At 45.4% G+C, this 72,089-nt stretch overlaps 1 protein-coding gene across 2 annotated transcripts; it reads right to left on the bottom strand.

Moving 5' to 3' along the window:
* Positions 1-34,124: 34,124 nt before the first annotated feature.
* On the bottom strand, positions 34,125-54,918 carry Gpr26 (G protein-coupled receptor 26). Of its 2 annotated transcripts, XM_051193182.1 has the most exons (4): positions 53,976-54,918; positions 45,839-45,952; positions 35,647-35,843; positions 34,125-34,180 (listed from the first exon to the last, which is right to left on the bottom strand). In XM_051193182.1, the coding sequence occupies exons 1-4, from the start codon at positions 54,641-54,643 to the stop codon at positions 34,176-34,178; spliced, it is 984 nt and encodes a 327-aa protein (XP_051049139.1). In that variant the 5' UTR covers positions 54,644-54,918; the 3' UTR covers positions 34,125-34,175. The 2 variants fall into 2 exon arrangements, with proteins under 2 accessions (XP_051049139.1, XP_051049138.1); XM_051193181.1 differs by lacking the exon at positions 34,125-34,180 and having other exon boundaries at positions 35,582-35,843.
* Positions 54,919-72,089: the final 17,171 nt, after the last annotated feature.

Below are 72,089 nucleotides of genomic sequence, written 5' to 3'. Positions count from 1 at the left end.
TTAAGGCAAATGAAATCAAGACAGGGAAGTTCTTGCCAAGGGTAGGAATGTGATGAGTTGCTTTGGGTACCAGTCATCCAAAAAAGACCTGTGGGGGAAGCTCAAGAAGAGGCAGAGGGTGGGCCTCAAGCATCCACAAAGATCTGGAAAATGGTAGGATCAAAAGGTAAGGGGTTATTTCACTGAAGAGGGATGAGATGTCTCAGTGGAAGCGTACACCCCTTTGCTGTAAATTGTGGCTGGGCTGGTGGGTATCATTATCCACATGTTCTTAAGTACCATGTAACTAAATTAACTTCTGTAAGCACACAGGTGTGGCTGATCAACTAGGATGATATTAGTCCAAGGTTAGTAAATTCTCCAGTTTGTTCCACATTTTAAGAAAGAGGCTTTTACCCTAGTCCCTACTTCACATGACCTGTCAGATCTACATGACCCCAACTGGATGGCATTCCCCTACATATGAAATTGGGATAGGGGGATGGGAGGGGAGGGTGGTTAGAGTGCATGTGAGAGGGCAGAGAGGGTAAAAAGAAGGGAAGGAGGGAGGGAGGGAGAGGGAACTGGAATCAACATGTAAAATAATAAATTAAAAAAAAATGCTTTGACTCCAAAATTTAAGTTGAAGGACAAGTTACTGGGGAAAAGGATTTCTATTTTTGTTTCCACAGAAAATGAAAAGCTGTGGATTCCTTCCAGACTAATGTGGTTTGATCACGCCAGACCGCCTGAAACAGAGTACAAGGTGATCCTACATTCAAAACAGCTGGAAAAAGCAGCCTTGTAGTCTACAGCCAGGATTTCTGCATCTTCTTAGAATCCCCCATGACAGCGCCCCTTACCAGCAGGAAGTAGTTTGGAAAGAACGACGCCCAAATTCCCAAATATTGTCTATAAATGTTTGTTTTCATTTAATTGGACTTTGTTATATAAAATAAAATTAATTAATTAAAAAAGAGGCTTTTATGTGTCAGGAGTAATGGAATTGGCCCAAGAAAGACTAAGGCAAGGAGGGGCTTTTGGAGGGACTAGTTCAGGCAAAGAGTTGATGATGGAGGCCTGGACAGGGCAGTGAGACATTATGTTTCAACTTGCTCATAGGGACTCCATGCTATGGCTTTCTGTGGAGATGTTGAGTATGGGGTTGAACATGTTTATCCCCCAGTCACTACTTACACAGCATGGAAGTTGGAGGCAGACACCTGTACTTTTGGGCTTAAACAGAGACACCTGGGTGCTGCTGGTGCATTGCAGAATCTCGTCTTTGGACAAGGTTCTGCTCAACTCTTAAATGTCTTTAGCAAAATTCACCCCACCTCCTCCTCATTCTGAGTGGAAGGGAACAGAAATCATCATCATCATTAGCACCCCAGGAGCATATGCTTCCATTTCATTAATTGCTTAGACTTCGTGCCAATGAGCCTGCTGTTTTTCTGCATGTCAGAAGAGGATTTAAAGGTGTGCTGAGCTTTCTAAATGATGTCTCCTAGAACCAGAAGCACAGTGGGTTTGTCCTGCATTGGTGAATAACCCACAGCACATAATTAGCTGAGCTTTGCAGTCCTTGCCTGTTCGGTCCCATACATGTGTCAAGTTCCCCACACAGAAGAACTGCTATCTTTCTGGAGCACAAATGCACCTTCTGTGGGACAGAAAACAGTTGTTGACAATATCTGTATCCAGACACTCTTGTGGAGATGAATCAACCTCCTGAAAAATTAACAGGATCAGATTATACATTTAAGGACTGTCAATCATCACTCAGCATATGTGTCAGAGGCTGGTCCTCATTCTTCTTCTTGACAAGAGTTCTGTATTGAACATGTTTTAAGTGATAGATAGTTGTAGGCAGGAGACTGTGAGGTTCCTCAGGGGCTCCTTTGTTAGCATCACTTGCCTGCTCTCAGCCCCCTACTCATAATGCTAATTTCCTCTGTCTACTTGACTGGATTAAGAAACACCCAGGGCACTGATGAAGAGCACTTTTCTGTAGAGGTTTAACCAAGGAGAAAAGTCGTGCCTTGAATGTGGCTGAGGTCCTGAAAAAGGAGGAAGTCAGCATTCTCCTTTCTCTGGTTTCATGTTTGAAACTTGGCCTAAGCTGCCTCCACTTCTTCTAGGCTTCATGGAAATGATGGAAATGAGGGAAATTAGGGCTGCTTGGCAAATACCAGCCAGTGAAACTGTGGACTTCTTGTTATTAAGTATGTTGGGAAATTGGGGAAAGACATAGACCAGTCCCTCTGCATCTCACCTGCGTGGCTTTAGACTTGATCTGATGGAAGCAGCAAGGGAGTGAAGAAAGAACAGACACACAGAGACATGTAGAGAAAGGCTGGGACCAGGCGGGCTGCGTAGGCTCTGATGCAGCACCACCATCATGCAGCAAGCCAGAACCTCAGCACATTTATTATGCTCAGCACAGGTTAGCTGGTCTCAGTAGCAGGTCTCTGGAGGGGAGCAATGTTGGACTGTAAACGTCCGGGAGAAGGAAGCTGTGGTCAATGCTTTCTCACAATGCTTGCACACAGGGACTAGAGGAAGGCTTTGCCAATCCCCTGAGCCTGAATTGGAGAAGGCTTTGCCAATCAATATCCGTGAGTCTGAGGCACTGGGGTCCTTGACATGGCTCATGTCAAGAACACACACTCACCCAGGACTTCATCAGCTCCTTCTACTTTCACTCTGAGCTTTCTCTGTTCTCCACACTTATGTATCTAGCAAAATAAACTTATCACACAGTGCCAAGGTCAGTTGAGTTCTCCAGAAAAGGTAGCACTCAGGGTTTGAGGGTGACACATATGGTAGCTGTTAATTTGAATTAAAATAATATTTCTGTCTGGATTCACCTTTGTGCATGGCTCTGTGACCTCTGATAACATCCCTTCTGCTTTCCCCCTCACTGATATTGGAAACACTCACCGATGCAGAGACAACACAAATAAGCACACAGCCATATCAGATGCTCTAGGCTTCATGGGACATCATCGTTAAAACTTCTGGAGTTGAAGCCTCAGGTGACTACCTGAGCCAGCTTCCAACACATCAGGACAGAGAGATAGGAGCACTGAAGGATTAGAGCCAGGCCTAACTCTTACATCTCAGATTAACCTTGGGTGGAGTAAGTCATATTTGTCTCAAAATAATTCAAACAAAGCCTCATGATGTTCACCCTTGCTTTTGTTTATTGACCCTGAATAGGAAAAATGGTATTCTACACATCATGAGGTTTTTTCCCTTCATCTCAAAAAAGGGGGGAGGAATCACAAGCTCTGATAAGAGACTTCTGGTTTCTTATTCTGATTCTCCTCTCCTGGCAGGGAGGCCAGTGGAAAGAGCCCAGGATGAAAATAGGTAAAAGACTGTTGGAGCTGTAGAACCTGGCACCAGAAGGGATTCTGAGGGAGAAGGACACATATGGAGATAGCCACTCAGAGGGTTCACTGGCTACTTTTATGTCAACTTGACACAAGCTAGAGTCATCTGAGAGGAGGAATCCTCAATTGAATCTACCTCAATACAGTTGGGCTATAGGCTAGACTGTAGGGCATTTTCTAATTAGTAACTGATGTGGGAGGGCCCAGCCTATTGTGAGTGGTGCCATTTCTGGGCTGGTGGTCCTACGTTCTATAAGAAAACAGGCTGAGCAACCCATGAGTGAGAAATCCAGTAAGTACTGCCCCTCCATGGCCTCTACACCAGCTCCTGTCTCCAGATTTCTGCCGTTTTTCTGTTCTGACTTCCTTCAATGATGAACAGCAATCCAGAAGTGTAAGCCAAATAAACCTTTTCCTCCTCAACTTGTTTTTGGGTTATAGTGTTTTATCATAGCACTAGAAACCCTAACTAAGACAAGATGGTACCAGGAGTGAGGATTTGCTATGGAAGATCTGACCATGATGCTGTGGTTCTGATTAGTTGGGGATGAAGAATCAGCTGTGATCAGCAAAAGATTAGAACCATTAAAGTAAAACCTTTGCTTTACTGGGACAATTGATGTTGGTTAGCTGGAGCTGAAAAGTTGGTGGTGATTAAGAAGGGAGCAGCATCATTGTGGTGAAATCTTCTGGGGAGTGTTTCCTAAGATGCTGTGTTTCAGGGATGGCAAAGGTTGTACATTGCATTGGCAGCCAAACATGATAATGTAAGAGTCACTCAAGTGGTACTGGTTTTGGAAGCATGAAGGAGTCATGGAGAGCAGCTGAGGCTTGGCACTGTGAGAGGCCAGGAGAGGCCATTGGTAGCAATTGAAGGACCATGAACAAGGGGTTGATCATAGAAGTTAAATCTTGGTACCATTAAGAGAGCCTGGGAGAGGCTGTTGTTAAAAGTGCAGCCCAGTTGCAGCAGAAGACCCCAGCATTTTGGAGATGGCAGTACCATGGATGACCACCAAGGACAGGAGCATGAGTGGAGTGTGGCTGTCCCGAGCCTGGGAGACAAGGTGTGTGTGCTGGAGATGGTGGAGCCTGAGAGGTAACCCAGGCCCTTGGAGGAGCCAGAAGACTGTGAGTGGATCACACACACTGGGCATTGCACTGTTTACACAGTTGGAGTTTGGCTTGCTTGGATTTGATTGTGGCTGTACCCTGGTTCTTCCATCTTGAAGTAAGAATATTTATTTATTTTTATTTTATTTTTTTATTTTACAGGAACCCAGTTGAGAGACTCTTTCCTCTTTCTTTCTTTCTTCCTTTCTTCCCTTCTTTCTTTCTTTTAAGATTTATTTATGTGCACTGGTGTTTTGCCTGTATGTATGAGACTGTCAGATCCTCTATAACATGAGTTACAGTTGTGAGCTGTCATGCAGGTGCTGTGAATTGCACCTAGGTCCTGGAAGAGTAGCCATTGCTCTTAACGGCTGAGCCATCTCTTCAGCCCTGAGAGACTGAGTAAAAGAAGTAGTTCATAAAACCACTTAGAACAATGGTACACACCTGTGATCCCAGTGCTGTGGAGGCAGAGACAAGTGGATTCCAGAGCCCCATAACCAACCAGGATAGCTGAACTGGTGAGCTCCAGTTCAGGGAGAGACCCTAAATCTAATGTGGAGAGCAACCGAGGAAGGCATGGACTTCTAACCTCCATACATGTGCACACCATACATGCACCACACACACACACACACACACACACACACACACACACACACACACACACACGAACAAATGAGTTTTTTTTTCCCCAGGAGAAATGACTGCAGGGATACAGAGCAGAGGTAGGCTCTGAAAAGACAGGATTCTTGCTGTTTGACTGACAGCTGTGTCACTGGTAGCATTGGGTTGAATGAATGTGTGCTTCACTCAGAGAAGGAACACGGTGATCTGGACAGGGGGCACTGAGCTCTTGTCAGTTAATTAGACAAAAATGCATCACATTAGAGGCCTCGGTGATTCTCCACACAGAGTTTCTGAGTCTGCTGAGTTTGAATTCACAAGCACTAGAACAGAGGGGTCTCTCTGCTAATGGAAGCACCCCATGTCTGTACTCTGTGTCTGGAACATTCCATGTCTGTACCCTGTGTCTGGAGCACCCCATGTCTGTACTCTGTGTCTAGAGCACCCCATTTCTGTATTCTGTGTCTGAGGCTACTACACTATTGCAGAGAGTGTTGAATGCCTGAAATAGAACAGCCAGGAAGCAGATAGACCCTATTTATCTCTGCTGACTCCCTTAACCCTGGGGAAAACCCTTTGATATATTTCACAGCCTCAAAGGAAGCACTATGGTGAGGGGGTGAGGGCAATGGGAACTGATGTGTGAATGAAACATACTCAGAGGACACAGATGTTGTAAACATGGCTTTGGCTCATGGATGCATCTTAATTAGCATTTGTTTTCCAAGGCCCATCGTGACCCTCTGTGCTGTTGGCTTGGTATCCCTACTAATCTGCAAAAGGGAGAGGACACACAGTGACCCTTGAACATGTAGCAAAGTGAGTCTGTCCTCAGAACACAGGCAGTGGGTTTTCTTGCTTAGGTATCTCTCAGTAAAATTTCACTTCGCAATGTCAAGGTGACTACCAGGCTGCATTCACTGGGAAAATTGAATTATTTACTGGGGTCTGAAGATTGAGTTTGAGACCCTAGAAAAGGAAAGCAACATGGACCCAAAAGCAAGGCAGGTCAGTGCTCATTCTTTGTCTACCTACTGGTTGCTCTCCCCCCTCCTGACTGTGATTCTGACTAAACATGGGTTCTGGGCTGCACACCGAAGACACACACCTCATGGCCCCATGGAACTATTTGGAAAGGTTGATCTGTTGCTCCTTCTCTTTTAGAACCACTGGGTGGAGTGTGTGTGTGTGTGTGTGTGTGTGTGTGTGTGTGTGTGTGTGTGTGCATGTGTGCGCGTGCGCTGTGTGTGTGTTACAGTTCTGGTGATGATAAACAGTCTGGGTACCACATTTTTTTGCAAGAAAAAGCTGAAGTTGTGGAAATCCTATGAAGAGGATGCCTGAAATATGGAGTACACTGGCCTACCCTGAAGTACATGCCCTGAGCTTTCCTGAACGGTAGGATAGACATGTTGCTGAACACATAGGTGACCCCCCATAGCCTGAGTTGACCTTCAGGCAAATGAGATCTAGCAAAGCCTCCTTACCACCAGCCTCTCAAAAGAGATGCCCACAGCACAAGCAGGGACCAGATCTCCCACACTGTATGTTGAACCTCTTCCCTGTCAACACCCAGTTACCATACCCCTCACCTGTATCCCTGCCCTCCATCCTCCTCTGGTCTCCCCACGCCCAGTAGTCCCTTCCTTCAATGCCAACTAGAGCTGTATATCCAGGATCTTGGGAACTACTGGGTGTGTATCAGCCTCCCCCCCCAACTATTTAAATCTCCCTATGGTACATGGAGTGGCTTAATTTGAATCTGGACTCAACACTTAGCCTACAATCTCAAGCCCCACGAGCCTAAATGTTCTCATCTTTCAACAGGAGGGAGCACTACTACACTCCAGGGATGTTACAGTGTTAAATATGACCGTGTTTGCAAAGGGCTTGACATGCAAAGCGCTCATTAACTGCTGTGAATTATTTCCTGTGAAAAGCACATCTACAGGAAGTTTAACAGAGCTGGTGCAACAGCCATTTCGATTTCTGGCCCATGAAGGCAGAGAAGTGTAAATTAATATCCCCCTCACATCCTTAATGACTATTATACTTGTGTTTACTTGTGGCGATCTCTAGTTTCCAGACAATACTTGATTTTCCTTCTCTTCTCCCACCTTCTCCCATGAGACCCCCAATTGCTTCCCCTTTTCCTTTCAGAATTTCCCTAGTGCTAAACTAAACCTTGTTTTCCCTCCATCTGCCATTGCCTCCTCCATTTCTATCTTTTCTTTCTTCTTTCCCCTTCTCCCCCACTTATCTCTTCTTCCCTTCTCCTCTCCCTTCCCCTCTTATTCCTCCTCCCTTCCTCTCTCTTCTTCTCCTATCCCTCCCCTTCCCTTTCTCACCTTGCTCCCCTCCCTCCTCCCCCTCTCTCCTTTCTCCTTTTCCTCCCCCTCCTCTCCCTCGTCCTTCTCCTCCTTTCTTCCTGTGCAACAGCTGTATAAGGAAGCTCATAGGTTGAGTACACTAAGCTTTGTTCTGACCAGCCTGTCTCCCCAGTGACCAACCTGCAGACACTAACAGAAATCCCTGACCCTTGTCTTACCTAAATGGCAACTCTGTGTCTGGCACTGGGGACATGATTCTTAGTTCCTTTGGATTCAGAGATGCCTGAGGCAGATATTTCAGGACAAATAGACCCCAGGTGGTGTCCTGGGGCTCTGAAGAGGGGTCAGCAGATGGGCAGAGGGGACCCGCTGACCTGACTTGGCTTCAGGATTGTGTTGATCTCCTTCGCTGGTCCTCAAGCTCATACTCCATTCAGCCTACCCTGACCCCAACCCAGGACAGAGTCATCTTGACAATTCAAAGAGCAGTTTTATACAGAGATTCCTAATTAAACAAGAAAGCCTACAGCCTGTTTGACAGCTCTGTTCTGAAGAGTAAGAGATAAGGAAACATCACGTGGGATGATGGTACTGATTCCCCCAAACTCCAGCCCTGGAAGCCTTTCCTTGATTTCATGTGAGCAAATTCCATCCCACCTAACCTTACCTAGTGGAGCTCATAGACTATTTATGGACATATGATTTGGAATGCCTCAGAATCAGTCCCCGAACCTGAATCCTTGAGTCATCCTGGAGGCATTCCACATGCTCATCAAAGATTGACGACATTCAGTTTCTCATCATGATGCTTTGTGGATCTGGGTTTATGTCAAAGACACATTTGTCTCACAGAGGCCACAAACATTTTCTACTTGATCTTTTATGCATTTAGATTTTTATTATTGTGTCTATGGTACATTTCTTGGAGAGAACCTTTGCAAAGGATTGATCTGATAAAGGATTTGTATTCAGATACACAAGAGCATTTCTAAAAACAATCAAGGAAACTAAAGGGAGGGTCCTGGCTGATCCCAATTAAACTATTGAGAGGTCTCCACATTGTCCTGAGCCAACGAATCTCAGAGTGGTGTGTTATAGACCAATTGTTAGCTCCAATGAGTTACTTTTGAGCCACCACATCTTACAGTGGTGTGTTACAGATCACACCAAAGGAGTTTTGCCCATGGATGAATATGTTCATAGAAGCATCGTTTATAACAGACCCCAGCTGGAAAGTACCCAAGTGCTCATCAACAAGTGGGTGGATCTTAAAATCACTACAGTAAACACAGTATTCCTGTACAATTTTTATATTTTTGGGCATCAATTAAAATAAATTAGTTTTTATAATTGGGACATATCCATGCCATGGGATACTATTCATTGACAGAACAGAATGAACTGTGGCTATACACATGTGCTAAGGAACCTTCAGAGTCATGTGAATGATAATGGCAAGCACCATATGATTTTGTGTGAGTAATATTTCTGAGTGACAAGGAGATGACTTGCTAAGACTTGTTTTTTAGAGCTCACTGGCCATATTTGAGAAGTCCTATAGAAGACAAAGACCTTGCCAGTTGCCCTACCAGTCAACATCCAGCATCAAGTGCTGGCTCTGCTGGGCTGAAGTCCCATCATTATAGGAAGAAGGGAGTGTCCTGGTTGATCCCAGTTAAAGCACAAAAATTGTAAGGAATCATGGCACTGCCTACTTTAAGCCACTGGTCATAGAACAACTGCCAACCCCAATGAGTTACTGGCAGCCTAGAATCTACGTTCTAAGTTAGATATGTCTATACATGCCTATAGTTCCAGTTCCAGAGGCATCATCTCTCAGAATAAACAAGCCAAAGAAACTCTCACTCTACTTGGTGACTCTGGTGTAAAACCCTGCCTGTTTATGCCAATGTTTTGGGGTTCTGCACGGGACTAAGCTAGTCCAAGTATCAATCTGTGAGCAGAATGACTACAGCCAAAGTGGGTGCCTGTGAGCACTTGGGCTGCTTGTTCCCCTGGGGCTGGGATGGAGTCAGGCCCTACTGACTACTACCCACACTGTGAGTGGAAGAGGGTATGGAATCTCATTTGCCAGAAGAAGGACAAAGGAGTGTGGATGCAGCAGGCCAGGGCAACTGCTTCGGGGCAAATGACACAGAGGACTCCACATCAAAAAGGATTGAGAGGATTCAAGAAACTCAGGATGTTTTTATCCCCACAAAAAGATTAGTACATTGTGCATATTATAGGGATGATTATTTGACGAAAACCCCTTTACCCAGTTCCAAAGTAAGTATTAAATTATTGGTGGTCATTGATATTTTATTTTTATCATCATTATCAGAGAGTAGCATGCTGAATTCGCAGATAGTCCCCCCTCTACAGACATAGTTGGTTCCAGCGTGGCTATCTTTTTATTTGGCCATGTGAAGGGAATGTCCCGGGTATACCTGTGCATGGTATAGCAGAGAAGTGTTGTACTTACCTATTTGAAGAGCCCTTGTCTTATTAACTCATAGCCCTGGGGACTTGGTCCTTTTGTGGCTATTCATTGAGGAGACAAATAACTCAGCTGGGCTTCATGTCTGGTTTCAAGGTTTCCATGGAGACCCGGATGAAGACAGATGCAGCGTCCACCCTTTCCTTTTGCAGTTGGGTAGTTAGGAAATCTTCTGTGAGATCTTCTTCTCCTCCCTCCCTTCCTCTCTCCCTCCCTCTCTCCTTCTCTCCCTCTCTCTCCCTCTCTCCCTCTCTGTGTGTGTACACAGATGTATGTATGTGTTAAAAGCTTGACATTGTGCATACGCATGTACAAACTCATCCTCTCTGATGAGAGACAGCTTACTCCTGGAAACCATGAAAAGCCACCACACATACTGAATGTGGTATAAGAGCAACCCCCAGAGAGTCTAGGTCACTAGCTTGCCTGTCATCGTCCTCCCATGAATAGGGCTTTGCTGCAAAGCTGACTAGGCCCACTTGGTGGCTGGCAGGGACTGACAATCTCAGAGACTACACGCATCACATTTTAAGTCATCTGGTTAATAATGACTCAGGTGCAAGAACTTTCCCTGCGACAGAAGTCAAGGTAGGGGTTGTGACTGTTGCTTCTTGGGGCTTGAGCATTGCCCTTAGGGGAAAGGAGATATTCTTGGTGCTGGGCTTCTCTTGTGTGTTTATGAAGCTTATAGCTGAGCACATAGGTCCTGCCTTGCACAGTTGTACAAGCTACTGCTTAAGATGTGGCCCTTTGTGCCTTATGATACCAGGTAACAGTCCACGGGGAAGGCAGACATAGTTGATGACTGGAGCACATGACTCTGAGACTCAGGGATGTCTATGCTGGGGAGGCTATTTAGCTCTCTGGCCAAGACCACCTCTGTCTATCTTTACTGCCTCACTCTAGTCTCTGTTCTGTTAGCACCATAAGCAAGGAACATCTTCAATAGAGAACTCTTGGTGGATATATCTCAAGAAGAAAAAAATAACTCTAGAAAGTAGAAGTTTAGAAAATAATGAATTAGACAGTTAGAAAATGCCAAGATAAGTCTAGATATTTTGAATACCTGAAAACATCAGACAGATTTACAGTTTAATACTGAAAGAAAAAGATGGGCATGCATCCAGATGCCAGAGTCAGGAGAGCTGGGAGGGTGGATGCCAGAGATACTTGCAGGGTTCCCCACCCTCTGATTAACTAGTCAGGGAGCATCCTTGTGACAAGTGACCATAGTCTACATCCTAGTGACTTGTGGCACACTACCCTGCATTAATTGGCTCTTCTGCTGCTGATTCCAGTGGACTCTCCATGTCAAAATCCATATGGAGTTTGTCTTCCAATGCTCTTTAGGGGCTATGAAAGCATCAGACACCCAGAAAACACGTACTTAAAGTCTTAGACATGTGTTCTTGCCAGAACTTCAAAACATCACTCATTAGCTGGACAGAGAACTTCATGAGGGCAAACTGACCTTTGAATTTCCCTCAGGCACACTCTGCAGCCCCGATCGAGTACCCTGCTGCATTTTTTGAGTGCCTTTATAACCATTTCCAATGGAGATGTATCATTTGGGCATCCCTACTCTTCACATTTCATGTCTTTATTGTATGGATATTTGATGGTCACCTATTAACGTTAAACATTTCCTTAAATACTTAGAGAGGTTTTCATCCTGACACACCTGGCTGCCCAGGGCTGTGACTCTAAACATCTCAACTGAAGCAGGCTGAGAAATTGATTTTTCCCTGAGAACCAAGGTTCACGGATCACACAGCCATACAAGCACATCAGACATCCTCTTCTATTTTCTGTTTTATTCATTGTTCCTTGAAGCAAAGTACTCACAATTCATTCAGTGGATTTCATGACCCACAGCTACCTGGATCATTCGGGCAATTTCAAAGGCATTGATCCAGGGCAGAGGTTCAGAATCTCTTCTCTGTCGTGGATTCCTCAGCGTCATCTACTTCCCCACACAAAATGATGGAAGTAAAACTATGAAGGAAAACTCTTGCCTCAAGATGCCTTTATAACAACTGAAATATGTTAAGAAACATTCTTGGATAAGTGATACATTGTTAAGTTATACATTCTTGGATAAGCCTCATTATCAGCACATTAAATGTGAACTCTTAGTCGCTGACTCAAAGGCAACAACTTTTTAAGTAGCAAGGAGCAGAATACTATATTTAGACTTCTGCAACTATAATCCCATTCCCAAATACATGATGATTAGGGGTGACTGTTATAGTGCTGCTGAACTGCTTTGAAGTATCATCTACATTAACAGTGGCAGAAATGGCAACTTTCAGAAGTAGGGGAAGACACAGGAACATCAAGCTTCATTGAAAGTGGCGTTTTTCGGAGTTCACAGCAGAGCACATCTTTCATCTCAAAAAGCACAGCCTTTTCTTTGCAGCAGGACCCAAAGGTTTGATCTTGACAGTGAGATGATAGTATACAAAGAAGTAGGTCAAGGCAGGCATATTGGTTCAGGGATCCCAGCACTCACAGGAGGCACAAGCAGGAGGGTTATAAGTTCAAAGCCACACTGGGCAACATAGTCACTACTCCCACACAAACAAAACAAGGAAAAGCAGGTGAATTAAGTCTACCCACTCGTTGTCATAATAAGTGGAAGGAGTCCTTGGCTGCCCATGACTAATCAATTCTTCATGCCCTATGGTCTCATCATTTGGGTTCAGAACCATGGGTCCATATCCCAGGGAGAGCCACAAGCATACTTTCTTTGGGTGCTGGTCACCACGGATCTGCCAATTTTAAAAGCTAGGTAAAGAATCAGTGCTAAGGGGAGCTACAGTAGAAAGCCCAATCCAAGGCACCTCTTTCCTACTCTAGCTATTCAGTCCTGATCTGTAGCAGGAGACTTCCCAGCAAGGAGTCAGCCCCCTTGAGTCAGTGGGGAAGAAGAGCTGCCCAGGTGGGCAGTGACTCAGCACTTCAGCTGTGATGACTGATGTGTGGCCCCAGGAAAAACATCTGTTTAAGCTGCTAAGGTGGAGGATGCTCTAGCAGGCTGGCCCAGGGTAGTCTTGTTAAAGCCACCCCAAGAACTGAGTGTGGGAGGGAGCACTTATCAGCTCCCTGTCATTGAAAAGGCTCCTGCTTGCTAACACGTTGTGGAGAAAGTCACTTTGAGACTACAACTGTTAGATAAATAATACGACACTTCTTTGGAAGACATTTATAGGCCAAGTGGGGTGAATTCCTTGGGAGCTGAAACCATCCCAGAAGTAAGGCTACTGTTCCTCTCTTGTTTTTCATTGACTTACTGAGAGGCAAGGAGGACTCCCAAGTCCAGCCCTCCCTGTGTGTGGGAGGGGTGTGCTGGCTATACACACCTGTGCGTGTACACATGACAGAATGTGAGGGTCAGAAGACAATGGTAGCTGTTGTTCCTCAGGTACTGATCATTCACTCACTAGCTTGGAACTAGACCATCAGGCTAAGCTAGCCTGCCAATGAGCCCCAAGGATCTGCCTGTGTCTGCCTCCCTAGCACTGGGATTGGGAGAGTCCATGCTACCACATCCAGGATTTTTTTGTGAATGGGTTCAGGAGGTGGGATTCACGTGTTTGTGCTTGAAAAGCAAACACTTTACCAATGGCACTTGCCCGCTTGAGCTGAACACTTTAGTGTGCATGATAGTTTATGTGTCAACTTTGCCAGGCTAGAGTTACCAGCTGTTCAACTGATCACCAGTTTTAGTAAGCCACTGGGAAGGCATTTGCTGTTGTAGTGAAATATCTGCTACCAGATGAACTTCAGTCAAGGAGATGTTACCCACAAGAATGGGATGGGGATGGAGTGGGGGCAGCTAAACAGTCAAGGGCTTTAAAAAGAAATCAGTGGTCCCCTGAAAGGGAAGAGTTCAACACCCATTCTTGCTTGGGTTTCTAGTATGAGTTTCCCACAAGCTCATGCACCAGATTTCTTAAAATAAATGTCTTAATATATAGGTTCTATTTCTCTGAAGAGCCCTGACAGATGTGAAGTGCTTTGTGTTTTTCTCTTTTGGATCATTCAAGGCACAATCTTATAGCAGAGGTACTTACACAATACATAGAGACACACAGATACACAGTGAATCCCCCACATGGACCTGTAGTTCCCACTGCTACATTCTGGGTTTCAGTTAAGGAGATTTGCACTCATGATCCACCCAGGTTTGAATATCCCCTACTAATAAACTAGTTATCCTTTCCAAGTCTTATCTTTAAAAAAAAAAAAAAAGCAGGGGGGGGGGATCTTGAGTTTGAGGCCAGGTCTACAAATCGAGTTCCAGGACAGCCAGGGCTATTACAGAGAGAAACCCTGTCTTGAAGAAAATAAGCAAAAAAGATTTATTTGTGTGTGTGTGGGGGGGGGCAAGTAAGGAGTGCCAGAAAAGGTGTCAGATCCCCTGTAGCTGGAATTAAGTGATTATGAACCGTCCATCCAAGGTGGGTTCTGAGAACCAAACCCAAGTTCTCTGCAAGTGCAGCAAATGCACTTAGCCACTGAGGTATAGCTCTAGGTCCTCGTACCTGACCTTAATAGCAATGTAAATGCTTTTTATAAATGCACCAGTGAATGAAATGGCCTCTCTCTGAAGCACAATCACAATACTGACTACAGCATGTCCCCATGAAGGGATAGCTGCCTGCCCAGAGCCTAGCTGACACTGCAGTAAGTTACCTGTGCAGTTGTGTTTTAATTCAAAGAAAACTAACAGTAGCCATGGGGGCTCCGAGATGCACAGTCAAGTCTCAGGGTGCTTCCAATACACCTGTGTCAGTAAGCAGGTAGAACGGCCATTTGGGCTTCTGTAATGAAATTCCCCTAAAAGCCTGTAAAGTACAGAAATGTATCTTTCAGAGACAGGGTTCCAAGAAGTTCAAAGCCAAGGCTCTGGCAGACATGGTGTCTGTTGAAGGCTGCTTCCCGGTTCATCAGTGATCATCTGTGTCGTCAGCTGTTGGAAGAGGAAAGGGGGCTCTTTGTGTCTCTTTTACAAAGGTACTAATCCCACTCAAAAGAAATCCATCCCTATGTTCTAATCACCCCTAAAGGTGATTATTATGGGCTCTGAATGACAAGCATTTTATAAGGAAGGGTCTCTAGCTGTTCTGCTCCTGGATTCATGCCCATAGAACCCCATGTCCTGTCATATAGATATTTGCACATCTACTTTGATTGTTGCACTATTTACAACATCGACAAAGTGCAATCAATCAAGGTGCTCATCAAGAGATACCGGATAAGGAAAACGTGATAGATACACAAAGCAAAATATTATGCAGCTGTAATGAAAAATAGAATCAGGAATTTGTGTGGCAACAGGTGGACTTGGAAAGTATAATATTAAGTAGCGGCAACCAAAACTCGGGGATTGGGGGCTGTATGTTCTTCCTCATAAGTGGAGCCTAACCTATAATGTATACATGTACATATGTAAAAAAGGTGTGAGTGCCAGAATAGTATAATATTTACAAAGGAAACCAAGAGAGGATAATGTCAGGTGATTAAGAAGGACTAAATACAGGCAAGAGGATGTAAAGCTAGCTAGCATTTTTCTAGTTTCAACTTGGTCATATTTATTTCCTTTTTTGTGGGATCTAAGTACAAAAAGATGTAATGGGTAGTAAAAGTATAAAACTGTAAACAAAGCTCCATGTCTTCAGAATGGCTATTCTAACTACATAGGAGTACACTAAGATGGACAGAGTTTAGGATTGGGCAAGTGTGTGTGTCCACACTAAACGAGCAGTGAGATGTTTGAGAATTAACTAGAACAAAGTGACTTTTTAAGGTAAAAGGAGGAGGAAGAAGAAAGGGGGACAGAAGGAGGCCGGTCTGTGATGGTGAACGAGGGGCTGGACATGACTTTGGTCTACAGAGGACTGGGGGAGTGAGAGGTGCTTAGGGAACTACAAAGAACAGACCTTGGGGGACCTGAGGCATCGGTAAAATATACTGTCTTGTACACAATGAGAAATCATCACAGGTTCGACAGAGTGTTGTGAAATGTTCTAGAAGATCTCCTTGAGATGCAGTTGGGAAAGATTAGTTGGAGCCAGAATAGAGCTCAGATTCTGTATTCTGATTTGTTTGGCCTGTAGTGGTGTCTGGCATCTGTAAATTTGCAGTTTTTATAAAGAATTGTATTATGAGACTTTCTGTACTTAGTACTCAGTCTTTTAAAGGGCAGCCCCACTGTGGCCACACAAGAAACATGTGTCTAGACTCAGGCACAGAGACCCCATGGGATGCATGGCTTGCTTATGCATTACTCAGAGTTGGAATACCTCCACATTTCTAGCCTAAATATCCATGTGTGTTCAGCTTTGGTCTCTTCATAGAGCAAATCAACAGCACAATGCCTTCAACACCTCAAGTTAAACTTGCCTTCCTTTCTCCATACATCTATTTTCTTTGGTGCACAGTGAAGGACAAATGACACCTCATGACCCCAGTCATCCTAGTGTCAACCACATAACCATTTGGATGCACATATCTTGTTAAAGGAATTCTGTGGCATCTGCATGTATGTGTGCAAGTGTGTATGCATTTTCTCTCTCTCCCTGTGTGTGTGTGTATGTGTGTGTGTGTGTGTGTGTGTGTGTGTGTGTGTGTGTGTGCTCATGCATGTGTTCATGTGTTTGCAAATCAAATGTATACCTATGTGGAGATCAGAGGTGAACTTCAGATACCATTTCTCAGGCAACACTCAACCTGCTTTTTGTTTTTTAAAGACATAATCTCTCAGGGACTGGAGACTCAACAACTGGACTGGACTGGCTGGCCAGTAAGCCCCAGGGATCTGCCTGTCTTCACTTCCCTAGCACTGAGATTACAAGCATACACACACACACCCCCATGCCTAAGTTTTTACATCGGAATAGAACTCAGGCCTTGTGCTTGTGCAGCAAGCACTTTACTTATAAAACTATCTCCCCGTCCCCATGCCCATGTTTTTTTTTTTTTTTAAAGCTGACCATAGACACTAAAGAGCAATCCTTATCAGGCCACCATACCCTACCAGGTCCTTAGAAAAGCTGCAAGGCCTTTCAGTCTCCAGCTGTAACACTGTGTACTTAAGCAGTTTTCTAGAGTTCCCAAACACTTACTATGATGAAGACAAGACAAGGCACAGGCTCCTTGCATTTCTCTGTGAGTTTTGAGACTTATTGTCAGTTTGCATCCAACAGAATAGTGCCAGCTTTCTGTGTGGGTTCAGCTCAGGGGAGCTGTGTGTTCTACTCTTACCCCAATTAGGACACAGGTCAGTTCATGTTACTTTCTTGGGATTCTTTGGCACTGAAGTACATTAGCAATTTCTGTGTGACCTGGTGACCCCAGGGCCACTCTTATCCTTACTCTAGTTGTTTTATTGCTCATAAAAACCTCAGCTCTGAACTTTCCATTTGACCTCAACCACTTTGTAGCTGTACAATCTCTGAGCTATTTGTGTCGTACTGCTAGACAAGTTTTCTTCCATTTTGTGGCTGGGGTATCGGCTTTATGGACCAGGATACGGAAAAGTGCATCTATCTTTATGCTAAGGCTCTGTACTGCTTCCACACACCACTTTAAATCAACACAGACACACCATCCTCCCCGGTCCTGTTTCTCTGAGGTCCAAACTGAGCTTCCCTGAGTTAAAACCAGGGTGTCTGAGGGCTGAGCTCCACAGGGGTCCAGTCACTGCCCTTGGCATCTTTCACAAGCCGCTCGTGTCCCTGGCTTCTGGTCCTTCTCTATGTCACAGTCATCAGTCAACACCATCAGGTTTTTTTCTGCCTGGCTCCTATTTTCATATCTCTTTCTTTAACTATCCTGCTCCTTTATTCATTTAAAAATCATTTTTAGTACATTGCTGTTTCTCTCTCTCTGTGTGTGTGTGTGTGTGTGTATGTGTGTGTATTCTGGGTGCACATTTCATGAGTGTGAAGGTCAGAGGATATCTTGGGGGAATCAATTCTCTTCTATCATGTAGGATCCTGGCATGCAACTCTACCTGCTTAGCCATCTTACCCACCCATCCTGTTCATCTTTCAAGAACCCTAGATGCTAATGTAGGTGGTAATTACACCATACAGGATGCTCTCCTGTCTTTGGCTGATTAACCAAAGCATGTCCTCTGGCCTGACATATGTGATGGTGTTACAAGACATCTTTAGGAAGGCGCTATTATGCACCCCACCTCCAGTCATCATCAAACATTCTTCTGACTCCAAATTCTGTGTTTTTTCTCTCTCCCCTACCAGAGTGGCCCCTAGAAATGAATTTATATTCAAATAAGCAAAATCTAGCACCTTTTATAGGATAGTGTAGCATTAGGATCACCAGTGTGTTTAGGGCAGGTCGGCAGATGGCTTGAGCAGAGAGCATGCCTCTTGTGGGAAGACATGGGCTGGAGAGTGGAGAGAAACTGTCCCCTGGCTGGTGTCCTGACCCAAATCACAGAGAGCGGTTGCCACCATTTCTTCCCCACTCAGAGAAGATGGACACAGGTGAGTGCTGCCAGGGATGGGGAGAGATAAAGGCGATCACTGGGTGAAGTAGCCAAATGAATAACTGGCTAGAGGCTTGTCCGTACATGTCCCCCACCCCTGATTATTTTTCTCACAGTTTGTCTGAATTGAGCTTCATTTCAGTCTCCCCTTCATTCCAGATCCCATATGCTGCTCTGTGTGCCTGAGCCCACTGCCAGAGACACGGGCGTGCAATTATCCAGCTCCTACGCATTTTCTTGTTCTCTTGCTCTTTGAGCTTAATTTCCCTGAGAGGCTGTGCCTCGAGTTTTCTTTCAAACCCACAATTACGAGGAGGCACCTAATGAGTCCAGGAACAAACTTCAGCACCACACAGCTATTTGGTTTTAATGGGATAAACAGGGGGAAATGTCAAACAGAGACATCTTTGTTTTTGCTTCTGGTGTTTGCATGCCTGAAGGGTGCTCAGCCTGCTGAACCTCTGAGTGCAGTCCGCACATGACTGGTGGACTGTCTTTCCTGGAGTCCTGAAACCTCTTAAACCCAACTCGATGTCATCCAGGCTATTGACCCTAGCTGCTCTAGAAGATCTGGAAAGCTTCCTGGCTGGGATCAGAGGACAAGTATACCAAAGTCACTGGCCGTAGAGCAGCCTCTGATCTCAGCCACCATACTATGGGACTCCCAGGAGAGGACTGATTTCCTCCCAAGGCACACTACAGGGTAATGACTCAGACAGAGGAAATTGCAAACAGCATGGATCATAATGAATATTTTGACTTGGAAAACAGCATTCTCTCTGATGTCTAATATCTACAGGAACTTGAGAGGTGACAGAAAAAAAATCTGTTATCAAAGCGCCATACCCACGGTGTTGTGATTAGCAGGAATTTGCTGGGAGGTACCTGCTGAGTATCTGGTGTTGTGCTGGGTACTTAGGACATGGGGAGGAGGATGGAGGTGGGAGAGAAGACAAGATGGTGCTTCTGAACAGGGCTATTTGGAAAGAAGACAGTGGGATATAATATGTGGGGAAAACAGATAAGGACAGGACCCCTGTCCCAAGGTGTGTCAGCCAGTGCTGAATGTCAGCGGTCAGTCAGCCATCAGTCACACTGCCCCTTCCCCTGACTCTTCCTGGACTGAAGCAACCCCTAAGAGTACAAAACCTGTTCCATAATAACCGAATTCTTTTCTTTCTGGAATGGCAAAATGAGAAGGTGAGGACACATGGGGATCAGGACGGGCTGAAAGGGGGCAGAAGAACAAGTTTCTGTAGACACCTTGAAAGCAGGGCCTGGCAGGACTGAGTCAGAGAGCAGACTGATTTGAGAGAACACCAACACCCAAGTTGGATAAATCCCCAGGGCATTGACCTGGAAGCCCAGCATTGACCCTTGGCCACCTGTGCCCCAGTGGTGCAGATGCTCAGAGGGAGATAGGAAGCCCCACATAATCCCCACTCTCCTACCCATTGTGGTAATCTGCAAGCTACCTTTGGTTTGGCCCTAGCTCAGCTAAGACGTATCTCCCCTCTTGACCTCCCATTTCCCATCCTCGTTCCCTGATGTGGTCAACAAAAAGGATGGAGGACAGCTTTGCAGTCTCCACAAAGCAGGCACTCTGCCCAATTTTTGACCCCCCCACACCCAGTCTGACCATAGCTCAGAGTCCAGGGTAGTACCTGAGGTCCCCATCCAACCTCTTCTTGAGATACATACAAGAATTATTCCCTTAAGTTGTTATCAGCCATGCAGATGCCAGGCCCCTGTGCAAAGACACTGGTCTCAAAGTCTTAAGTGTTGGAGACCACCTTTGAATGACCAGTCTAGATGGCTCTGAAGAAGAGTCAGTCTGGAAACTGCTGTCCCCAGAGCTAGCATATGGCCCCACCATCTACTAGCTCCAGTTGATATTGAGAACTCCTTCTTTTGTTTGGGCCATAGATTAGATGGACTGGGCAGTGGTGGTGCACACCTTTAATCCCAGCAGACAGGCAGATCTCTGTGAGTTCAAGACCAGCCCACTTGGTATAATACTCACCTAGTAAGCACTAATTCTTGGGTTTGGCCCTAGTACTGCCTAAACTATGTGTGTGGCACATACTGTAATCCTAGTATTCCAAAGGTAGAGGGAGGAGGATTAGAAGTTCATGGTTATCCCTGGCTCTTTCTATAAGCCAGTTTAAAGCCAGCATGAACTATAAGAGAAGAAAGGAAAGGGAGGGAAGGGAAGGGTATCTAATGACATCAGAGGTTCACTCTGTCTCTGTGTACCTGTGTGCTCCAAAGGTGTCCCAGATGGGGACCAGTGCTCTTACTATCTGACCCCCAACTTCCATGGACAACCACCACTGAGCTGGTCTGATGAAAGAAGAACTTCTCCTCTGAGTGACAGCCCCTCCTCCCTCCTGTAACCTCCACTCAGGGTGACTCCATGGGAACTTTAGCCAGTAGCCACCCTCTGTGTCTCCTTCTCTAGAGGATTTGACAGACCAAAGAGCAAAGCACCCAGAAGTGAAACCAGGAGCTCTGTGGAAGTTCACCTCTCTGGCAGTGAGGACTCAAACCAGTGTCAACACACACACACACACACACACACACACACACACACACACACACACACTACTGAACTTCCTTAAACACTGTATAGTGAGTACTCCATATGAGTGATTTTCTGTTGCTCGTATCCTTCTGTTATTTGTGTCAATGGTGTGCAGAGGCAACTCATTGTGATTTTAACCACTTTCCTGATGGGGCAGTTTCATGGGGACTTTGGAAGCTGGGTTCCTACCCTGCAATCTCCATGCAACATGTTCAGCATCTTAGTAGTGGAAGAGGAGGGTCTACTCTGTGCTCACCCTGACCCTGGGGCTGTCCACAGTCAGGACAAATTCATGCCCAGCCCAGCTTGCCAATATACCTGCTAGTATCTCCCTCGGCTGTAGGCTGAGCCCTCCAGTTTCAGGAATCCAGGGAACCCCATTCTGGGAAACCCATCTACAGAGATGTCTGGAGGGGAAAGAAGCTCTGGTGGCCCTTAAGACATTTCCAAGTTGATCTTCCCCATGCTATCAGGGCAGGATACATTTCCAAGCAGAACTGACTTTTGGTACCTTCTTGCTCCCAAGACTTCTGGTTCCAAGCTTCCTGAATTCACCACCTTAATGTGGGTGAAGGCACAATCTCACGAAGAAACTGGGAGAAGTCTGACTCAGTACCTCACATGAAGTGTGCAGGGCATGAGTGTATTTCTAACAGGGTTCCACAGATATAGCTCAGTCTGTGAAGTCAACAGAAGGTTGTATCTTCATTTTTACTAACCTTTGATGGAGGCTTGGCATTACCCTCAGCTATATCGAAGAGCAGACTACAAGGGTATTAGCTAAGCTGTGACCTTAATACCAGTAGAAACTACAGACATCATATGTCATCTTACTATTTCTGCAGCTGTTTGAAATGTAGCTTAAGATCACAATAGTATTCATATTGTCACTGGGTCTTGTCTTTTAGTGCAACAATCTATCACTTTACTGCAACTTTCAAGAACATTTTAGCAGGTATACTTTAAGCATAATTTGATTCTTTTTGAACTTTTAAGTGCTTTAATTCCAAAAAAGAAAATTTGGAGGACCCCGTTGGTATTATAGACTGCTAACACCCTGTAGCCTATAAAATGTTACAGAACTCTTCTTCCCAACTCCAAAGTTGACTTGTTAGCATGTAAGATTCTGTGTTTGGGAAAAAAATTTAATAGTTCTGAAAAATGAAGATTTTTTTTTATGGGAAAAGCTAATTCTGAGAGTTGGTCAAGATTTTGTGGAACTAAAAGAAGTCTCAGAGACAGGTGGCTTCCCTCATGAGACCCTCTGTTTACTGGAAATGTGTCTATCAGCAATAAATGCCATCCTAAGTGTGATCAGATGAGCTCTGACCAAAGCTCCACACCACACAAGGAACATTACTGTTAAGCAGACACTCTTGTGCTGACCCTCCCTCCAATATCGCAATATGCCTCTGAGATGTCTGTCACCAAAACCCACATGATCAACTTTTTAATCATTTTGTATTAGCCTTGAAAAATGTTTTCATGTAAATGGGAAAAAAAGAGAGACCAGGACAAGTGTTTATTCGGCTTTTGGATGTTTGGGATGTTGACAAGCAAAACTGCCGTGAATACCCAGGCACAGGTCACTCTTTAGGCACTTCTTCGTTTCTCTTGAGAGAAGCCTGAGTTGCACTTCTGTACCCACATGCTTACTGCTCTGAGAAATTGATGAGACTTGGGGCGGGGGATGGCTCAGTGGGTAAAGTGCTCACTGTGTTTGCATGAGAACCTGAGATCCGACACCCAGCACCCATATATAAACTGAGCATGTAACCAAGCACCTAGCTGGAGGGACATGGAGACAGGAAGATTCTCAGAGCTTGCTGCTAGCCAGTCTAACCAATTGGTAAGCTCCAGGTGAGTGGGAGACCCTGTCTCAAAAACCGAGGTGGAGGACCAGTGAGATGGTTGGGTGGATAAAGGTGCTTGCCCCCCAACATGGATCGGATGACCTGAGTTTAATCCCTAGGATCCATATAGTGGAGGGAGAGAATCAACTCCCACAAGTGGTGAATGCCCGCATGCAAAATGAACTAAAATGTAATAAAAATCCTTTTAAAGGAGATAGAGAATGACTGAGGAGATACTCAACATCAATTTGTGCCCTCCACACACATATGCGTTCCCAACCAAACATGCACCCCCAGCAACACACATACCCCCATCTATATGTGCAGCCACACAAGCAAGCACACATAGGCACACAAAGACCAGATCACTTTGCATGCCCAAGCAGAATGTATGACTTTCAATCATTGCATAGTCTTCGGCTGAGCTGTCCCAGGTGTGTATGGCAGTGTCACTGCAGTTTTAATTCCCATTTGCCTGGTGACTGTTGATATCCAGACTTTTCTGTATGATGTTGGTTCTTTGCATACCTTTCCTTGGCAATGCTTATTTCTTCTACCCTTTTCTGTTATTATTCTCTCTTATTATTATGGATGCAATTCTTTTGCCAGACATGGGGATTACAAATGTCCCATTTTACCTCTGCTCTTGATTTTCTTAGTGGTGTTTCAGAAGCAGTAATTTCCCATTGTGATGAAGTCCGGACCATCACTTACAATCATTTTCTTCCCAAAGGCATATTTTACATGCCCCAAAGATGTCCCTCCAGTGTTTACTCCTGGAAAATTTAGATTTTTAGCTTTCTGTTTGTGGAAAATTTAGATTTTTAGCTTTCTGTTTGTGAGTATGAGAGTTTTCAAGAGAAGTTAGTGCATAGAGCAGGCTGGGTCAAGTTTTGCTTATTTAGGGGCATGGATATTCAGCTTCTTCCACACCATTTGAGGGAAGACTCTCCCTTCCTCCACTAGATTGTCTTAGTACCTTTGTGGGGTCAATTGACCATCTAGGTGTTTTTTATTTCTGAATGCTATTCTTTTTTATTTTTAATTTCTATGTTTAAAATTTCCCTGCAGTTTAATTTTTAAAGATGGGAAACTGGAACCGACAGACAGAAGAGTCTTGTACAAAAGCAGATAAAATAAGTCAGAAGCCAGGCTAGAACACGGCCCTTCTAAATACGCACCTTGGAGGAGGGGAGTTGGGGGCAGATGTGATCTAAATACATTCTATGCATGTATGAAAGTGTCAAAGAATTTGAAAATGCATACAGGGCTTACCAGCAGTTATAAAAGTTAAGAAGACAGTGATCTATCCTCATTCTGGGGGAGTCTGTCCCAATGGGTGCCCAAAGCCACAGAAAATGTAGAGAAGTTAAGGCATTCTTCATATGCACCAAGTCCACCGTTTCTGCAGTTTTGTGTGCAGGGGCAGAATTACCAGGCATTTCTTTCTCCTTCTTTGCCATTTCAGCAAGAGGATAGTCATTCCTTCTTCCCACTAGATCCTATTAACATCAGCAAATGACTTTTTTCTTTCCTTATACAGAGAACTTTTTTTTTCCTTAAAAGAAGCACTCCGTGATCTTTCTTAGTCATCTCCACATGGCCAGCATCACTACTCTTGTGCTTTGCAGTTGAAACTAAGTAACTGGGGTCACCTGGACATAAGCACTAGTAGATACACGTAGTCACATCCGGGTGGGACAGAACAGGGTGGCATGAGATTTCAACATTCTTACATGCAATTGAAAACATGTGAGTCATTTATCTCTGGAATTTTCATTTTAATACTTTGGGACCACAGCTGACTAGAGATAACCAAAAACCTGGAAAAGAAAACCAAGATTGAGGGGAGAGCTCATGCACAGAGCATAGTGGGACTGTGGATGTTAAGAAGCCCACCAGCCTGCCTAGAGGGGAGCTGCAGCGCAGACAGGGCAGTCAGAGTCTTCATGGAGCATCCTTTTCATCTTGCACACCTGCACGCTCACCACAGAAAGGTGGGGGCGGGGATAATGCCATCTTCCCATGGATAAATGCAAGGTGACAGATGCTGCTGATGTGTGGCATACAGCATCCGGGACACGGCATATGCTCAGAGGGCTGTGATGGTCTGCACCCTCACTCAGCACCTTGCTCCTGACACAGCTTGAGGGCTGACTCTTGCTGGCCAGACACTGTGGACCAGGGTATCCCATCTGCAGACACAGACTCCCTCCTGATTCATCATTGTGGTCCCAAGCCACTTCACCTCTCTTCAGCACAAAAGGGGGGAAAACCTTACAAGCTGGAACTCTTAGGAAGGAGACCTGGCTGAGACCTCAGAACAGCACCAAGTATATAGCAGCAAGAGGATGGCCTCTTCCCATTGCAGAACTCTGGAATCTAGCTCGCAGATCACCTGGCAAAGCCCAGACAGAGAACCTGCCCAAAGACTAAATGTTGCATGGTGTTGCACTTTGAATCTGTCCCTGCTTCTGCAAGCAAGTGACTGAAACTGAATCTCCTATGTAGGAGAGTCAGGAGGCAGGGTCTAATGAGAGGCATTGAAGTAATGAGCCTCCACCTTCAGGCCTGGATTAATACCAACTATAAGGGGGTCTGAAAGTTTAGTTTCTTATATTCTTTCTTGCCATACACCACCATGCCAGACACCAGGCCCCCAGTCTTGGGCTTCCCATTGTTCAGTGCTGTTATTTGTATATTACCCAGTCTCAAGTACTCTGTTACAAGTACACCTAATGGTTTCAAACACATTATATTTGGAAGTAGTAGAGGACAAACCTCTCCCATGGCAGAAGTGTTTACACAAATGAAGATGAATGCCTCAAACTCAGAGCTGCCTGAGGCCAAAGCAGTGACAGAGTGTAGAAATGAGAATATAGTCTCAGAAGGCAAGAAAGAAAAGAAAGACAAATTTTGGTGCCACCATTTGTGATAATTAGTTCATACACACACACACACACACACACACACACACACACACACACACACACACACACAAATGTGTCCACACTAAGTCAGCCAAGTACAGGTGAGGTTTTATAACAGGAATTTTATTGGACAGAATCACAATATATATATATATATATATAGATATTTCCCTTGTTTTAACCATCAGTTCTATCATAAAAATATATTACAACATTTGATCTGTATTCACAAAACACAAGCCTTTGTAAACAGAGCAGGCAGCATTGGCCTTGGATTCAAATCTCTCGAGTCCCATTTCAGCAGAATACAGCTATTGGCAGGTGTGTCACAGGGAAGGTAAATGTTGCCACGTTGGGAGAGAGAGCAGTGATACTTTATTTAGGAATAAATGGAGCCACAGTTTTGCTCATTAAATTAGAAAGCAAAATTAAAACTACAATGACAAAAGACGCTAAACTTTTGCTCCATCTGGTGCTCAGTGTTCAGCTGTATGTGTTGAACTTCCACCATGTGTAGTATGCTCTCACAGGCATGCACACCGGTGGTGGTTGGGGGGGGGAACATTAACTCTGCAAACACATGTATTTCCATTCATTTTCCTGGGAATCTCCCGGGGAGGACTGCTACACTGTAGAAACCAATCAAGTGTCGCAAGAAGTAGCTTTTATTTTCCTAAATCTTACTTTTCTTGAAATGCGAAGATATAAAGTGCATTTCCCTTGTAGGATTCTAGCCTGAGCCTTGCTGGACACACTTGACATTTCCCAGCTGTGAGGTCCCTTATGTCATCTACTGGCCACTTTGTGGGTGCCTCAAGCTATGAAGGACACAAACCTCCTCACCTTCCTTTGTAGATAGCAAAAACAAATGAAACATATGAAAGCACAGGGGTGTAAAGCTTTGGTCATTGGTGCCCTGGTACCCAGGAGCCTCCAGGATGGGATGCTAGTAGTGCCCTTCCACCAGCTCTCCTCTTACCTGCAGGAAGTGATGCTTCTTCTCCTAGATACTGGACAAGATAAATCTACTGTGCTTCCGGGGTGGGGGGAGCATGGGCATGACTGATGGTGTCTGTTCTCATTCACTACACAGGACACAATATCAGAGGGGGAGTTCTATCCACCCAAGACCATACTCACCCTATGAGACGCCTGCATTTAGATGCAAGGTTTCAATGCCTTCTTCCAGAGGTGCCTAAACAAAGAATGTCATCCATTCAACATCAAGCTAACTGCCCCAGGTGGAAGGGAGAGCAAGGCAAGGTACCCTTTTGATTTGCTATTTGCAACTCAGAGCAACTCCTGCAGGAGACCCTGATGGAGCTGGCAGGACACCAGATCCCATGAATGCCCCCATGTGCCAGGAGAGATTGTGTTTACACATTTCTTGTAAAACAGGGTTGTTGAGGTCTGAAATCATTTCAGTTTGCAAGGAAACTTGGCATTCGAAGCTTTTTCAAGCAGGGCGTGTTGGTTACTATTAATAATTCAAGCAAAGGTTTGGCAACAGAGGAGCCGAGGGAAGGCCATGGGAGGCTGGGTATTTGGGGACTGGCGATTTTTAGGCAGCCTGAGCATTTACTATGATCCGGTTCCTGTCACTCAGACACATTACAGGAATGTCATTGTGATAGCCTCTGATGCTCTCTACCCCAAACCTGTTCTCTTTGGGTGTTATGGAGTGTGGCTGAAGCCTGAGATTTCCTGTCTCAGGCTTCAGTTCCCTTAGGAACTATCACATCATAGTCTCTACTTCCATAATAGGGGGTAAATATGAAGGTGACTGTGCAGACATACTGGGCATGTGTGAGGGGACATGGGAAATACCATGTCTCAGTATTCCTAAGAGCATATACATCCAAGGGGTACACATAGGCCTCTGACTCTAAAATATCAATTGCTTTTTAAAAAAAAATTCTTAAGTGTGGGTGTGCATGATAAAACAGAGCTCTGCTGCTATTGGTTCGATTCACATTTGACCTTTAGATGTGAAGTATGTATTTACATGACACATTTCAAGAATGAATTGTTCATCTCCCCTACAAAGGAAGGTGAGGGTGTGGCATGCCTAGTAATGTGAGGACAATCTTTGTACCATGGCTGTGTTATTGTACACCATGCTATGTTAATTCTTCCATTTGCCCCTGGGAATTGGTAGCAGTGTGCCTTAGATCCTGAAAGGATGCTAACTGTGAAACACTCCCCTAGAGTGACACACACTTTTTCCCCATTCAGGATTTCAGAGCAGGAGGTGCCTTAGGAGAATGTGCCTGGATTTGGTTTCTTGGGACTTAATTGTAGCTGTGTGGTGGCTGATGCCTACACTATCAGACCCCAGGAGGCTGAGACAAGGGGATTGCTAATTGCTATAAGATACACCACAAATTTGAGGCCAGTGAGGGAGAGAAATGGGCATTGTCATTAAGAATGAATGTTGGCCCCCTTACCAGCAGGAAGTGGTTTAGAAAGAACAATGCCCAAATTCCCAAATATTGTCTATAAATGTTTGTTTTCATTTAAATGGACTTGGTTATAAAAAAAACCCAAAAAACAAATAATAAGAACAAAGATATTGTCTTACAAATAGTTATATAATTGTAACTACTGAGACACTAACAGATTAGTTGAAAATAAACTCACTTTGCAATGTTGCATAAAAAAAAAAAAGAAGAAGAATAAATGTTGGCTTGGTTGTATACCCAAACTTGATGACATGACCCTGTTGCTGAAAATACTTCACACATTAGTCATGAGACATGGTAAAATCAACACTGTCTTCCAAAAGCTCCTCCCTTGCTGGCTACCTCTCATAATACCGGAAGGGTCCATGCAGGCTGCTGGGGCAAAATGTCATCAACAGTCTTAGCCATCTGTGAGCCCTGATTACTACAACTAAGACCAACATGGCAAGATTGGCCCATGGGTATAATAGTGTCACAGAAGCTATGGGGTAACCAATCATTTTCTGGTTATTTTATAGATTTATATTATTATTTTGATAAATGGAGACAGCATTATATATGCTCTTATATTAGTGCAGCTTGTAGACCCCATCAGAGAAGTTTCTTTATACAGTGGATAGTGGTTAGCAGAGGAACTCAGAACTGGTCAAAGTGCAGAGAATATGTGACTGTGGAGTGCTCAGTCACAATAGGATATCTGTAACATACACACATACACACAGGCTCATGGAGCATCATGGAAACTGGGACAGAAAGATTTGAGAATCAGAATTTGGGGAGGAGCAGACTGAAGTCGCCATGACTTCTGGACATGAGAAAACTACAGTGCTCATTGATCTCTCAGCAGCTGTGGTTGCCTGCACAATATCAAGCCAGCAAACATTCTACCATGGAATGGTAAGGGCTCCATGAGCCCTCAGCCCTTACTCAGAAGGCCTGGACAGTTGATGGCTTCTGGCAAAGGGAGACTCAGTGTTTTAAGCATGTTGTCTGATAGTATGACCTTGCTCCACACCCAGGATATGAACAGCTCAAATTGGAGTTGATGGGTTTAAACGAATTTTAAGTGGACACAAATTTGGGGAGGTAAGGGAGTGGGGGTGGAACAGGGAAAAGTTAAGGAGAGGAACTGTGGGTAACTATTATCAAAATACATTACATAAAATTCTCAGAGAAGTTCGTTTTTGCAGAAAATGGAGTCTTGATACAGAGACCCACAACTGGTCAAACTACAAAATATAAGAGACTCACAGAATATTCAGTCCTAAATAAGATATCTATATGATGCCTCCTCTGCTAAGGCTCAGAGGCCATCATTGAAAAGGGAGTGGAAAGATAGTCAGAGCCAGAGGTAAGGAGGACTGCAGCAAAAAGATGTCTCCTGGGCATGATAGTGACTCACTATACACACGAACTCATGGTAGCTGTGGCTGTATTCACCTGTGTAAGACAAAGCTAGACAAAACCGAACATGGATCAGGGAGGTGATCACAAAGCCCCATTCTATTAGCAGTGATGGCTGATGGAAGAGTATCAGTTTTCTTCTAATGTCTGGCTCTGAGTAGACTGCCCATGCTCTGGTAGACAGCCTTATACATGCACACATACCAGCAACACCATTTGAGCTCAGTGGTTAAAAAGAACAGAGTACATGAAGTTGGGTGGTTAGGCTTGTGTGGGGAGAGGGGTGGAAGGAACTGGAGGGAAGGACTAGGTGGTGAGTAGATAAAATATTTAATTAAAATGGATAAGTGTCTCTTGGCCAATAGCCAGTAGAGGCAGAAAGATAGGCGGGACTAGGAGATGAGGGGGATTCTGGGAAAGGAAGATAGAGAGGAGAGATGCCATGTAGCAGGCCAAAGGAGTAACAGGTCCAGGCATTCTCTGGTAAGCCAAGACCATGTGCAAATACATGGATTTCTAGAAGTGGGTTTATAATTAAGACAGCACTAACCAATAAGAAGCCCTAGCCATTGGCCAACATCTTAATAATTAATATAGTGCTGTGTGTTCATTTGGGGCAAGGCGGCTGCAGAACCTGGCTGGAAGAAACCTCCAGCAACAAAAACCAAAAAGAGACAAGCTGGGTATGATGATGTATGCTTTTAATCCCAGCAGTCCAGAGGCAAAGGCAGGTAGGTCTCTATGAGTCTGAGGCCACCCTTGTCTACAAATAGAGTTCCAGGACAGCCAAGGCTGTTACACAGGGAAACCCTGTCTCAAAAGAATTGCCATGGTTATAGTGTTTCTTTATAGCAATAGAACATTGATTAAGACAAGTTGTTTTGGGGGTTATCCATGATCTGTAAGCTCAATAAATGCACTGATTAAAAAAAAAAAAAGAATAAGTGTCAATCCTTTCAAAATGAATGTAATTTCTTTTCCCTTTCCCCTTTCCATCCTTCTTTTGCCTTTCTTTCCTTCTGCTTTTTTTGCTCTCTCTTTGGATAGCTAAATATCTGTGGATTTTCTCCCTATCATCTTTTTTTAATTTTGTTCTGACTTCAAGAACATGGCCCTGTTGGCCACAGATGGCATTCACTGTGTCTGAGGAGGCACTGCCCACTTCAGAGCACCCCCTGGACAGCATTTCTGAATGCACACCAAGCCCCACCCTACTGAATGTTTACTAGGCTAGTCCACATCTCCTATGTCTCACCCCATGCTGTAGCAGCCATTCAGAGCCCACTGACTCTGCAAAGTCTTCCAGGATCTCCAACAAACAGTGCTGAGCAACACCCTTAACCTAGGCCCACGTAGACACTCATCGCCCCCGAGGACATGGCACAGGAGGCTCTGGCTTACAGAACTATGGGGTGACAGGTGAGAACTCCCACATTTCTTGGTCAGATCCAGTTTAGCTGCCAGCCACTCAGCATGTCATTGCAGGAGCCCATTCTCTGGACCTCAGGCACTGAGAGTCTCTGACTTCTGCTGTCTGGATCAGGCTGATAGAAATCACTTTAATCTCCAGCTGTGTCCTCTCTATATTCAGAATCACATTCCTCAGGACCCATGGCTTCTCCCCTCTGGGAAGCTGACTGGCCAAAGGGTCCAGCTCCTGGGCTTCACTCTGTGCTAGGGGAAGGAGCTGAGACCTCTTACCCCACGGCAGCTTCTGCAGACAGGCAGGAGAAGCTTGAATAGAATTGGGAGCTGGCAGGGAAGGTTGGGTACTTACAAGCCAGGCTCCTCACACACAGATTCCTCTGCTGAGCCTGTAGGAGCAAATGGGAGATGCAGAGATACAGAGATCCTCCTTCTCCTCTCTACAAAAGGCTCTGTACATCATCTCTATGTGCTAACACTTCAGGGAATGAGAAGCCTCACTTAGGTCTCAGGCTAATGCTTTATGTTACTGATGCTCATGGAGATGATGGCTCAGTGTTTCTTGAAAAATGCAGGTTGACAAGGGGTCCTCAACACCTTAAAACACTAATCCTATTATGTCCCTGCAGATGAGCTATCACTGTTTGGGACAACATTGAAATATCACCTAAGTCCGCTGCCTGAACATCAATATATAGATCATAGAATCCCAAGTCTTGCCCACTTGCCTGAATTTGCCTCCAAAGAGAGAATACAGACGAATTCATATTGAAGCACCTCTCCTGGTGACACTTGGGGATGGGAAAGTTTAATAGCCACTGTTTCCATTAAGAGCCACAGATTCTTAGGAGGGCAATGAGAACCTCACAATCTCCAGATCTTTCCCCATGGTGTTCATGAGCTGAAGGAAATGAGCTGACCATGAGGTTTCTGGCACCTTATAGAACAACCTCAGGAAAATCAGACAACTTACTTAACCCTGTGTTAAGGTCAAACACAGCATTTGGGATCATCCAACAACCATATCACAGCCAAGCACTGTTGACTACCTACATCCAAGCCTGAGAGGGAGTGGCAACCAGTACATAGGCATGGCCCTATGCTGTCTACCTTCTCTCAAGGACAGAGACACATGAAGAAAAAACCATACCTCTCAAACACAAGGCAAGCAGTTAATTGCTCAGAAAGTTAGGGCCTGAGCTGAGCCCTGGAAGAAAACACAGTAGGAAACAAGCCAAGGAGGTCACCCAGCCATGTTCATCTCCTAACTGAATACAGATAAGTATCTATGGGAGGTGAGCTGGCAAGATACCCAGATACCAATGCTGTGCCATTCAGCGAGCATCCTGTATTCCCAGGGTCTCCAGGTTTCTGAGATCCTGACCTCCTTCCTAGAAGGGACGAAAGGAAAATGCAGACTGGGGCAGAGATTATAAAAGGCAAGCAGTGTGTGTGAGATCGAACCTGAGCCCTCTGAATGGAGTTGGCATCTGGAAGAGGCCTCTCTCCTGTAGGCACTACTCCCAAGCTTCACAAAGTGGTTTCACCTGCCCAGTGGCTCTCCAGTGCTTGTGCTGTGAATGTGACTCTGTAAACCAGTGGGAGTCAAACAAGCCATTGAGACCTTCTACCTTGGGGGACGGACTCTTGTTTTATATACCTCCCACCTGAGAAAACCACATGTTGTTTGATTAATTAAATCTCCAGAATGAGGTAGATTACTCAAGTGGGAACAGTGACCACAGGGAGTGTGTTTTAGAGACGTGCAGGCTGACTATAAACATTTATGGGGAGGCAATTGCTGCAGCATTGACTGGTGCCCATTGCCAATGGAGGCGCTTCCTTCTCACTTCCCTTGGGTTTTCAAGCCTGTGTCTAAGTGATAATGAAAACTCTCCATCAATGGGCTTGTCCGGGGTTCTTGTCAATGGCATGATGCCAGTATAATGGGTTTTATTAGATGGTAAGCAGTTTTAGAGGCATAGTGAAAATTACAGCATACATCCTTCCGGATAAGTGGTGTCGTGGGTGGCAGTTCCTATTTCTTAGCTAGAGAAGGGACAAAGTGATCTCGTTGCAACTCAGGGTGCAATATGTTGCCTACACAGAGCAAGCGGAGAAAGGATTTGTAAGGTTAGTCTCCCGCTAAACCAGCATGGGAGAAGTGGATGTCCCTACTTGCCTTTGCTTGTCTATTGACCTCTCCCTCTGGGTCACCACTCCTTTTAGCCCAACTTTACCAGTATTTGTGTGAAAAGGGAGATTATTTTGTGCATGGTGTCCTGGTCCCAGGCTTGATTTGTATTCCCCTAGCACTTTGAGTGCTGGGACCACAGAGGGTGGATACAGCCACTCCTCACTGGAACTGTTTGCTTTGATTTGGACTTGATGGAACCAAATTAACTCTGAACCAGGACAGTTTTGTCCCAGAAAATTATGTGGCAATGTTGTACTGGTAGATGGGTGACAACCAGCTCTGGGGAAAAGACCTGATTTATAACACTTAGCTATTCTGAGTGTATAAGGACTTCCACCGTGGTTAATTTCAAGCTACCTATGTGACATCCCTTATCACAGGAGGGAAGCATGTATCTCACCAACTCCCTCAGAAGATTGGGTGGGGAGAAACAGGTACAAAGTCCAAACAAGTATCCTGAGGAGTCCCCTCTGGACCCCAGATTCTTTTTCTCTAACATGTCAGGTGGGAACACAACTTTCCCAGCAATGGGAAGATATTAAAGCCTCTTTAGATGTTTCAACTGTCTCCATGGAAACTCTGAAGCCTGATAACATTAGGCCTGGTGGAGTTGTTTTCTAAATGAATTGCCAAAAGTTAATGATAGGCCATCTTTTCAAACAGACAAGCAGACGTTTCTCTGCTTTTATCTACTGGGGCTGCCTGGCAGGGAAAATCAATGTTCTTCAAGTTGGTCCCTGGTGGCTAGTTCCTCTGTTCTTCCGAGACTAGGATGTGTGGAATTATAAGGAAAGAAGGATCCTTCAGAAGAGTCCTTTATAGGGATGAGAAACAACTGCTCTGAGCATTCTCAAGTCAGTCTGAAATGATAAGATGGGAGGAAGGTATGAGCCGTGTGTTTGTGTCAGTTTCTCAGCTGCCATCTACATTGTTCTTTTCCTGTTTTTGAGATATATCACTGGCTTGTAACTCACCAGTTCAGCTACATATTGGCTGAACATTGAGCCCTGGGTAGCCACCTCTCTCTCTTCTCCAGCACTAGGATTAAAGGTACATGCCACCATGACCAGTGTGCTTTTATTGTGGATTCTTGGGGTCAGACTCAGGGCCTCATGCTTGCACAGTAAGCGCTTTACTGGCTAAGCTGTTTCTGCAGTCCTTATCTTCATTTTAATGAGACTAAGACAATGGCTCCCAAAGGACTGGCATGCATATTATAGGAACAGCATCCTATAATAATTGCACTCTCTCATCAGTGGCAAAAAAGCGCACATTTGTGGGGACCTTGAATAGCCCCTGCTTTCTCAGGACAGAATTACAGAATGAAGGTAATGAGCCACCAGGATAATGGTACCCAGCATCTGAAAACTAAGACTGCAACCCTGTTCAAGTCAGCTCCTGTGCATCCACATCACAGGCTATGATGGGCAAGATGTCTAAAACAAGAGGGAGTACTTCCTACCAACTCAGACCCCAGCTGGGGAGGTAGGATAGACCAGATACCATGTTCCTGCTTTATTGGACTTTCATAGCTATGGCATGCAAATCAGAAGAAGGTGACTTCCTTCTCAGATTTCAGAGAATCTCACATTATCTATTACCTGTCTATTGAGACCGCTTTCATGCTAAGATTGTCAATACACACAAACATTTGTTTGTTTGTTGGAAGAGGGACAAAAGTTGAATCCAATTTATCATTCCTCAGACAATTGGTCAGCAACAAACTAGCTGTTAGACACTTTCCCATTGAGTGCAGAGAGCCCAAGGGTATCAGTTGAGCATAAGGTAGTTGGCACCAGCTAGATAATATTTGAGTTACAGCAGCCACCACTACCAAGGGGAAAAGAGATGCCATATTAGATCTGAGGCCAGATGGCCACAACCAGCCTTCACATTCAGCATCACTGAAATGTCCCTTGGAGCATGGAGCCCCATGACCAGTGGTTAGCAAACAGGTGGGTATTATGCCCTATACCTGCCACCAGCACTCTGTGTCCTTGACAGTGACTAGCTTACCATCCTTTGGAGGCCTTTGGCGAGTCTAAGCTGTCAAAACATACTCCCAGAAACAAAGGTCAGGACATGGCCCACAGCCATCTTTGGTGATGGGACAGTACAATATCTACCCTGGAAGGACCAAGAAGCAGGCCCCAGAACTTGTCCAGACATCAACATCATTGCAATCACCAGGAAATGGTGGCAGTTAATGTCCACCCAGCAGTCCCAGACCACCGCCCTTTGCTCCGTTCACCTCATTCTGAACTCCCCAACAGGAGTGCCATTCTTCATTCTGACACTGGCAGAATATTATGGCTGTGTGAGTCACCTGTGAGGCCCACGGAGCGGGAGCGGATGGAGCGTCTGTTGAAGATCCTGTTCAGAAGCTCCTTGCAGCTCCTACGGTATTGGTGTCGCAGCAAGGAGTATACGAAGGGGTCAGATGCAGCTTTGCTGTAGGCCAAGCACTTGGACAGCACACCCCAGTGGGAGCCAATGGGTGCTGTGGAGAAGAGTTCCACCAGCCTATGGAAGGATGAGAATGTGTCACTGTGGGTGCTGTGGGTATGTGTTAGGGGCATGTAACCATGCCAGGTAACCACGAAAGCAATAATGATGCCCACCAATAAAAATGATGGTCATGGGAATTGGTTGGGTATTTATTCTAAGTTCTGTGTCAGCTGTGCACATAGGTTACTGTAGGGAAATCTGGAAGACATGGCAACCTCATATTCCCAAGCTCATCAAGACAAGCAACTGTAAAGGCAGGATTTAAAGCCAGATCCAGTCTGTGTCTGACCCCAGACAAGTCTTTACACTATGTAGGCCTGCATGTCTTGTCTGAAGAGTAAGGAAGTTAGATGGGCTTATTTATGTGATCTTTTAATGCATGAGAGTCTGGTTTGGCTCTGCCACAAATTCAGTTCTGCCTTCCCGAGAAGGCAGAGGGAGGAGAGAGGGCTGAGAAAAAAACTTGGCAAACATTCAGCAAAGCTCCAGTAGAGCATCTGCCAGTGAGGAAGAGCTCTTCCTAGGACTGGGGTCCTGGTGGCCTCTGCCAATAGTAGCAGTCAGGGGATCTGAAAGTGACCTTCATCTACTGAGGAGAGAAAGGGAAGATATATCCATCCTACATGTTTAAGAATTCAGTCCTCCTGGTAACTGAGTGGTACAGACTCCAGGCTTCAAGGGCAGTAAGGATCCTGCTCCTACTTCTAATCTTACTTTCTTCCAAGTGTTCCCAGCCCCACTGGTCAACCTTGAGAAAGTATCTAGCATTAGCATAAGGTCAAAAAACCTTAGAGAGTTTAGAGACACTAAATCACCTCTCCTCCACCCATTGTAAAGTGAGGAAGTTGAGATTCAGAAAGGAGAGAAGTTTAAGCCTAGTGCCTGCTTCTAGCTAGGTTCTGGTAGCTGGCCACCATCTGGAACATCTCCAGGAGAGCAGCCAGGGGTGGGTTTGCAGCATGGTGGGTTGCCTGGAAGGGGGCTCAGAGACAAGAGCTACAGAGCGTAATTTAGTTTTCCTATGTGCTCTTTGGGTTGGGGTTGCATGATGGACCTTAGAGTAGTTAGAAGGAAGGACAGGACCTCGTCCTGAGTGGATCTCCACTGAGTCCATAATGAGACCACAGTCTTTGCCTTGTCATTTCAGCATCACTCTTTGCCCTTGCCCTTTAATACTGTGGAGAACCGAGGCTACTTTTCTCCTCATTTCATTGACAGGTTGAATGAGGAACTGAAGCTGTGAGCATCAGGGAAATACTCACTTTTTAAAAATCTATGTTTTACAAGTGATGAATTAAAAGAGACAAAGCCCAAAATTTACATTTCACACTTAATGAAATATCCAAATGCTAGCTCACTCTTGCCCTGTGTCATAGCTAAGGTTTCTATTGCTGCAATAAAACACCATTACTGAAAAGTAAGTTGAGGAGGGAAGGGTTTATTTGGCTTATACTTCCACATCAAAAGAAGTCAGGATAGAAACTCAAACAGGACAGAAACATGAAGGCAAGAGCTGATCCAGAGGCCATGGAGGGGTGCTGCTTACTGGCTTGCTCCTTATGTCTTGCTCTATCTACTTTCTTATAGAACCCAGGACCACCAGCCCAGAGATGGTACTACCCATAATTGGATGGGCACTCTCTTGTAGCATAAGTTCTAATTAGTCTTAATAATAAAAACCCAGAGTCAGATATCACAGTAAATACTGGAAGATCATGAGATAAGTGGAGCAAGCCACAGTCACCTATTACCCTGCCAACCTCTGAGCTGAGAAAGAGTCAAGCTCCTGTCTCCTCCTGCCTTCACTTCCTGTCTGTCTATACAGACCTCCAGACCTCTATGGTTAACTACTGACTAGCTCTGCACTCTGATCTCTAGGCAAGCTTTATTTGTTAAGAGTACAAACAAGATGTCACTATACTCTCCCATCAACCACTAATTAATAAAATGCCCTACAGGCTTGCCTTCAGCCTGATCTTATGGAGGTATTGTCTTAATCGAGGCTCCCTTCTCTCAGATGACTTTAGTTTGTGTCAAGGTGACATAAAACTATCCAGCGTGTTATGTGATGCCAAATCATGTCTCCCAAATGCCCTGTATATTCTATATATTGTTAAGATTTGTCCTAGCATCATGGCTTTCCCCAATACGTGTGTGTGTGTGTGTGTGTGTGTGTGTGTGTGTGTATGTGTGTGTGTATTTATGTGTATATGTAGGTACACACATGAATGTGTGAATGAATTAATGGAAATCAGAGAATGACCTTGGTGTGTTCCTTCCTCGCTGGGCTGGAACCTCACCAAGTTGGCTAGGATAGCTGGCCAGCAACTTTTCAGGAATCTGGCTGACTCCACCACACATTTTGTCCTTGCTGAGGTTATAAGCATCAGCTACTCCACCCAACTTTTGACATGGGTTCTGGTATCTGAAATCAGGACTTGCTTACCCTTATGTGGCAAACACATTGCTCTTTGTGGTTTTCTTCTAGACCCAAAAGAATTTTTTAAAATGATATATTATCGAACTACCCAGAAAGATCAAAAGTAGTACTTGGGGGCTATGTAGGGTAAAGTTATAGCATTTGCTTCCCCAAAACTTTATCTGAGGTCTGAACCTCTTCAGATAATTTCCAGTTAGTGTCTCTTTTGCACTTTCTCATGTCACAGTGACCTGCAGAGAAGTTCATTTCCATCTTATAGATAAGGTCATTGAGGTCCAGAGAGGTTGCACAGCAATCCAGGGTCTCGTACCATGAAGCACAAGCTTGGTTAGAGGCCATACTGAGACCCGCATTGTGAACACTTTCATCTCCAAGAGGCCCTTCCCATAAAATCATGATTGGCTGTATTAAACCTTTGTCTCTTGTCCCTCCCCCTGAAACCTGTGACAAATTCTTCTTTAATGTCTGCCTGGCCTCTGGCAGGCCCCGGACAAAGGAGAACTTCAAGTGAACACAAAGCAGATTTGGCTCCACATAATTCTGGCCAAGGAGACATGAGGATGTATTCCTGCTGTTTAAGCTCCTTGGTATGGTACTCAGTTCTGGTAGCCACAATACTCCAAAACACCCAAAAGAACCCCACAGGGATATGGAGGTACTGTTAGGTTGCTTGGGTGTTCTGGGGTCCTTGGCTGTAACAATGCTGAAATGCAACCAGATCTCCACCCTGTTCCCAGACCCCATATAAGACAAGGAGAAAGTGGGACTTCTACAGTTTGACACCTCTGGAGCAGCATGGCTCACTCCCCAGCAAACAGGCTTGTCCCACAAGTGCCACTCCTGCCACATGCCCTTACCTTTCACTAAACACAAAGGAGTTTTCATATGCTTCCCTATGATGTGAACTAGAAAAGACCTGTGCCTGCCCGAAGGCTCCAGCCTTAGTGATACTTACATTTGTATGCTCAAAAGTCATGCAGATCAATCCTGCATACCCCCCCATTCCTAATCTTATCCTCTCAGAGAGTCCACACCACTCAGCAAGATGCCTGAGAGGTGGGGTCTGCCTCTCCAAACATTTCAGGCCATTCTGAAGAAAGCATTTGAGCCCTTTATAGAAGTCTGATCAAGGACCCAACCTGCATCTGTCTATGTAACTGTGTAAATGACTGTGTGTGTATGTCTTATAAGCATGTGTGTTATGTGTACATGTGCATCATATTAATGTATGTGCTTCTGTGCTGGGCATGCATGCATGTCATGTGTTGTGTGCATGTAAGTATTGTGAGCATATTTGTTTGTATGTGCATATGTGTGCTATGTGCATGTGAGTACATCGTGTCACCTGAATGTATACGTATACACACATGAGGCATGTGTTTATTATTCATGTGTGTGTCTGTGTTGTTTAAATGTGTGCATAGTGTGTGTGTGGGGGTCATGTGCATGTGTACCTTGTGTTGTATGCATATATACATTGTGTATATATTTGTACATGTTTATGCATGTTTGTCATATGGGTGAATGAGTTATGTACATGTGGGTCATATGTGGGTCAGGTGTATCGCTTGCATATATACCATGTGTGTTGTGTACATATGTGTGTGTGTGTTTGTATGTGCATGTATGTTTTTTAGGAGTTTAAAATGCTTCAAGGTTTCATAGTTACAGCTGAATGAGATGGTAGACACATGTGACATCCACAGATTATATCCCTCTGAGTCCTGTGTGCCTGCCCATATCTCTGTGTACATTCGACTTCTCTGAACTGTGGCTCTCTTTAATCCTGCATGCCTGCCCATGCCTCTGTGTATGTTGAACTACTCTGAACTCTAGCTCTCTTTAATTCTGAGTGCCTGTCCATGTCTCTGTGTATATTGGACTTCTCTGAACTGTGGCTCTCTTTTGGTATGAAGCTTGCTGGCAGCACTCTGACTAGACAGGGAGCTTCTTACCTTGCCCTTACCCATAAGGGATTCTCACACTACTCACAGCCTGAGCCACCCCAGTCCTTGGAGGATGGGGAGGTACACTTGTCTGAATTCTGAGGCACTTTGGGTCCTGGAGGAAGTAATGTCCAGACCCATTCCCAATGGGAGTCTTCAGGGAGGGAAGCTCTGGGTGAGAGGTTCAGTGACTGAACACTAGCTCTCAGTAGCCTGGGGCTCAGCACCTCAATGCTTCTCAGACAGCACCTCCAGCTCCCCATCTTTATATTAGTCCCCCTAACACAGAAAGATAAGATCAAGGTAGTTTCTGTGTTAGTCATATGGTCCAGATGTGGGAAAGACGGTGTTTGAACCCAGGGCTTTGGGTACCAGAGACCGCATGCTTCCTGGCTCCAGGCTGCTTCAGCCTGCACTTTTCCAGTTTTACAGTGAGTGCATCTGACACCCTTGATTTCAAATACTGAAGATAATGCAGCACATTAAGGCCCCCGCTTTATGCTTCCTCTGCCCATCACTGCTCCTCTCGCCTTTGGTCTTCCTCTGTTTCTGACCCTGTCTTTCTGTCTCTCCTTGCAACATTCTATACACATACACACACACACACACACACTCACACACACACACACTCACACACACACACACACATACACACTCACACACACACACACACACAGAGAGAGAGAGAGAGAGAGAGAGAGAGAGAGAGAGAGAGAGAGAGAGAATGCATTAAAGTGCAATATAAGTCACAGAACATTGCTTGGGAAAATAGCCCAGTTATCCTCAAGGCTTCTGGAGACTCGATCTGCATATGTCTGCATATGTGAAGGCCTAGAGCTCTAAGCGGATGCTTTAAGCTTTCATAAGACATTAGAGTGGAGGAGTCATTTATTAATAGAACGTTAACAGTCAGGAGCCACCTGCACATTAACCCCTCTCCCCTTGCCATCATTCCATTACACTAGAAAGCTATAATAATGGGGCCATCAGATCTGCAAATGCCTCCAAACGTGATCCTGATGATTTACGACAACTGTAATTATTTGTAAGTATAGATTGCTACACAGATGATAGGCTTACAATCACTTGAAGGCATGCGAACATTAATTCTGAAAATATTTCCCAAGAGCCTGTGGGCAGGAATGTGCAGTGGCCCTGAAGACCCTGCCTGGTCACTCCAGGAACAGTCTAACTGACCCTAGAGGAGCTGCATGACTGTGAAACAGATATATGCCAGGCCTCCATTAGGAGATCTCACACAAAAAGAAGAGGTAGACAGTGTCTGAACAACACCTAAAGTCTGGCTTCCACATGCACACACATGCACCTACACACACACACACACACACACACACACACACACACACAATGCATCTACCCATATACACACACACACACACCACACATGCACACACATGCACCTACACATACACCACACACACACACACACACACACACACACACACACACACGCAGCAGATAAATTTAAATTTATTGTACTTATTATCCCAATATGGAATTGCTATGAGAAGAATTGATTGTATTATTTTTTTTATTATGTTAAGTGTTGGAAGTTATGAACCTGAAGTAGGTGCACCTTAATTTGGACAGGTCAAATTTCAAGTGTTCAGCAGCCACCCATGTCTGGTGGCTGTCATACTAGAAAACACCACTCTAGACCCCATTCATGCTGTCCCGCCTGCTTCAGTTATTACTCCTCCTCACACCCACATGGCCACACCCACTTCACAGGCTTTGCCCATTAGCCTAGTCAGGAATCTCCATTCTGCCTCAAAGCCCTGGAAGCCTGATTGAATGGGTCTGTCTAGTTACAGGCTCTATTTGCAGGGTCAGGGTTCCTACCAGGGGACTCTTGGGGGTTCTCTTCAATTCATCCTTCATCTTCAGGGGAACTCTCATAGTCAGCATAGAGAAGGTGCTAGAAACATGTTCGGCAAAGTGATAGGAGGTGAGCATGAGTGCTGTCATGAGAGATTTGCCTGCGGGTAGTTCTCCATACACATAGAGAAGACAGTGGTTAAGAGGTCAGATGGGGTAGGGTGGCTTCCCCTGATCTGGGTTCTATACTGGAAGAAGTGAGGCCCTTTTTCCCCTGGAAATGGTGCTTATCCTCATGCAGGATGCACAGTTTTGTGAATGTTTTTTAAAACTCAATTATATTAACTCCATTTGAATCTGCTAGCAATCTGACTGAAACACTATTGCTGTGGCAATATTAGAAGGAAGTGAACTATAATTAAAAGGGGCAGGGAACAGAAAGGGAGAGGGAACAAGAGGGAGGGAGAAGGAGGAGGAGGGGAGAGGGAGAGAGAGAGGGAGAGCGAAAGAGAGAATAACTAGGAAATGAGATTGTTGGAGAAAAGCCTAGCTGCCAAAAGTAGAAGTCATATTACTATTACTTATTCTCTGAGGATTCAAGTTCATTTCCTCAGTCCATGACTTCCCTTTACCCTGAGGTCTAAGAGGAAGGGTCTCTAGATACTTTCTCACCCACATTCCCTGGATGGCTAGATCTCCTTCAGTCTCAGTGTCAGGGAGGGATGATGGCCCAAGAATCCATATGGGCATGTCTGTGTCACACACTAGTGTTCCATAGCCTTTAACCCCAGGATGCCACACTGTCTTCTGGAGGCCCAGAGAGGTGAAGGCAACAATCCAAAGTTGCATAGCAGGAGGGTTGGGAGTGCTGAGAAGGCTTTTCTGTTCCTCTGTGTTAGTTCTATGCAGAATCCTGAGCTGAACCAGCTCTGGCTTCCTGGATGGGGTATGGGTCTATGCCATTGTTTTTCATTCAGGATGATCTGGTCCCCAGGAACACTTGGCAATATCTGGAGACTTAGTTATCAAACTAGAGACATTGGGGAAAGATAGAGGTGTTCCTGATATCCAGATTGTTGAAACTAAGGAACCCATGGTACATCTTACAATGCCTAGGACAGCCCCTCTCTGCCAAGTCATCTGTATGCAATACAGCACCAGTACTGAGGTCTAGTGCATAGATCCAGAAGGAAGAATGAACAGCTCTGCCCTGTTCCATGGTCAGAGCACCCAGGGACCCAAATACATAGCTCCAAATCCTGTGTCCAAGTGAGAGATGGGCTGATTTGGGCTGCTCACGACGAAATGCACACCATGGAAGGCAGTGGGTAGCAGTGTACATAAGCCTGGGCTGTCTGAGGAAGAGAGGAGGGGGCTAGAGAGGTGAGCAAGGCTCCCCCTCTGCCTGTCTATATGTTCTTGTGGGTACTGTGGCTTCTGGCCTGAAGAAAAAGCTGGGGTCATGAATGGAAGTATAGGCAACCAGGCTGGGGGGCTCTGTGTAAGGACAAGTGGGGAGAGCAGAGAGGGTGGTCACAGTCATCATACTCAGGGGCAACAGGAGGCTGAGTGACAGTGAAGGCCATCTGCACTCCTACAGTGTTCTCTTCTCTCCTTCCCCCTCTCTCTCTTTCCTCTCTCTCTCTCTCTCTCTCTCTCTTACACACACACACACACACACACACACACACACACACACACACACTCATGCCCAGAGGAAACCATTTCCCAGATTCAATCAAAGCTCCTACCTCCAAGTCTTAATAGAACGGCTGTCCTTTGTGATCTCCCAACTTCACAGATCATAGAACTGTTCAGGATACAAAGCTGTGGGATACCACACCGCCCACACCAGTCCACAATGGAGCTTGGGAGGGAGAAGTGGGGGTGGCAATCCCTTTCTTTCTTTCTCCCTCCTTTTCTTTCTTACTAAAACTAGCACGGTGTACTGTCACAGCTGGATCAGGCTAGTCTGAGGAATGCTGGTTCCTGGTGCCAGCAAACTACAGGCCTGCCTGGCTCTGAGAAGAGGAAAAACTGGTAGTCACTGGCTAATAGTGCAGCCACAGGAGAGGTGGCCTGCCTGGAAGGGCAGAGAGAAGTATCTGCTTTTATGCAAGTGGCAGGTATTGCTGAAGTAGACTGTTCACGGGCTACCCAGCACAGGGAGACCCCATACTGTACGATACTTCCCTCCATCTTTCCTCTCTGTTTCTTCTGGTCAGTACCTCCTGGAGTATGAGTGTGGGGTGAAGAGTTAGAATGAGGTTATCTGGAGATCAAGTGAAGAGTCGTCTACTGTGGAGTATTGAGTTTAACATGTAAGAATCCATGGAGAGCAGCACAAAGGTTTTCTCCAAACCCCATAGATCCATCATAGAACAGCTGGCCCACTTCTGGGTATATGACCAAAAGAAACAAAATGAGACTCTCACAGATACCTGCATGCACGTTCATAGCAGCTAAGGCAGAAACCAACCTGAGGGCTGCAACAGACACATAAAGAAGATGTGGAATAGATATGAAACAGGATAGTTCGGACAAATGGGTGAAACCAGAGGACATGATTAAATAACTCAAACAGGTGCCATCTTTTCTTGATGGGGATGTCTTCTGTATATGTTTGTCTTATCATTTGATGAATAAAGCACTGTTGGCCAACAGGGAAGCAAGATAGGTGGGTCTAGGAGATGAGGAAGATTCTGAAAAATGTAGGCAGAGGAGTCAAGATGTAGAACCCCAGAGGAGTAACAGGTCCAGATCCTTTCTCCAGTATGATAAGACCACATGGAAATACTTAGATTGTTAAAAAAAAAAAAAAAAAAAAAAAGAAGGGGGGAGATAAAAAGTAAGAGCTAGCCAATAAGAAGCCCTCATTGACCAACAGCCTTATAACTAATAGAGTGTGTGTTATTTGGGGCTGATGCGGCACTGGGGCCAGGCTGGTGGGAAGAGTACATGTAACATATTCTTTCATAAAAACATGCCTTGAAAATCTCATCAGAATATGCAGTAGTGATGCCCAGGAGCTAGGATGAAGGGGATGATGGAGAGACAGTGGATAATGGGCGTTAAAATAGACAAGTGTTCTCATATTCTACAGCCCAGTGGAAGACTGCAGTTCACAACCTGTTACATATGTTATCAATAATAAATGGAGAGGCACTAAGAGGCTCCAAACACACAGTAATGGCAAGGAGACGGAGAATAAATTAGCCTAACTTGATCATCATACATTGTATACATGTACTGTAATTTTACATAGTGCCTCATAGGTTTTCTGCAGTGATTATATGGTAACCAAAATTGTTAAAGTTGTTAAAGGAACTATACTGACTTGATTAGTGCCAATTGTATACCTGTATTGAATCATCACAAGGTGCTGGTAACTATGGGCAGTAAAAGTCTTAATAAGGGGCAAGAGAGATAGCTCAGTGGCTACAAGTTCAGACTACTTAAGAAGGCAACTATCTAAGAAGTTCTTAGCAGCTCACAACTAACTATAACTCCAGCTCCAGAGAATCTAAAGCTCTCTTCTGGCCTCTACAGACACTTCCACTCACCTGTACATACTCCCACACAGACACAAACACAAACACAGACACATACATATTCAGACACATACTTAAAAATAAAAATAAGTCTGTTATTGATAAGGGAGAGTCAGAGGTGGAAGAGAATCATACAAGTGTTCATTCACACCCTGTCATGTTCTCGGGAGAGATGTGGCAAAGAGGGGCCCACTCTGGCCCTCCAAGCCCTGGCCCCATGCACAGGTGGCTTACCTGGTAATCACATAGGGGGCAAAGCACACGAGAAAGGTCCCTATGAAGGTGCTGATCTTTTTGGTGGCACGCTGTCGCCTCCGCTTCTGCTCCTCCAAACAGCGTTCCCTCACACTGCATGGGACAGAGGGGAGAAGATAATCCATGGGGTGGCATGGCCAGGACACAGGGAGGTGCTACTCATCAACATGAACAATGGATTCCAGGCTTGTGGATATGAAACCAAAGACCTGGGGTCCAGTCTTGTGCTCTTGGGCAAGCTGCATGACATTGCCGAGGTCATTATTTGTAGTGTAATATCTCGTATGCCATATTTTACCGATGTGCTTTCTTATAGACGACATAAGGCAACATGATATTAAATGGCATTGCCTGCAGAATTAAACCCACTGTGTACAGTATTCTGGTTTCCTTTCTGTTTCTTTAATAAAACACCCTGACCAAAAGCAACTCAGGAGAGACAAAGGGTTTATCTGGCTCACACTTTCATGATACAGCCTATTATTTGGTGAAAAGCAGGAGCTCAAGCAGCTAGTCACATTACATCTACAATCCAGAGAAGAGAGACACAAACAAAACCATGCTGCCTGCTTGCTTATACCTCTAGCTTGCTCCTGCCACAAGTTCAGAGCCCTCTGCATGGGGAATGGTGCCACCCTTATGTCAATGAATCAAGACAATCCCCCATAGATATGCCCACAGGCCTATCCAGTCTAAATAATTCCTCAACTGAAATGCTCTTCCCAGGTAATTCCAGGTTGTGGCAAGCTGACATTTAAAACCAGTTATCACATATAAAGACATGGAAAACATCCCAGTGTACAAATGAATAACACAATGAGTACAAATAGACAAGTACTCATATTCTTGCTGTTTATGTCACTCACTGATTCCCCTGCACAGTCCTGGAGGGCTACGCTCTGTGTGTTGTCTTTTATTCTTATCTTTATCATCATTGGTCCTGCAGGAGCTATTTCCCTGCCTCTGGGGCTCATCTGCTGTGATGGTCAGTGTTAATTGTCAACCTGATAGAATACAGAACCACCCCGGAGATGGACCTCTGTGCTTAGCTGGGGGAAATTATCATAATTATATCCTTTGTCATGGGAAGACTAATCTTAGTTGTGGGCATGTGCGGTCCCACACATGATTCCTCCAGGGACTAAGACAGGAGAAGCTAGGTGACAGCCAAGTCTTCTTGGCATTTAGGATGTAGCTTAGAAGATGGAGTCAAGAGCCACCAATGTCTGTTCCTGCTTCATTTGGCTCTAAACCCTCCTGGGAACTGATTTTCCTTCACCATGAGACAACAAGGTGTCACAGGCATGGGGTACAGGAAATCAGCTGTGCATAGGCAGACAAGCCAGCGCCAGGATCCAGGAGCTCTATTTTGTAGCGTCCAGTGTGGACATAGGTGAGCAGAGAAAGTTACTGGAGGCAGGGTTGTCCAGCAAGCCAACTTGGCAGAACCTGGCTTGGGCTGCAGTGACTTGCCCCTGAAGACAGGCTGGCCTGGTCCACGAATGCAAACAGTAGAGAAAAAGTTCATGAACTGGATCTGAGCATGCTGCTAAAGCAGGTGCTGCCCACTGCATCTAGGAGGGGAACATTTTAAACCTTAAGTCTCTCCTCAACAGATTTCTTCTCAGAGGGATGGTTTGGATGGATAGATCTGGAATCCTTGCTGGGCCCCCTCTTGACCTTCTGCCTTTATATAAATTTATAGAGTTAAGAAATAGATTGGGGCTTGTCTGAAAATGTATTGTTCACAACTAATGCTACTAATTACTTTATGACAATTGATATTAATAATGGTCTGGGTCTCTACCATGCATCATGCTAGATTCTGTGATGGGGTTTCCCATGAGTTTGTCTAGTTGATGCTCACAGTGTGTCTAGGAGCCAAGGACAATGTCATTACAGTACACATGGCTCAGGAAAGTTAAGACATTTGCACAGGGTCAGATAGCATTCACACAGCTCCTAAGTGGCAATTCCAGGTTGGTTAGCACTACTGGCTCAAGCACTGCCTCTGTTTAGTACCGAACTTATTCCATCCTGAATGGTTTCCAGGGGCTAGCCTAGTTTCAGAGGGGTATCCTATATCTGAGAACCCTTCTTTGTCCCTGGCAAGCCAGGCTGGCAGATGATGGCAGACTCTGAGTCCAGACCAGAGTCTGGAACCAAGCTCACCCTCCCCCTAAATAAACAGGCTACCTGTGTCATCACAGGGGGGAAGTCCCATGGCCTGGTATGTGGTGAGCCTGAGGTCACTGATCTCCTGCTCAACTGAAATCCCAGACTTCTTGACAATGAGTGGGTTTTTGTAGAATTTGCCACTAAGGCTCATGGGCAGCCTGTGGTTAGAGATCTGAGTACAAGAACATGGCCAATTCAGTTGTCCCTCAGTCTGGGAGTCTTACTCTAGGGCAAAGAACAGTGGCAACCACAGAGGCAGGGGACTCAGTGTAATTCTTCTCAGTGTAGGTCTGCCTGTTCCAGTGTTCACAGATTTCCATGGAAGAATGGTGGAGTGCAGATTTGGGGTGGCAGCCGAGTCCCCTGAACCACCACACAACATTCTTCCATGACAACAGAGGAACACTCTGGCACCCAATAAATAATTGGCCAAATTCACACAGAGGACTCCCCATGGGGACAAGAGCACCTGTGTTCCTGTCCCTCTCAGTGTGTGACAGTGATGCCAGCCTTGGCATGGTTTAGAGTGAATGCCCTCTTCGGTATACTCCCTTAGGAGGGCCCTGCTCTCCTAACTGTGGCCTTGGGGACATCACCAAGCCTCTCTAAATACAAGTCCCCACTTTTCAGAGGAGGATTTCACCACAGCTGTGAGTTCATTATGGGGATAGACATGACCCACTAACTAGTAGGGCACTGAGAGATGGGGGGCCTCCTTATGCTCCCCAAGGAGTCAGCATTTTGATGAGGGGCCGTAGTCCCTTCCTTCTCCATATCAGACTCTCTCTCTTCCAAAGCATGGGGAACTTAATGTCTATAAAGGCTTGGGGGTGGGGGTTCTTCAGAGGGACAGACACTTGAATGACTAAAGGAAGGAAAGGTTAAGACTGTCACAGGACTGTCATTGTCACACACACACACACACACACACACACACACCCCACACACAGGCTGCACAGATTTTCAGAGATCTGCCGTGTTGTCTCTTCGGGTTAAGCAGAAGGCATTTTGAAGATATGTGTCTTCTTTGGCCTTTGCTTTGTGGCTAATAGCCCAGTGGTTAACTGTGAAGAGCCAAGATTGGACTTCCAGATTCAAATCCAAGCCCTTGATCTCGGGGTGGCTTTAGGCAAGTGACATAGCCTCTCTGTACATCAGCTTCATCATCTCTAAAAATGAGGGTCCTGAGAGACCCTGTCTTGTGGGGCCACACTGAGTGAGAGTGACTGAGTTAAAATATGAAAAACACCAAGAAGCTTACTCAGTGAACTCTTAGTGAGCATTAACCAAACTACCCTCAACTCAGTATGTATTTGCTGGCAAACTGTATACTATGTTCCAGCTCTGCCACGAACCTCCAAGCCACAGGGTTCCCCTTTTCCCTAAAAGTCCCTCTTGTCCTATGCTCTGTCCACAGGAGAGAGGCAACTGTGGCTGGGGACTGTGCCAGGGGTGCTGTGAACTATGTAAACCCCCCGATGTGAACCATGCAATCTAACATTGAGTCCTGGATTGACTCACTTGGGCCTTACAGGGCCATCACAGATTCTAATGTGATGATCCAGTAGAACAGAGTGTCTGCAGAGGTACATGTCCCCAGGTCATGTTGCTCCTGGGACAGAACAGTAGACTCTGCAGTGTATGTCTACCCAAGCTTACCGACGGGAAACCTGAGGCTTACAGGAGTAAAGGATCTGCCTGCCTTGAGAGTCAGGTACAAGAGGGACTTCAGATACATGGGCTTTGGATACCAGCCCTGTGCTTCCAGTTAGGGGTGTGCCCCTCCTTCCCTGAACTATGGTAAAGAAAAGGGCTGAAACCAGCTCTACCTTTCTTTCCTGGGCTCTGCTGTTTCGTGGGTAACTGCATGGCAGTGGCGGTAGGAGGTAAGGTCAGCTGATCCCATCAGTTTAGCACCCCCATCACCTAGGTGTGAGACAGCTCCCTGGGCTCTCTGAATGATAGGATCACAAAACAAGTTGCTGTCATTTCCCTCACCACAGCTTTGCAGCCTGAGGTCCTGAGAATCTTGTATCTCTGTGAGCTGCATTGCGATTATCCTCAGATGAAGACCCGAGTAGTTTAGGACATGCCCAAGAACATACTGGCAGTTTGGGACAGACCAAGTCTCATCTCAAATCTCCTGACCTGACTCTAGAGTGTTCCTCTTACCCTCACTGCCACCCCTGTTCTGCTGATGGCACCCAGAGTCCTTGAACTGCTGGGCAGAGAACATGAAGTACAAAACTCACCCAGGGACCCCTGATTGTGGTATGAACATGTGTGCTACCCTGGAGTTGGAGTAGGGAGTGTCATAAGGTTTGAGACCAAAGCAGATGGGTTCCCTGGCTCTCTGACATGTGAGGTCAAGGAGATGCACTTAGCAGGCTCCAGTAACAGCAACTCTGGAAGTATCTAAACAGACAGTGAGGGAGGTGGCCTCAGAAGCCTCCGAGGTGGCTGTGTCCTTGATGATCTCAGATGTCCATTGTCCTTCCAGAGCCCACACTTGGAGCACTCACAGGCTGGTCCCTGTTGGTTTTCTGGCTTTTAAGACACGAGACAAGATGACTGATAGTGAGAAAGAGCCCTGAGTTTGCGGTCAGGATGCTGGCATTTTTAGTCCTCCTCTCTAGCAAATGTGGTCCCTGCTCTGGGCCCTGCACATTAAAGCTGGAGCTCACAGCTTCTACACTAGAGTAAACTCCTAATTTTCTAGGGAACATAATCCTTGTCCAAATGCCTTGATTCTGATTCCAAAATACGTACAGACCCTGGTCCCCACCCAAGGGTGGGCTATAGTGAAGATGTACTCAGATTGAGGCCCGAAGAGCATTGCGTGCATATGGAACATGACTGTATGACTTGTAGTGTGCACATGGCCCAAGGGAGGCACCCATGGTGCTGGATGGAGTCAGGGATGGAGAAGTAAGATAAGTGGACCACTTAGTGTCCTCTATCCCAGATGAGGCTAGCCTCTGAGGAGCCTGTAAACCCTAGATTTGAGCCCCACTTTAGGAAGCATATCTGCCAAGACGGGGGGGGGGGGGTTAGAAAATATTCCATGTAACTGTCTGATGCTAAATTAGAACTTCTAAGCATCTACACAGACAGTTTGTGAGCCTCTATTTGCCTGGTTGCTCCATCCATAAGTCTCAAGGATAGGCTTGGGTGTGAACCTGGTTGTAAGCTACTTCCTAGAGTTCACCAAGTGCCTCCCTTTTGGGATCAATTCCTGCCTCTGTAGTCAAAGGCCCAGTGAGATTCTCCCTCCTTAGCCAACCTCTGACATGCTGCAGAGCCAGCCCTCAGCCAGCCCCTGTGGTCTTGATTTACAGAATGTCGAGGGGCTAGAGAGAGTCCCCAATAGCACTGTGAGGAAGTCCCCATTTAGCTTGTAGCAGAAACTGTCACCAGCTCCAGGAAGGCATCTACCTGGCATGGTGAGTCTGGACTGGGCTGGAAAGAGAGGGACTGCAGCTGGACCATGAAGCCTGATCTGCTTGGTTGTGCCTGGCAGTAGCGGCAGAACAGGTCTAACTAGAGCCTGCCTAGATCTTTGGCTGGGAGAACGGAATAGCAGACACAGGGCAGGTAGAACTGAGTGTGGACCAGACACTACAAAGTGAAACCTGGTTTGTAAATGTAGTGACTTGGGAAATGGCCACAGAACAACAGAAACAGGATATGCCACCCTGGGTTTCAGATTTAGAAAAGAGGGACTTGCCGCTGTTTAGGCAATGATTGTAGCAAAGGGATAAAGCTTGCTCCTCAGCCTGCTGGAAAATCAGCTACTTCCCATCACTTCCTAATAAATGGTACCTGGGCTCCAGGCAATACAAAGCAGGTCTCTTTTAGCTAAATCCTGGGTTAAGTGGAGGTAGCTGGGATGACTTCCAGTGAGCTAAGACTCCTCTTGCTCCTTTAGCTAACCAGAGACTGTCTTGAGACTGACATTCTAAGACTGCATAGGTGCTTGGCACTAAAGAACATCAGAGCAGCCTGAATGGGGCGAGACACCATCACAGCCTTCAGAGCTAAGATCATAGCATCTCAACTGTGCCACCAAAGAATGACTGCCATCAGATCAGCTGTCAGAGACTGGCTGTTGTGTTCTGTAGACCCCCCCCCTACACACACACACACACACACACACACACACACACACACACACACACTCCTGCTTGACACCTCTGGAAATGACAGCTTGTGTTAACCAAGGAGCACATGGCCCTGTGACCCTATGGAGCTCCCTAGAGAGTCTAGAAGCAGGCTTAGAGGAGGTCAGTATTCTTTGCAGAGCTGACAAAGGCCTGGATTCCAGCAATGTCTATCTTTGCTTATGAGACCCCTACATACTCTTTGTAGTTCTGACCTAAAGTCAGGGAGACCGGAGCAGTGGAAGCTCTTGTCCCTAAATAGAATGCCTGTGGATTAAGCGCAGGGGTTGGGCTTTGCCTCCCTCTAAGAGAACTGGCTCCTCCCCTGGGCCCACTTCTCTTTCCCTCCACTGGGAGGCTTGTTGAGTGGACTTTCTAGGACTAGGTCAAGTCTGCAAGAGTTAACATTTGCGTGCATCCTCACAAGCTGCCCTAGCCCCTGTCCTGGGGATGGCCCTTTCTAAAGTGGAGGGTGATGAAAAGGAGTGTTTCTGCAAGCATGGCTTCAGACTTGCTCCTGAATTGACTCTTGAGTTGAACTGCAACTCAATGCAAGCACATTCTGTGTTAGTTTCTGTGGGGAAGAGTTTATATAGAGAGAACTAGAGCAGCTTGTCATCTGTAACAATAGTTCAGAGCTGGATGGTAGATACACTCCGCCATGCCCTTCCAATGTGCAGGCATGGTGAAATCCATCATCTCCTTAGTGCTCAAGGCAGGGAGCCCCACAAGGAGCCTTTGCTCAGATGAACACCTTCTGTCTGTTTGCTGTGCCCTGTGGGGCAGATACACGTTGGGATCTACACTCTTTCCTACCCCAGGCTTCCTGAATCAGGGGCTCTGCTCACACACACAGAACATAAACTCCCATCACCAGTGCTCTCTGTGTGCTGTATTTTCTGTACCAAGTGGATTCCTAAGCTCTTACCTAGAGTCCCAAGCAGCAGAGACAGAGGTGGCTTTTAATGTATATAAACTGGCATAGGCCACAGAGGCACCCTACCTCTTAATGTCCTTAGTCTCAAGGAAAGATAAGGTGAACTCAGGACAGCTTGATTGACAGTTTTCTCCTTCTCTTCCAAAGGGATATTAAGGACCACAGTTTCCCAGCTGTCTTTTCATTTGCCTCCTTCCATCCTCTACTGAGAAATAATGGGCCAAGAGGATGAAGGTAGGTGGACAGGACAGGCTTAGTTTCAGGAGACTGAGGTAAAAATTCTTGAAGGGACCTTGAGGCTCCAAGTCCAGAAGACATGGGACAGAGTGCTCTAGAGAGGCAAGACAAGACCAGGCCCTCAGGACCCACCACAGGGAGAGGTGCAATTGATTCTGTTTGATGGGGACACAGACACACACACACAAACACAGACACACACACACACACACACACACACACACACACAAAGGAGATCAACATAGCATCACATCCAGGATAGAAAGGACCTGGAGGAGTAACACCCTAAGTTTGAAGAGTTCCTAAGGGTCATCTAAGCCTCTAGAGCCCCCTCCAAGGGCCATATCCAAACCCTTTTCAAGCTTTGCACAGTGAACAAAGCCCACTGCCTAAGATGGGTATAAGGATAAGGAGGATGTTCTGGATGGGATTTCAGTCCAGAGCTTCAGAAAGTGAAGCTTTGGGTACCATTTAAACAGCACTTGCCATTCCACCCTTGCTTAATGTAGTTAAGTGGAAAGGGGATTCTCCCACAGCCCTACCCTAGATGTTGGGACATTCCCAACTTACTAGTGTCCCCAGAGCACTGGATCAAGCCTCTCACCTGGGGTGGATGTCCACCAACAGCACAAGCGTTTGCATGGTGATCACATCGATGCGCTTACAGTGGAAGCGGGCCACTTTGAGCACCTTGAGGTACGTGAAGCAGAGTACGATGAAGGAGAGCAGGAAGCTGAGCGCATGGAAGGCGCTAGTGAAGACAGCAAAGCGCAGGCGCTCCTCGGGCCGCCGGCTGCACAGCGTACACGAGGCATAGAGCTGATGGAAGCCGAGCCAGGACAGGGCCAGCGCGGTGGCCGGGAAGGTGAGCGCGTGCAGCCACGTGTAGGCCACCATGAATGCAGCATCGCGGAGGCGCATCTTGGCACGGTAGCTTAGCGGGAAGACCACGGCCACCCAGCGGTCGATGCTGAGTGCGGCCATGCTGAGCATTGAGTTGGCAGCCAGGAAGGTGTCGAGGAAGGCAGCCAGGCGGCACAGGCGGTCCCCAGCAGGCTGTCGCTGTGCTACGACGCCGGCCAGTGTGAGTGGCATGTTGACCACAGTGCACAGTAGGTTGCCACACGTGAGGTTGAGGGTGAAGAGCGCTGGCGCCTGACGGCGGATATCAGCGCTGTGCAGGAGGCAGAGCAGCACCAGCCCGTTGGACAGCAGCGACACGCCGATCGTGCCCACCAGCAGCCCCGCCAGGCCCGCGTCCCACGAGTTCATGATGCGCGCCCGCAGCTGGCGCTCAGGGCCCGCAACCCCGCGCCGCCATGGCGCAGCCCGCTGCCGGCTCAGCCTCTTGGCGACGCGGCGGCCCAGCGACCCCTGGCTCCTGTCGCCATGGCTACCCGGAGGGCGTCCAGCAACCCAGAGCCCCGCACCACCCCTGGACCAACACCTAGGGACACAGCAACCCGGAGCCCCGCTCCCAGGCGAGCAAACACCTGGATGCAAAACCACTCGGACTCTGGGTCACCTCACCACCGGCGAATACCTGGGATAGCGGTCACCCCCAGCCCCGCACCACTTCTTGGCCAGTCGCCCGCCAGGTGTGCCGCTGAACTCCTGTGGTGCCCTGGAATCCTGGGTTGCAGGCGCCTGTGGTCACTGGCTTTGCCTCTGCCCGCACCCGCCCTCACCAGGTCCCTCTAAGCTCTGGCTCTGCACTGCACACCCTCCTGCACTGTGGCTTTCTCTCTGTCTCCCTCTCTCTGCCTCTCTGCTCAGTCTCCAGTGTGCTCTCACTTTCTACTCCCCCTCCCCCATCTGTCTCTCCCACCTCCAATTTTCTCCTTCCCTCTTGCTTACCCTCCCTCCCTTTCTCTTTCTCTCTTCTTTCTCTCAGGAAACGCTGCTTCTAAGAAGGAAGTCCCACTGATCCCCCTCCCCTTCTCTCTCTCACACACAATTGGAAGGCAGGAGCTCTGCAGGCTCCCTTGCAGAGTGACTGGCTCCCTGTGGCTCCCCTCCTCCACTTCCCTTTATCTTCCCCTATATGAGCAGGAGACAGGCTGAGTCAAAAGAATATAAGGAAAGAGAAGGGTGCCTGGGCACCCTCGTGCCTCAGTGCCACTTGGTCCTGCCTAGCTGACCAGACCTTGATCCAGCCCACCTGTCCTATAGCTGCCCAGCATCTGGGCTTGCTGCTGTTATCTTAGATGAACTGGGGAGCTTGGATAAGCTTCTGCTGGGCTAGGATGGAATTCACACTTTTATCTTTCATTAGGATCGGATATCTCCTGAGATCTCTTCCCATCTGTCCACAGGCAGCTGCTGCACTACTGAGCACTGAGTCTCCGGGGTTTCATCCTATAACTCTGGTCATTCAGTACCTGGTGGAAGGACACTTGAGGCTCCCTGGGACATCCCTAGGGCATGCCTTTAGTCAGGAGAACATTATCTGTCCATAGCCATCAGAAGAAGCCCTGGTGTGGCTGGTATGGGCACATGTGGTGTCCTGTGCCAGCTGCTGTCTGTTCTGTATCTGGTGAGACAGTAAGTTATTTCTGGTGAGACAATAAGTTAGGCTTAGTATAGGCATGTGGGTGAACTGTCCAGAAAATGGGAGGATAGTGGGTGGCATGATTTGATCCAGGTCATGGGAACTTGGGACATAAAGGGTCTCAGCCTCCCTTGGGGTAAACATGTGGAGACTGTGGCTTTCCTGTCCCCAGTCTAGACTCTAGAGTTTCAAAAGTGCTTGGTGGACAGACAGGTGACAACTTCTGGAGCTTCTTCAGCCTCTTCCCTTTCTATGAGATGCTCCTTCCTCCAGTGACTATCTACACTGTATCTCAGGTCCTGGTGTTATGGTCAATGGTGACTACACATGGCCAGACCTGTCTAAAAGAAGCCAAGCATAGATAGTTTCCCTAAGGGAGGGATTTGTCTCCCCCACCACACTAATTATCTCCCCTTGTGTAGCTTCAACTATGGAGGGGGCTCACATAAAGCTCTGGGAAAGCAAGAAAAACAATGCCCTCTCTCCTTTGCACCCTAACAGATGATCATTAACAGTCATTGCAGCAAATGACAACTGTATAGTAGATTGCTGGGGCCGCTTCTTACCAGCTCTCAAGGTTGCCCTGGGAACTCTTCTGAAGCTCCCTTCAGAGGCAGCACACTAGTAGTTGTAACCTAATATGCTAGAGGCATTTACACCATAGAAACATGCAAACGCCACAGCTCAGGGCCCCCATCGTCTGAGCCTGTGGTTAAGCATTTACCAGCATACCACCCACCCACTGACTTCACAGGACCCAGGGCAAAGCACCCAGCTTTCCTGAATCCACTTCTTTACCTGTTTTTCAGAGCTGTATTGATACTGTGTGGCTTTGCTTCTCAAGGAATACAATCTTCTCAGTCTTTGGTCTCTTCATGTGTCCTACAGAATTCAGGTTGGCCATTGTTCTTCATTTCCTGCTTTGTTGGTGACAATACAGTGGGCTATCCACCTGTGTGTCTTTCTGTTTCCACAGGCTGCCTTGATAAACCACCCCTGGGATGAGACAGGTCTTCAGGATTACTTCTGGAGTAAGCCAGTGTATTTTGGGACACACCAGTGGATCCTTAGACCTTACATTACAGTGTTCTATATAACCACCTTATGTTCTGGTTAAAGATTCAGATCCCTGGGTCACCTCCTATCAGGGTTTCAAAGTCAGGAACTCTGAGATTCTGCCTGTTTACTAACTCTACAAATGATGACCAGAAGTGATCAGGATAGATAGCTGATGCCTAACCCTGCCCAGGATACAACCTCCATCAGTGGCCTGATGCTCTGGTCTCACAGGAGTACCCGTGTTTGTCAGGGGCACAGATAGTAAAACATTAAATATTAGCTAATATATTCATAGCACATGAGTTGCCAAAGCCTTTCCAAACACCACACTTGATTTAATCCTTGCAAGAATGATAGAGATGAAGAGTTAACTACTGCTGGTATCTCAAAGATGAGGACAGCAAACAGAATTATCTACATGGGTGGGCTTTTGCTATGTACTTCAGAGTTCCTCAGTTACCTTCTCAGTGAGATGCTTTTGGTCTATAATGTAAAAGAACCCCTACTTCTCAGCATCAGAATGATGCTGGTAACCAGATAACTGGGGCCAACAGTAAGAAATCAGTATTCTCTTTCCCCCTCCTTCCTTCCCTCCCAACCTTCCCCCTTCCTCCCACCCACTCATCCCCCTCCCACACAGCATATTGAAGATCATTTGCTCTCTGAATTCCTAAGGGCAACACTAAAAGGTTAAAATGCTAGAATAGAAATTCAGAATATTATAACTCAGTTTGCTGATGAACCGAAGCTCATTTTTTTCTGCTTGTTTAAACAAAATTTCCTCCTCGCAGTGGGATTGTTGGAGGGCTGATCTCCATAGCGACCAGGTCCTCAGTCTTGTTGGCTTTATCCAGGGCAGTCTTCACTGAGTTCAGATCTAGCATAGCCTTACGCACTGATAATGAGGTTGTAGTCGCAGAGCACAGCCCTGTGTGGAACTTGATGCTAGCTTCTGCTGACCCTCCAGAAGAGAATCTAAGAATCCAGCCCACTCAACCAGAGTGTGCAAGGTCTGGAGCATGACTGCCAGGGAACCACACTGTGGCTCTTTGGAGCATGCACTTTCAAGCCAGAGGGAAGTCAGCAGTGTTGGAATGTTGATGACAGCACTAACATGACTCATAAAATGCTGTGACTGTGCCCCCAGGGAGGCTCAGCAACAGGACTCCACAGAGGCAGAGGAACGCACGTGTCTTTGTCAGTCCTTGTAGGAACTCTCCAGTGTGTCCATCCTGAAGTGAAAGAATGCTTCCAGAACAGGCAATGGTTTTCTCAAGGTCACTTTCAGTCACATCAGTTGACAGACTCAGATGAATTAGAGATCCACACCAATTAGGGATAACCCCCAACATTCTCCCCATTGCAGTGTTCTCTATCACACACACACATACACACTGCTGACAGAGGTGGTCTCTTCCACCACTGCCTTTAGAGAGTGATAAAATGTTATAACAAGAACCAGAATAGCACCAGTGTACCAAGGAAATTTTCAGTAGAAATTCTATGGATACAAAGAATAGATATATTGGTGGTCATTTGGGTAAGGAACCAGGAGATTCTGGATTCACACAAGTTAAAGAGAGAGGGGACCTGATTCTGTACATTCCATGGGGAAGATGTGTCTGGGAAAATGCCTATGGACTGAGGCTAGAGGCCCTGCAGAATTGTGTCTCTGCAGCAGAAAGTGAAGCTTCAGGAAGGTAGGAGACACAGATGGGTGTACCAGTCCCATGACAGGCACAAAATGTAAGGCCTGTTGAGATGATGACTTCCACAACCTGGCTTATCCAGTCAGCCTGCCAGCCTCCCCAATTGGGCCCAGGATTCCATTTTCACAGCATTTATTCAACTGATATTTAAAATCATCACAGTAGCACTGGAGTATACCGGAGGCCAACCACAGATGGTCTCATCATCTAGATTAGGACACTAAGACCCTAGAGAAGGCATTCATTATTTGCAGAAGGACATATGACTCAGAGTGGCAGACTAGATCCTGGAATGCTGACCAGGGACTAGTCCACTGTCTAGTACTCTCTCTATTACAACTAACATGCCAGACTGGTGATCTCTTCCCAAGTGTATGCGCTGGCCAGCCCTCACACTGGGCAAACAGAACCAACTGTATATTCTGTCATTCCATCAGGCCACAGAGTCTCTGGTTCAATTGATCATAAATATATGGCTTTTTGAGACAATATCTCAACTAGTCCAGGCTGGCTATAGACTTGCTATATAGCTAAGGATCACCTTGAACTTCTGATCCTCCTACTTCCAATTCCCTAATGTCAGAGTTGCAAGAATGCATCATCACACATAACCCATCTGCTCATTGTCAAAGAGGAGAACTGGCTCAGTGGCTCTGAACCTTTACCACTCCCAGGTCTCCTTGATGGCCCCAGACCACACAAACCAGCTATGTGAGATAACAAGCTCAGAAAGAGGGAAGAGAAGTCCCACTGTCTGATAGCTTATTTGTTAGTCTCCTAAAGGAAACCAAAGCTTTGCTGTCTGAAGGAATTCAGAATGCAAGGCAATGTTTATCTGAACTTTGTCAGGATCCAGACACTCTGCCTGCCTTATCTCATTTGATCGATGCAACATATATGAGATGCTTCTGCTACAGCAGATGAGGTAACAGAGGTTCAGAGAGTCCAGGTACAATGCCCAAAGACCAGATCTAGTGGGGAAAGTGAGGGGAACATGGGACACAGGCCCAAGTATGTGAGAGCTCTGTCTCTGTTCTGATGTCATACTTGATCCCACAGTCACTTCTAGTCATACCCACTAACAGCCATTCCCACTCTACTCTCATCTACTCTCTTCCCAACTATGTTCTTGGGCTGAGTATCAGCTACACAGTAAGATAGTTTAGTGTCTGAGGGAAGGCATCTGCAGAGCACACTGCTTCACCTCCCACTTATGGTTCTTGGGGCAGGGCTTATCACTCTACTTGTAGACTGGGTGTTGGAGGGAGGCATGGCTTGAATCAGTCTGCCCAAGGATTCTCAAATAGCCTGGGTATATCAGAGACAAGATCCTTTTCTAGGCCAGGGTTCTGGTTCCTATACCACAATTGCCCTGCAGATGATGAGAGGGAAGGAACTTCCATCTAGCTAGAGTCTGTCTGATCAAGATGAGATGCTGCTTCTCTCTGCTGGACTCACATGCACACATAGCCAGTGGAGGGTCATTGCACCCCACTTTAGAAATCCATCTCATCTGCCTGTAGCAAGGAAACCTCCTTATATGCAATTTGAACTGGCTCCTGAAGCAAAGGCATTGGCCTTTCTGGGTTTTAGGGCATGAGTTACTTACTGAACCTATCATATACAATGGCTTCTCTGAGCTTGCACTGACTCCTAAAAATTTCCGAGCTTGTTCATTTCCTGTCTCTGAACCAGAGAAGGGCAGTGGAGAATATATATATATATATATATATATATATATATATATATATATATATATATATGTATATATATATATATGTGTATGTGTATGTATGTATGTATGTATGTATGTATGTATGTGTGTATGTATGTATGTGTGTATGTATGTATGTATGTAGCCTTTAGGTCCTTGTCCCTGTTCTGGTTTTCATTTACCTACAGCCACCAGGCATTGATTGCTAGGCAGCTTCAAAGTTTGAAAATGTGCACGGTGTGCTGGAAAATCAGCACCATGCAGGTGGACAGCTCCTGGATCCTGCATGTCCTCTTGCCTTCATCTCTGAATCCCTGATGGCTTCAGGAAACAATGGTTGTAGAAGTAGAGCTAGCCCAGCACACTGGCTGAGTTCTCCAAATGAGTCTTCAGAATAAACAACTGTGGCTATGATGTACTGAGCCTGCTCGGGCTGTTTCAGAATTGTGGCTCATGTCCACATAGCCAATGAGGGGATATAGCTGGGGCTGCTGGACTGCAGAGCCTATGTTTTAGTCACTGAGTTATGCTGCCCTGTCAGTTTAAGAGGCTGGGTGTTTCAAACCATATCTTCCACTTTCCATTTTCCATGCAGCTCATGCTACCTGAACATCACCCATACTTGACAGGCCCCTCCCAATGGAATGTACAGCAAGACTTGAACCTACTTCACTGACTTCCTGGGGGATGTTTATGTATCTGCAACCTTTTGTGTGTTTCCAGTAAATAAATGAAAGAAATTCCCTCATCACCTTTATTGTCGATGACTCCAAATTTTTCCTTGATGTGTTCCCACCCTAAGTCAAGAGAAACAGTAGTATCATCCTTAGAAAGACACCAGAGGAGCTTGAGTGTCGCTGTCTGGCAGCACTGCATTGTTGAAAAAATTTTGTGCTGGGAGCCAATGTGGTCAGGATTCTAGTCCAGTCTTTGAACCTAATTAGCCATATGCCTTTAGACAATTCCTCACTCTCCCACCATCTTGGAAATGAGATGGGTGAATAAGGTGATTTCACCTGTGAATTTAGATTGCTTGAAAATGCCACACAAGGAACATGGATAAGAAAAGAGGGGGACAGAGGGCCAGAAACAGGCACCCAAAGGCCTTCTATCCCCATATGGTGGAAATGAAGTCTCTTCTGCTACAGTGGCAACTGAAACCCATGTACAACTTTAGCATTTGAGGGCTGTGTGGGTGGACGTGATGGGTAGAGTTCATTTTCCTGCAAGTGTGAACTAGTAGGGACAGTCTCTGAGCTCAGCTCTTGGCCCTTGGCACACCCAAGGGGCCTATGCATTTTAGGCCCTGCTCAGTGTGTGAATTCATGAACTGAGCCTGCCAGCAGTCAGGTCTGCAGGAGGCAGAGCCATGTGTGTGCTCCTGTGTTCAAGAAGGTGTGTGCAGGAGAGGTCAAGCCAGCCAATGACATGAAAGTGATGGTTTCTTAACAACCAGTTTGGAATCAGGAAAACCAAGGCCAGCATGAATCTTTTTCTAGATGACTCAACTCTTTGGGAGGCTTAGCAAGATTTAGAAAGTAGGAAAAATAGTTCTTAATTTGCATGCCTACCAAGAGCAACTTTAAAGGAAAAAAACAAATCATTTGCCCATGCTGAGTGAGAAGGGTGTTGCTTGGTGCAGGGGTGTGTGCATGCAGTCTCAGCTATTGCAGAAACAAAGGAAGGATGGTGGTGGCTTTTAGGTCTTGAAAACCCTGTCTTGTGTGTGTGTGGGGGGGGGGGTAGAAACTCAGAAACAAGCCCACTGCACTGTGCTTATTGGACCTTTCCTGAGCGCAGATGAGCACCTCATTCAGGCACCATTTGTTAGCATCTGAAGTCCACTCACTCAACAGGATGAGTGCCTTGGTACTTGGAGGTCCCATCAAACGTGTCTTTATGGGCTGGCTCAGACAGATGTGAATAGAAAGAAGCCTTGGTTCAGTGCCCATGCCTCAGACATGCCTCCCCTCTCTACCCTGTAGTCCTCTTCCCTGCACTTTGCCTGTCACTCTATGCTGTTTGTTGTGATTCTTAGGACAGAAGCATTTCCCTTTATGCAGATCATTCTAGACGTTTTCTTCATTGTGTTTAAATTTACACAATGAAATGGGAGGTCCTGTGCATAGCATCTGATGAGTTTGATAAGCTTGACATCAATGTTATCTATGCATTTGCTGAGCCAGTGTTTCTGTCTCTCCAGAAAGGCCCCTTATGTCCCTCTACACTCAACCTGTGACCACCCACTCAGGCTACTTATTGTTCTCTTCTTTAATTGTCATGGATTAATTTTCAACTTGAACAGAACTATTTCTGCTAATAAAGCTTCTTTTATAATAGTACAATATATTTTAGGTTTATCCACCCTGTTGCATCCTTTCTGTTATTATAAACCTATTGTATAACATACCCATGAGTTTTAGCCATTATTGTTTTGATAGATATCTGTGTCAGATCCTGACTTAGTTAGTTGGGGAGGAAAGGGTTTATTTGGCTTACATTTCCAGATCATAGTCCATCATTGGAGAAGTTCATAACAGGAACTCAAGCAGGGCAGGAATCTGGAGGCAGAAGCTGATGTAGAGGCCATGGGGGTGCTACTTACTGGCTTGCCCAGGTTGCTTTCTTATAAAACTCAGAACCACAAGTCTAGCACCTCCCCAATCAATCACTAATTAAGGAAATGCTATACAGCTGGATCTCATGGAGGCATTTTCTCAGTTGAGTTTCCCTCCTTTCAGATAACTATAGCTTGTGTCAAGTTGACATAATAGCAAGAATAGATAATTCATAAATATTATGAATCAAGCTGCTATGCACAGTATTGTGGAAGATTTAAAACAGTTGAGCTGGTTCCTACCTAGAGCATTCATCCCTACTGACTAGTGTTTATGTTACTAGAAGGTATTCTGCATGCTACCAAAGGAGAAAAGTAAATATCAACCTAGATACAAACCCTTAACATATGCAATGGTGACCTTCCTGCAAGAATCACTACTAAAATAGTGCCACATATCTTATGGAATTGACCAACCAATATCTGAATGGACTTAATGCCTGTTCCATAAAATGGACTGCTCAGATGGCCAAGAAGCTGAAACTAGATAGGCCATGGACTTAAGGGAAAACCAAATACTACTATTCTACTAAAGGAACATAGCATAAGTGTCTCACTCAGCCATCATCAGAGAATCTTTCTTCTGCAGTAAGATGGGGAGTAACACAGAGAGCTACAGCTGGACAGCATGCAGGGAATGAGAGACCTTGGAGTATTAACCCTGAATGGATGTCTCCTTCAGTTCCCTCCCCTCAAGGCTCATGGACCTTGCAGAAGAGTCTAAGAGCCAGAGGGGATGGAGGACATCAAGCAAACATGGCTTTTTAAACATATCAGGTCCAGCACATATGAACTCATAGAGACTGTGGCAGCATGTACAGGGCTGCACAGGGATGGGCCTAACCCAGAAGCTATCTCCAACTGATAGCAGCTCATGAATGAAAAATTAGTTTTCTTCAAACCACTCTTAAGACCAGGCCCCATGCCCAGAAGAAGGTGGTCAATACAAAATGAACTTGATGGCATTCTTGGAGGTTCTTTGTCTTATAATGCTTTGTCAGGACTTTCTCCCCACCCACCTTACAGATCCCTTGAATATATATTATGGTTTGGTTTTGTGTCTTTATAGGATTTCTGTGTGTGTGAATGTGTGTCTCTGTGTCTGTTTCCAGAACTTTTTTTGATTCTTTTTCTTCTGTTTGTTGTTTTGTTCTATTCTGGCTTGTTTGTTTTTATTTTACCTAATTTTATTTTATTATCATCATCATCATCATTTTAGATGCATATTTGTATCCTAACCAGAGGAAGAAAGGGTGTGGATTTTGGTGGTTGTGGTAGTGAAGAATATCTGCAAGAAATTCAGGGAGGGAAACCATATCATGATACACATATTTATTTTAAAATGCCAGTTTCAAAGGTGTCAATGCAATTTTACCATTCAACTTATAGTAAATCAGATTGCCTTTTTTCTACTGAATTATAAGGTTTTGATGTTTACATTCAAAACATTAATTAAATACATGAGTTTCAAATACTCTTCTAGCCTGTGGGTTTTCTGCTTTTAAAGTTATTTTAAAGTAATTGTTACTGTGTCTGTGCATGTGTGTGTACATGTGTGCATGCACATGATTGGTGGGGGTACACATGTCAAGCCATGCAGAGGTTGGAGGACAACCTTTTGGACTCAGTTCTCTCTTTCTACCTTTACACAGATTTCAGGCTTTGAACTCAGACTTCCAGTTGTGTGCAGCAAGTGCCTTTACCCACTGGGCCATCTTGCCAGCCCTCTACTATTTTCTTTTAGTTTTTAAATGTTTTAGACTTACTTATTTTATTTCTTATACTTGAGTGTTTTGCCTCTGTATGTGTGTGTGTGTATGTGCATGTATGAATGTATGTATGTATGCGTGCATGTATGTATGTTTATACTTGCTGCCCATAGAAGTCAGAAGAGGGTTTCAGATCCCCTGCAGCTGGAGTTATTTATTGTTGTGAGCCAGCATGTGAGTGCTGGGAACTGACCCTGGGTCTCTGTAAGAACAGCCGGCACTATTAACCACTCTTCAGCCATCCCTTCATACCTTTACTTAAAGGTATGCTTTGATGAGGAGAGTTTTAATGTTCATGAAGTCAAAACTTTAATATTAATGAAGTCAAATATTTTAATATTCATGAAGTCAAAGATTTTTAATATTCATGGAGTTGGTTAGGCTTATCATATTTTTATGATTAGTGCTCTCTGGCTTCCCTTAAACATTTTCTTCTAGAAGTCTTGTATTTTTAACTTTTATACTGAAGCAAAGGACTCATTAAAATTAATCCTTATATATGGTATGAGGTAGGGTTGAGGTGAGTTTATTTTTTTTACATTTGCTATTATTTCAAGCAGCTTAGAATGGACCTATTTTGCTTACTACATTAAATTACTTTTGGGGCTTTGTCAAAACCACTGAGCACTTAACACTTCCTATATACTTTATTTTATTATGTTTCTTGGTATGCCTTGACACAAGTCTATACTCTCTTGATTATGTATTCCTTCATAGTAAGTCATAAAAGTCAATTTAATACCCATTTTAAAGACTTCCAAATACCAGGATAATGTTATAAAATTTCTCCCATTTTATTCTTCTTTTTTCATTCTTCTTTCTTTCAATTTTTTTCTATAAACTTTACAAAATTTTTGAATATATGTATATTTAAAAGCTTGCTGGAATTATATATATATATATATATATGTATATATATATATATATATATATATATATATATATATATATATATGATTCTTTATTTTGGGGGGAATGTCACATCATGCACCACAATCCCACTCACCTCCAGGTCCCTCCATATCTCTCACCCCTATAGCATCCTCCAAAAGAGACCTCCAAAATTAAACAAACAAAAAAACCACTTTGATCTTCCATCTTTCCTGCCTCCTCAACACCTCTCTTAATCCATCCTAGTGGCATTGGGCATTACAGTGTGTCATACAGTATAGCCTTTTGTCCAATTAGCCCTATCTGCAAATGTGACTGAACTGAGCCATTGGTCTGGGCCAAGGCCTCTGGCCTCTGACACACCATCATCACTGGACCCTCACTAAAACTCCTCTCAGATATCCTGCTGTTGCCCCAAGTCACGGGAACCCTGTTGCTATAGTTCTGCAGGCCCTGTACATTCATGGGCTCCAGCAGGTCATATATGGGGTAGATGTTAGGGTGGGCCAACCAAGGTCTTGGATGTAGGTCTGAGTGCTAGCTGGGATGGTCAGTCCAGACAGACCTCTAGAACTACCCCACTCAAGCCAGGGGTGAGGGATGGGCCATTTCTCCTGAGTGTGGGGGTCAGCTCTCCCATGAGGGTTGGAAAAAGCTTTCTTGCTGAAGGGCCCAATGAGTGACAGGTTCAGCTATCCCAGGGCCAGAAAGGCCAGGGTCAGCTCAGCATGGACCTTGGATTTCAAACTACATGGTCCCTATGGCCCCTGTAATAACACAGACCATGAACATCAACACAGACCCCAGTGCAGCAGGACCATGGACCCAGACAAGGCCTTTGGCAACAGATTTGGCATGGACTCTGCCATGGCCTCAGTGCAGGTCACCCAGAAATAGTATGGGCCCAGTGGCAGCATGGCCCTCTGACATTAACATGGTCTCAAGTAGATGACCAGATCCGGGGCATCCATATGGCTCTTAGTGGTAACAGAAGCCACAAACATCAACTCAGATCCTGGCTGCTATAGAGCTACAGACTCAGACATGGCCCTTGGCAGCAGCCTGGGCCTGGATAACACCACCTGTGTGGCAGTGCAGGCCACTCAGATCAGCATGGCCCCAGCAGTGGTATGTCCCTTGGACACCACCATGACCACAGATTACAGCATAGACCACAGGTATCCATGTTGCCTTTGGTGGCAATATTGGTCACAGGCATCAACACAGACCCCAACTATGGTAGGACTACAGACCCAGTCATGGCTCCCAGCAGCAGCCTGGGCCTGGACCCCACCATGACCATTATAGTGCAGGTCAACAGGTCAGCATGGCTGTGGCATCATCATGACCCTCAGATACCAACATGGTCCCAGGTGGCTGACCAGACCCTGGGCATCCAAACAGGCCTAGGTGGTAACAGGGGCCAAGGAAAACAATCCAGACCCTGGCTGCTGCATGGCCAGGAGCATGCTGGAGTTTTAACTGGGTAACATTGTACCATACATTGGTTTGAGAAAATTGGTATTTTTAAAGACATCAAATTCTCCAGTCTCTTCACAAGGAATTCTGCCTGGGAGCTTTCCTGGAGTTCTCATCAACAGTGTCAGTTTCTGTCTTGTGTTTCTTTTTTAATCTTCACACATATCATGCTTCATTGCTATCATTTGTGCTATTGTCTTGTAAATTTGTTCTTGATTTGTTCACTGACAGCATACACAAATACAGCTGATTTGTGTTGGGCGAGGGAGGTTGGTTCTGGGCCCTCATTGAATTAGCATGTGAGTTTAGAATGGTTTCATGAATTTCTTGGTTGCTGTGAATACATAATCGTGTTTTCTATGAATTAAACCAAAACAATAGTTTGTTTTCCTTGCCTATTTTACTGACCAGGGCTTCTTGTGCCTTATCAGATGATTATGGAGTGACTTGTACTTTGTTCACATTTTCAGAGAAACAGTTGTATCTCATTTCCCTTATTCATTACAATGCCCATTGTAAGCTTTGCACAGGGTAATTTACCAGTTATAGTGATGTGTGCTTGTAGGGAGGTGAAGGTAGGAGGATCTTGAGATTGGATATATAGCAAGTTTGAGGCCAGCTTGGGCTACAAGGAGAGAGAGAGACAGAGATAGAGACAGAGAAACAGAGAAAGGGAGGAGAGGAGAGACACAGAGAGACAGAGACATAAAGACAGACAGAGAGAAATTGAGAGAGAGAGAGAGACACAGACAGACAGACACACGCACACACACACACACAGGGGTCGGCGTCACCAGTTACTTTGATTTGGGAGTGCTGGTACTTAGCAGCTTTGATTTATTACCAATCACAGGTGAAAGCATCCGGTCTCTCAGCATCAATTACAATATCTAGCTGTAAGTAATTTGTAGATATTCTAACATGCATCAAGCTAAGGAGATTCCCTTTTACTGCTGTTTTCTGGGGTGGGGTGCTGATGGGAGATGTCATTCTGTAAATATGTTTCTCATACTGGTTAATGATAAAGCACTGTTGGCCAATAGGAAAGGAAGATAGGAGGGACTAGGAGACAAGGAGGAAAGAGGAAGTAGGAAGGAGGGAGTGAAGATGGAGAGTCTGGAGAGAATAGAACCGCCAGCCGCCTCTTGCTGGTAAGACCACATGGAAATACATAGAAATGGGTTAATACTTAAGACAGAGCTGGCCGATAAGAAACTAGTAACTGACCAACAGAATTATATCAAATATAGAGTCTCGGTGTATTAATTGGGGCTGGTGCGGCGGCGGGACAAGACCGGCGGTGGGCAGATAAACCATACTCCTTACAGGGTGTACAATGAATGATGTTAATTTCATCAAGTCCTATTGCTATGTCCATGGGAACAATTGTGAGGTTTTTCTTGTTTTAATACAGTGAATTATACTATGTTGAGAGTTGAGCCAGAGCCTTGCCCTCCCAGAAAGAAATCACACTTTGTCTTAATTTCTCATCCTTTCCATGTGTTAGATTCTATTGGCCTGGGTTACATCTTGAACTTTCACGCATCTGTTCATAAAGAATATCTATGTATCTTTGCCCTTCATAATTTTTGAATGTCTGTGCTCGGCTTCCTCTCTCTTTCTCCTTGATATTCAGTTCAGGACCCATACCATGAAATGGTACTGCCCACTCAGGCAGCATCACATTCCCACAACTAATCCATTAGGAAAATCCCTTGCAGACATGCCCACAGGCCAACCTAATTCCTAATTTAGACAATCCTTCCTTGAGACACTCTTTCCAGGCTATTCCAGATCCTGCTAAATTCAGAGTTGAAGTTAGCCATCCCAGTGGGATTGAGAGCCAGGCCGTTTGGATGGAGAGAATAGTGGAAAGGAAAATTAAGGAAAGACGAAGTCTCAGAACACGTGGGAGGTTACATATTTGTGCAGTAGAGCGCAAAACCTGCTCTTATTGGCTAAATTATCTATGAAAGCCAAGTAGAATAAGTATCTCCTCTGTTGGGGCCACAGTGAACCACACTGATGCTATCTGAAAGACTGGTTTAGCTGGAGAGGAACATGATGGTATTCTAGAAGCAGCATTTTAGTGCCAAACACCAAAGCTCAGTTGAGGTAACTTGGCTGGTGCCAAGCAGCATCAGAACCCCAGGAGGATGACCCAGGACTGTAGCTGCCATCCGCGTGACCATCTCACAGGCAGGGACTATTGTATTACACTCAGAAAGTTTTACAAATCCTTGGATACAAAGAACTATGTTTAGAACTTTTAAAGATACTCTCAAGACCATGATAAATATTGTTTTCAGCAAAGCTGTGCAAGAAAAGGACACAGCTGGCTACTATGATGCTCTGGGCAAGAAACCTGACACTTCAGGCACAAGTGGAAGCACTGGGTTTTAAACCCTCATCTATTCAGCACATCTTCACCTTCTGATAGTTTGTTCCATAGCACCATGGACTTGATCTAGGAGAACGCTGTTATGAGCACTTTTATTTATTTATTTATTTTTATTTTTTGCCAGCCTGGCCCTAGAGCCACATCAGCCCCAAATAACACACATAGATGCTGTATTAGATATAAAGCTGTTGGCCTGTTACTAGCATTTCTTATTGGCTAGTTTTGTCTTAAATATTAACCCATTTCTATCAATCTAAGTGTTTCCATGTGGTCTTATCTTACCGGAGAGAGGATTCAGACCTCTTCTCTCAAGTCCCTAGATCTTGACTCTCCTCTACTACATCTTCCAGAATCCTCCTTGTCTCCTAGCCCTGCCTATCTTGCTTTCCTATGGGCCAACAGTGATTTACTCATTAATCAATAAGAGAAACATATGTACAGAATGACATCTCCCATCATCTCTTTTCTGTCTAAAATAAAAAGAAGGGTTGATGGGAGATGTCATTATGTATATATGTTTCTCATACTGGTTTAATGAATAAAGCACTGTTGGCCAATAGGAAAGGAGATAGGAGGGACTAGGAGACAAGGAGGAAATAGAAAGTAGGAAGGAGGAGCCAAGATGGAGAGACTGGGGAGACGAGACACTGGCCCCTTTCCCCGGTAAGAAGACTCAGAAATCCTGGTTGTAGTCTGCGAGGCTGCTTTGAATGTTGAATGTTGGATCACCAGCGACTCTGTTTCAGGGGGTCTGGCTTGATCAAACCACATTAGTCTGGAAGGAATCCACTACTTTTTATTTTCTGTGGAAACAAAAATAGAAATCCTTTTCCCTAGTAACTTGTCCTTGAACTTAAATTTTGGAGTCAAAGCATTTTTAAAATACATAAATTGGATTGATCCAGCACCATTTGTTTTAACAGTTATTTCCTCAGCAGTCAAAAGATACACAGACAATATAACACCATACAGTAACCAGATTCTCTCAGAGCTTTTCATCTTTACGTGGCTTTATTATTACTCCGTTTATTTTACTTTTACTTTTTCATTTTTTGACACAGGGTTTCACTGTGTAACTCTTATCTGTCCTGGAATTTACTCTGCATACCAGGTTTACTTTGCAAATCACAGAGATCTGCTTGCCTCTGTCTCTTGAGTGCTGGGATTAAAGGCATGTGCCACCACACCCAGCTCCTCTCTGTCTTTTTAAAACCATTGTTTTTTTCCTCTCCCAAGCCTATGTATTTTTCAAAACACACTGTAAACCTTTAGAGATTTTTCTTAATATGAATCTGTCATTACTGTAAATCTTTATCTTTTTCTGGCCACAAGTCTTTATCTGTTAAACAACAACATTGTTAAAATGAAAGTCTTTGTTGTTTCTGCCGAGGTTATCAAAGATGGCAGCGGGTACCTTTACCGCCAGCAATGAAAGCTGTGGTCACTGCCTTGGTCAACGCTGCCATCCAGCAGGCATGCTGCCGGCTTGGAGATGTGGTCACTGCCAGCGTCATCTCTCATGCACACCAATAAATTATTAGCAGAGTTATTTAAAAGACTTGAGGTTTTTTGCCGCGTATGCTGAGTCAGGAACCTTCCCTTAAAGGAGCCGCACGAATATCTGCTTGTCTCTCGCAAAGCAGAGTCCAACCGAGAAAAATGCTGTAAGAAGCCTTGCTTGTCTCTGTTCTTTTCTTTCTAAAACCCCCTTTTTAAGCTTTTGTTAAATTTTAAGTGGAAGTTCTTATTAGCCACATGGACGCCATTTGTAAAGAGTATGTTTTTTTCTGCCCGCCTCCCGGTCTTGTCCCGCCGCCGCGCCAGCCCCAATTAACGCACAGAGACTCTGTATTTGACATTATACTGTTGGCCAGTTACTACTTTCTTATCGGCTATCTCTGTCTTAATTATTAACCCATTTCTATGTATTTCCACGTGGTCTTACCGAGAGCAGAGGAATGGCGGTTCTATTCTCTCCAGATTCTCCATCTTGACCCCTCCTTACTACTTCCTCCAATCCTCCTTGTCTCCTAGTCCCACCTATCTTGCTTTCCTATTGGCCAACAGTGCTTTATTCATTAACCAGTATGAGAAACATATACAGAATGACATCTCCCATCATCTCCTCTTTTCTGTCTAAAATATAAACAAGGGTTTTAACCTTAACATAGCAAAATATGTAACATAACAGGGTTAGGGTTAGGAGTAAGGAGGGGTCAAGATGGAGAATCTGGAGAGATTATAACCGCCAGCCGCCTCTCGCTGGTAAGACCACGTGGAAATACATAGAAATGGGTTAATAATTAAGACAGAGCTAGCCTATAAGAAACTAGTACTGGGCCAACTGAATTATATCTAATACAGAGTCTCTGTGCGTTATTTGGGGCTGGCGCAGCGGCAGGACCAGACCAGGTGGTGGGCAGAAAAACCCTACTCATTACAAAGGGTTTTAACTTTAACATAGTAAAATATATAACAAAACAGTTATCAAATAGGAACTATAGTTAACAATATTTAGTCCATTAACA

This window comes from Phodopus roborovskii, unplaced genomic scaffold, assembly GCF_943737965.1.
Source record: "Phodopus roborovskii unplaced genomic scaffold, PHOROB, whole genome shotgun sequence".
Taxonomy (NCBI): Eukaryota; Metazoa; Chordata; class Mammalia; order Rodentia; family Cricetidae; genus Phodopus; species Phodopus roborovskii.
This window is presented reverse-complemented; position numbering and strand designations above follow the sequence as displayed.

Coding starts and splice junctions, on each gene's coding strand:
- Gpr26 (XM_051193181.1), bottom strand. CDS start 54,643: ATGAACTCGTGGGACGCGGGCCTGGCGGGGCTGCTGGTGGGCACGATC. Junction 45,953..53,975: donor TTGGTGGACATCCACCCCAG/GTGAGAGGCTTG, acceptor TGTCCCATGCAG/TGTGAGGGAACGCTGTTTGG. Junction 35,844..45,838: donor GCCCCCTATGTGATTACCAG/GTAAGCCACCTG, acceptor ATCCTTCCATAG/GCTGGTGGAACTCTTCTCCA.